This window comes from Trachypithecus francoisi, unplaced genomic scaffold, assembly GCF_009764315.1.
Source record: "Trachypithecus francoisi isolate TF-2019V2 unplaced genomic scaffold, Tfra_2.0 Contig01579, whole genome shotgun sequence".
Classification (NCBI taxonomy): domain Eukaryota; kingdom Metazoa; phylum Chordata; class Mammalia; order Primates; family Cercopithecidae; genus Trachypithecus; species Trachypithecus francoisi.
Genome location: NW_022681442.1, coordinates 25,298,960 through 25,371,048, shown reverse-complemented (window position 1 = coordinate 25,371,048; position 72,089 = coordinate 25,298,960). Strand labels below are relative to the sequence as shown.

General features: G+C 36.0%; 1 long non-coding RNA gene across 1 annotated transcript; it reads left to right on the top strand.

Moving 5' to 3' along the window:
- The first annotated feature begins 12,653 nt into the window (after window positions 1-12,653).
- LOC117064445 lies at window positions 12,654-62,585 on the top strand. Its single transcript, XR_004429464.1, has 5 exons — window positions 12,654-12,937; window positions 57,330-57,442; window positions 58,115-58,162; window positions 60,506-60,583; window positions 62,426-62,585. It is a non-coding gene; the product is annotated as an uncharacterized LOC117064445 (long non-coding RNA).
- Window positions 62,586-72,089: the final 9,504 nt, after the last annotated feature.

Sequence of the window (72,089 nt, the reverse complement as noted above, 5' to 3'; positions counted from 1 at the left end):
TTAGAATATAATTAGAATTTCATTGTATTATGTTTAATGGTCTCGTCATTGAACATGCAGCATAAAAATATAGTAAAAGTTACAAATCCAGAAGCCTGACTGTTAGGATAATCAAGAAAATGAGACAAAAACTAAGGAGATTAGTATATGTGCTGCCGAAGCGAGCACAAAACTAAGGAGATTAAAGAGATTGGGCCAGATAGATCATTACATTAAGAGCGTCCCACTATTACTGTCCTAAACAAACCTTATATTTTGGTTAAAATTAATTGGTTCATATTCTCTGAGATTTGGTTCTTCTTTGAACATTTTGTTCCTATCTCCAGTTTCATTCAAAAGGATTTTAGCATCATGTCTGTCCTAATAAACAAAACTGTATGCAATATCTTTCTTTTCTGAAACCCTATAGTTGTCCATTTCTTTCACATGAAAATTTATATATACATGTATAATATATCTCAAACTTAATATCCGTGTGAAATATCTATATCTATCCCAGCTGGTTGGGCTTCCATGCTAGAGACCATCACTCTCATAATACCTTATGCACACACACCACATCCCAAGTATCTGGGGTTCATTCCTTTCCTTTGATTTTTGTCCTTGATACTTTACTCATTAATCCTAACTGATAAAAATAAGAATCTCCTCTTCAGCATGTAGTGTCTAGGCCATAAGGCAGTTTGAATGAAGCAATACCAGAACCAGCAGAACCATTAAATTCATTCATATATCTTCACTCTGACAGCATTTCTCCTAAGCACATCCAAGACTCTCTTTATCAGGACTTGCAGCCTGATGCCCTGCTCCCTCCCCAGGTTGTATTCAGTAGACATGAGGAGGTGGAGTTCAAGCACAGCAGGCATTGGGAGGGCAGGCATCAGTAATTCCAGGTCATCTTTCAATCCTCAGCACAGCAGAGGAATTGCTCTCAGGAATTAGTACAGCCCCAGTGGTCCTTAATGCTCATAGCTACCGGGATATATGGAAAGCAGATGTAGTAGAGGCATAGGTTCCAGAAAAACATAGATTTTAGATCTGTGAATAGGCATCTAGAACATTTTTTTGAGACATGGTCTTACTCTGTCACCCAGGCTGGAGCGTAGTGGCATGATCTTGCCTCATTGAAGCCTTGACCCCCTGGGCTCAAGTGATCCTCCTGCCTCAGCCTCCAGAATAGCTGGAACTACAGGCACACATCACCCAGCTAATTTTCATATATATATATATATATATTTTTTTTTTTTTTTTTTTTTTTTTAGAGGTGGGGTCTTGTGATGTTGTCCAGGCTGATCTCAAACTCCTGGCCTCAAGTGATCCTCCTGCCTTAGCCTCCCAAAGTTCTGGGTTTATAGGTGTGAGCCACAACACCCAGCCAAGAACTTTCACTACCCTGAAGAAAACTGTCAGGTTTATGGAAATTGAAAATTCATGTGCCACAGTCCTAGGCCTGGTAATGGTTTGAATGCACAGTAGGTCCTTAGCAACAAGGAGTTAAACTAGTGACTGGAAACAAAAACTCAGAATGACTGTTCAGGGCAACTAAGTCAGGATTCAGCAAGGATGAATAAACATTCATGGAAAATATATTCACTCTTTCATTTCCAAATATATATTGAATATATACTATGTCTCTGATACGCTTCTTGGGCAGCTTGCAAAGCAATGAATAAAATGAAAAGGGTCTTCATCCACAGACAGCTTACATTCTAATGGAAAATACAACTACAATAAATAATTGAAAAAATACATCAGATAATTTTAGATACTGATGAATGCAAGGAAGATAATGAGGCCATGGGCTGGGGAGTGACTGGGGAGGGGCTACATAGGTAAGGTATTCAGAAAAGGCTTGGCCCATCAGGGAGTGATATTGGAAATGAAACCTGTCTAATGAGGAGACAGAGATTTGAAGAGCCAGAGGAAGGGGCACCTATCCTAAGCACTAAGGAGAGAATGAGTTGGCATTATTACAGATGTACACTACCAAAGCTGCATGAGGCCAGGCCTTAGATGAGGGCCAGTTCATGTTGTCTTCTCAAAGGTGAGGATTTGGGAATTTATTCTAAGAGTTGTAGGAATCCAGTGACAAGTTGTCAAAGGGGAATGACACAACCAGATTTTCATTTTCAAAATATCCTTCTGTGACTGCAGGGCATCCTGATTTGGGAAGGTTAAGAGAGGAAAACTGCTGACCAGGTAAAAGGCCACTACTGCAAATCAGGTGAGAACTGAGAGTGATATGTGGCAGTGACAGTGGAGGTGAAGAAATGGGAACAAATTAAAGGCATATTTGAGAGACAGAACTGACCAGGTTCTCTGAGAAAATGAAAAATAAAGGGCAGAAAGCAGTTAATTGTCTATGTTTTGGAGTAAATAAAGAGGGCAGACTATAGCTCCATTTATGTAGACAGGAGAGAGTAGAGTAAGATGTTTCTGTGGGAAATTGGGGAACATATCAAATTTGAGATTTTTAATGTGTCTCTTGCTTAGTTCTTCAATCTTCATTTTGATTTCTAAATCCAAGCTTAAGGGAGAGTGCATGACTTTAAATTCAAATCTGAGAGTCATCAGAGTATTTCCAGCTCTGGAACTAAATGAGGTACTTAAAGACATATATATGTCTATATATAAATGAGGTACTTAAGGGCATCTATATATACATATATATAAAGACATATATGCCTTTACATATATGTGTGTACATATAAAGTTGAGTCTTATATAAAGACATATGTATACATAAAACATATATATGTATATGTGTGTACATGTATATATATATGTCTATATAAGAAGACTCACCTTCCCAGTATTCAAAGAGTAAGTTAAGAAGGAGCAGCTGTGAAAAGATACTGAAAAGCAAGAGATACCTAAGAACTAAGCGAGCATGATCTCCTACAATCTAAGAAAAGTTTTAGAAGAGAGAGTGAGCAAGAGAGAGAAGGACAGTGAGTCAAATGCCACAGAAAACTGTTTAAAACCTTGCTGCTGAGACATAAAGCAAGATAAATACAGAAAGAAAGGACCATTTCATTTGACCATTGAAAGGGGCAGTTTAGATGGGAGTTGGAACAGAATGGAGCAAATTAAAGAGCAGATGGAAAATAAAGAAGATGTATCACAAATAGTATAGACTTGTTAGAAGATGTCAACTCTTTATAGATCATTTTTACAGAGTCAAAAAAATTAATTTATATCTTACCCCCTCCTCAGCCAAAAAGAAAAAAAGCAAGCAAGCTCAGGAAAAGAAAAACTATAAATGTTAGAGCTGATGTTTAAATTCATGTTCTTAAGGTAACTGGGTGGTATCTGGGACCACTAAACTCTTCTTGATTGGGGGCTAAAGGATAAACAGTATGTTAGAGGAGAAGACTTAATATGATAATACGTGAATTTTTCTTGTAACAGTGCAATATCTTATTGATAATCCAAAGACGCCCTTGCCTTTGCCACTTATGGAAAGCCATTTAGAACTGTATACAGTCAATGATGGACACAAGATAAAGTCTTGAACATCACATTCAAGAGAAAAATCATGGAGGATGAAATTAAATAATCCTTAACAAAAATGTCTTTGTCCAAATGAACAATATAAGACGCATAGGTGAGGGTAGCAGATTTCAAAATCACCTGTTCAGTTGTTTTATATATTATTTTTTTGAAGCAACAGTATAAGACCCAACTTGAGAAAGTCTCTACAATCAGACTTTTAGTTTTATAGAAGCAACACAGTTTACCACTGCCTTATCTTTATAATGCAAAAACCCCTTTGTAGACACGTAATGATATAGTTAGACTACTGCCACAAACATTATGGGTGTGAAAGTCAAAGAATGCCAATTCAAGAAGATGCAAACTGACAAATTTAGGTACTGCAAAAAGTAGGGAAGAATCAAAGGAATTATAGACAATGACTGTAACATGCAGTAATACATTTTACTATATCGAATTCTGCCAAGGGAGATTCGTATGTGAAACCAGCAAATTGCCTGCAGAAGTCATGAGTTGAGCTTTTAAGTAGATTAGGACTAAATCTGAATTCTAGAGAGAATAAATTTAGTTTAAAAAGTATCTGTATCACAAAATGTATGTGAGAAATAAACAGAATTTATGAACTTGTTTAGTATGGAAGGCCATTTTTCACATAATAGGTGCAATAAAAAGACTAATTTTACAAAATATTCCTTAGGAATTTATTATTTTCTGGGTCTTTTAAGGAGGGTAAATCTGCTTTGTATCTGTTAAGGAATTATAAATCAGTGTATACATTATCTTCTCACAAATCATCAATCTATTCCACAAGTATAGCCTTTGATTTGGTGTTATGGATTGAGAAGCTGATTGGAACCACATAGAACACTGAAGAATCTATTGGTGAGGCTGCCTCTGTGATCAACAGAGAGGACAGGGGTGCTATTTCTCTGCTGATTGGAGCACACATTTTTAAATACTTCTTTATGCCTTTATTGATCATGAATATGATACTTGGTGATAAAGATTATGATAATGGTATTGAACTGCTCTCCTTTCCAAAAGGAAAAGATTAATTCCAGATTGATTTAAAATAATATATTCTTGCAGGAAATCTTATCTTTGACTTAAAACACACTAAAATTTACTGTGTTGCTACATTTTTTCCCCAGATGAGCCTTTTGATAGAACTTTCTATAGAGAAATCAACAAGTTCATTTGCAGAAACATTCTTAACATAGTCACAATAATACTGGTAGGTGTCATGTCAATAGGTAATGATTTCTGATCATTTACTCTGTTCCTCTATGCATGTGCGTAAACTTCTTTAGTCTTTACAAGTATGAAATGTGTGCCTTTTTTAGTCTAAATTTACACTTGAGTACACTGAGGTTTAAGTGGATTCAGCAATGAACCCAAATACATGCAACTAATACAGAGCAGAGCCTACAATTTGGGACACTTTTTTACTTGAGAGCTTATACTTTTAAACTCATTTGTATACTGTGTAGCCATAACTGGACATTCAGGTTTTGGATTAAGATTGTATGTATTTGAATCCCAATTTAATCTTTTACTGCTTCTGTGACTTTGAACAAAGTAACTAATCTTCTTGTCATGTAAGTCTTCTTATTGGTAGAGAATAATAAAAAGGAGTAACATTCCATTAATCTCATAACTTTGGAGATGATTACATGAAATAATATATGTAAAATAATTAATATATAAAAATATATGTAAAATATTAAATAATGTATGTAAAATAGTAAATGAAATAATATATGTAAAATATTTCCTGGTACTTTAGGAAATGCCTGATGCACCATAGGTTTTAACCACAACAATAGTGCTAACAATAACACTACCACATAATTTGGAAATATGCCTCAATCATCATAAAATGAGGGTAAATAGGCAGAGACAATCATAAAAAGACATTTACAGATTTGGGAGTCAGTCAATAATATTAATTATGAAGCTCTAATTGGAACTATTTTGTATGGATCTACTCATTAGTCAGCTAAAATAATTTTTAAAGTACAGAAGAGTTTCCCAAATTAAATGTCATCACCATAGGCCTTTCTAGCTCGTAAGTGATTTGAGCCGAAACCTTTCTATAAGGATTATACTTGTCAGATGCAAAACATGAACAGTAACAATTCTCTGAACACATTTTGAAGTGGACAAACATTGAAATTCTATGAAAGTAAAGTAAGTCTCCATTCAAAACTCAGCCTTAATCCAAATTAGTCAATTTGTTTGACCATGAAACCATATAAAATTCCAACCAATTCTTTCTCTATAACCACAGTCTGACTAATTCTTTTAATTCTTACAAATTTACACTGTCAACAAGCATTAAACGAGTGGAGAAAAATTCAGGTTGTCTTTTTTCCTCTCATTCCCATCGAAAGTTTGAAGGTAACTGTCATCTGTCAAATTGATTTTGACTCATATGTACAGATCATGCTCACACAGTGAACTATTCAGCAGTAACAAGAGAGGAAGAATTCTCCATAGATACTTTATCAACTCACTATCAACTTCAGAAAGCAGAGGAGGATTAGACTTGGGGGTCAATTTCACAGGCTAGATTTCGTTATCTAAAAAACAATGATTAAAAAAGTATATTGCTAAAGAGTCAAGCTAGACAAAGTACTAAACTCTCTACAGAAGATTCTAATAGAAATAGATTTAATCATGTATTTTATCTAGTGTTGATATATCACCTACTACGCTAATCAATTGCAGTGAGTGAATTTGGAAAGTAAAAAGAGAGATAAGTGCCCACACAAAATATGAAATATAAAAATTATAATTGCCCACATTGTGAAATAGTCACACAAAGAAATTTTTATAGGGAAATTGTTAAAATGTACAAAGTAGTTTTATGGACAACAAGTTGAAAGTCTGCATATTATAGTCTGAAATTTCATGATGGACATTGACAAAATGTTCTTGATAGGTCCAAAATTAAAATAATCTATTTAATTTTTTTTAATATAGCCATTTCAAAATTGAGTTACCATGGAATAAGTTTTTTTTTTTCTTTCCACATGACCTAGATTAACATTCTGTGAAATGTGAATTTTGTGAAATGTGTTTTAGGAAATGAGGTTGGTCAACAAAGACATTAAGGCAAGAAGATAGGGAGATACAAAAATAACACCTCTGCTGCTTGCATTTATTGCCATAGGAAAGTGTGAAAAGGCACTCAACATGCCATTGAAGAAGGATTACAATTTTGATGGGAGAAAGTGACAGGGCTGGGAGAAAGGATTTTCTTTCCAGATGAAGAGAACAGGGCAAGTTAGGAAGAGTTAGGAGTGAGAGAAATAAGCATAGAGCATAATACGAAAACTACCAATCTTCCATTTTGTTTTGCATGCAGAATACTTGTTCATGACTACTGAATGGTTGGGCTAGAAAGGTAGGTTGTCAGGGGAGTAGATATAAAATGAAATAGACCAAAAGAGTTACAGCTAAATTATGAAATAAAATATTAATAGCAAAAATAAGTATTATAAAAACAAAATCTGTTCAAAGAAGTTTTTAAAAATAAAACATAATAATCACTGAAAGGTTATTTAAAACAATTTATTGTTATTTTCTCTTTCAAAAGTTATAAAATATAGGCCGGGCATGGTGACTCATGCCTGTACACTCCGTGCTTTGAGAGGCTGAGGCGGAAGAATTGCTTGAACCTGGGAGGCAGAGGTTGTAGTGAGCAGAGATCATGCCACTGCACTCCAGCCTAGGTGACAGAGCAAGAACCTTTCTCAAAAAAAAAAAAAAAAAGGTATAAAATATAAAACCATAGAGATAGATAATTATAAAATGTCACGCAGTCTTTACTCAGATGTACATAATTTATTCATTGATATATTCTACAAATATTTTGAGCACTTATTAAGTACCACACATTCTTAGATAAGGGTGATACAACAACGACTAAGACAAATTATCCAACTCTCATGGAATTTATATTCTAGTTGGAGAGAGAGGTAGTAAACAAACATGTTAACAAATGAGTATATAATGTGAAGTAGTGAAGTATATAAAATGAACAGCAAAGAATCCACACATGTATTGGATTATGGTGGGAGAGAACAACAGGAGAGAAGCCAATAATGCAATCTAGTGTCATATCATAATGAGAACTATTAGGAGTAATAAAATAGGATAAGGAGATTGAAGGAGATTGGGGTTGAGGGAGAAGATTGAATTATTTTTAATATGGTGGCCACGAAAGGCCTTTCTAAAGAGGCTGCATTTTCAGGTCAGAGACATGAATAAAGTGTGGAAGCAAACTGTTCACTCCTCTGTTGATGAAAATGTAGGTTAATTTTAATCTTTTGCTACTATAAAATGATAAAGTAGTCAACAGTTTTTGTCTCTTGTATACACATTGAAACGTTTCTTTAGGGTGTATGATGAGGAACAGGATTACAGGGCTGTCCATCTTCAAGTCTGCTAGACACTGCATTGCATATTGACCTCCAAAATGATTGTACATCTATCTAGGAGCATATACACTTTGAAGGCGGAAAACCTTCCTCTCTAACCAGAGGATTTGTGGTCCCAAGAGTGTGGGGAAAACTCCAGTTATATATATTTTTTCTCTTTCTCTGTCTTCGCATAGGCCAGAAAGCTGGAGCTTCAATTACTATGATCTTTGCTACCTCTAATGTTGACATGGTTGTGGGTAGTATATGGCAGCATAGAGTAACTAATGCTCCAGCTTTCTGGCCAGAGGACAAAAAGTGAAAGCACCAGGGAATTGGAAAATACCTGGGAGACTTTAGGGAGAAGCTCAGGAATACAAACCCATAAAGTTATTTATAAACCAATGGGCTCTAAATGATCTAAATATACTAACTAAAAAAGTGAGATGGACAACATAGATTTTTTTAAAATGGATTCAGCCAAGTGCTATCTATGAGAAACTCATGCCAAATGCAATGATAGAGTTAGATTAAAATTAAAGGGATGGAAAAATATTTCCCATACAAATGCTAATCAACAGAAAGTTAGAATAGCTATATTAATATCAGACAAACTAGATTTCAGAGCAAAGAAAATTACCAGAATCGAGATATTACATAACAATAAAAGGGTAAATCCACCAAGAAGCCATAACAACCCTACATGTACATGAATATAACAAAACAGCCTCAGAACATGAAGGAAAACCTAAAAGAACTGAATGGAGAAGTAAAAAAATCCACAATTATATCTGTGGATTTATTTATCAGTCATAGATAAACTAGTAGACAGAATACTGGAAAAGATATAAAAGGACCAAATGCCACCAACGATCAACGGGTTCTAATTGATATTTACGTAATTATCCATCCAAGCAGGAAAATACTTATTATTTTCAAGTGTATACCCAACACTCACCAAATAAGGTTATCCTGATTCATAAAACAAATCTTAACAACGTAAAAGAATTGATATTATACAAAATATGTTATCTGATTGCTGTGGTTTTCCCACCCAAACTCATGCTGAAATTTGATTCTCAGTGTGGTGGTGTTGGGAGTTGGGGCCTAGTGGGAGGTGTTTGAGTCTCAGAGGTGATCCTTCATGAGTTGATTGATGCCCTCCTATGGAAGTGAAATTTTGCTCTCTCAGGATTGGATTAGTTACCAGAGAGTGAACTGTTATAAAAGCAAGGTGGACTTCCTAGACTCTCTCTTCCTCCTTTGCCAAGTGACCTCTTTTCCCATGCCAGTTTCTGACCCAACATGTGGCCCTATGCTCTTGAGTTTCCCAGCCTGTAGAATCCTGTGCTAAATAAATGCATATAGAAAACAAACTACCAAGTCTCAGGTATTCTGTTATAGACACACTAAACAGACTAACACACTGATCATAACTGAATTAAACTATAAATAAACAATAGAAAGATAGGTAAATTTCCAAACTCTTGGAAATTAAACAACACATTTTCAAATAGTCCATGGGTCACAGAGAAGATCCTAAGAGAAACTGGAAAATATTTTCAAGAGAAATAAAATGAAAATACAACATATCAAAATTTGTGGGATGCTGCTGGCGCAGTGTTTAGTGGAAAATGTATAGGATTAAATGTTTATTTTAGAAGGAATAAAAATAATATAGTCATTTTGGAACAGAGTTTGTCAGTTTCCTGTCAAGTTAAACAGACACTCTATTGCTCAGAAATTCCACCCCACCCAAAAGAAACAAAGCATGTGTATACAAAGACTGAATGCAAATGTATATAGCAGCTGTATTAATAATAGTCAAACATGGAAACATTTATATGGCTCATTCAACAATATAAATACAACAATATAAGCATTCAACTGGTGAATGTATAATCTATTATGCTATATCCACACAATTAACTAGTACTCAGCAACAAAGGTGGTGAACTATTGATATATGAAACAATGTTGATGAATCTCAAAAGCATTATGCTAAATGAAAGAAGCCAGATAAAAAAGTGAAATCATACATATCCTTGTCTACTTCCTAAAATCAGAGAACGCTATTTAATACTTATTTAACCATGAAGACTTATGCTATCTGAAGCCTTTGTGTTGAAACTCTTTATCATATTGAGAAGGTTTTCCTCTGCTTCAAGTATGTTGAGAATATTTATTATATGTGTTTAATTATATTAAATTTCCTTTTTCCCATTGAGAAAATCATTATTACTAATAGATTTTAATATTAAATTAAATTCTCTTACCTGGGATGAACCCCACTTGGTTATATTATATTATATCCCCAAATCCAAATCCCTTTACTATCTCCAAATCAAAATCTCTTTAATATTCCTCATTACAGTACTGCAGTGTTTCCAAAATTCATTGCTTCACAGAACATTTAATTTTTCTGTTAAGACATTTTTTAGGCTTTGTGTTCCACAGAACTATTTATAAATCACTGACATAAATAAGTTAATTAAAACTTGAAGTATATAGCTAGCAATCATTAATTTCTTTCATCTTTACCCATGTACTCACCAATGACTTCTAACATTTTGAAATGAAAGACACAAGAATTGTAGTTACTCTTACACTTACAAATGATCACTTTAAAGCATAATTTCAAAGAACAGGCTGCATATTCAAGTGGGAACAACTTGTGCATAAATCTTAAGATATTATTTGCCACATATTGATATAATAGTTGTAGAAAATGTTTTACTCTGTGGATGGTAGACTCACTGAAAAGCTCTTGCAACTATATATTGATTCCTTAATGCAGTCATTTCCTTGAAATATATTCACTTGTCTTGATCTGGCTCTTTACAGTAAGAATTTAATCACAGTTTTTCACTGGTTAACCACTTTGCAGTCCTTTACAATTTCAAGAAGTTCTGGCTACCATCTGAAATTAAATAAGTTAACCGTTGACCTTGGAAGTTACATAAAAAACTTTTTTAAATTGGAGTTTGCTTTTTTCTGTAGTCAGAGTTGCTATTTTCCCAGGGATGCTAAGTAACATTAATCTACGAAGATAGGTGGCTTTTCCCTGTGCACCTTCACACACACACACACACAGCACACACGCGCATGTAAGCACGCCAATAGATACTTGAATTAGATACTTTCATTTGGAGAGACTGGGATTCTTGAACACCTGGGCTCAAGAAATCCATTTGCTTTAGCCTCCCAAAGTGCTGAGATTATAGGAGTGAACCACCATGCCTGGCCAAAAAATATTTTTTAAGCAGAGGCTTAGGTATCAAATATAAAATGAAAAGTATTTTATAAGCTGGACTACTGGACTAGAACATTTAGTAAACTTTTTTTTTTTTTTTTTTTTGGAGACAGGGTCTTGTTCTGTTACCTGGGCTAGAATACAGTGGGCGGCTCATAGCTCAGTGCAGCCTCGAACTCCTGGGCTCAAGCAATGCTCTTACCTCAGCTCCCAAGTAGCTGGTCTAACAGGCATGTGTCAGCATGCCTGGCTAATTTTTATTTTTTTAAAAAGATGGGGTCTCACTTTGTTGCCCAGGCTGATCTCAAACTCCTGGGTTAAAGTGATCTTCCCAGTGTATCCTCCCAAAATGCTGGAATTACAGGCATGTGGCGCCATGCCCAACCTAGTAAACTTATTTTTAAGGTAGCTTGGTTTAAATAGTGAAGTGCTATAGACAGGAGAGACTTGACATTCTGCATTTGTCTGGGACTATTCAAACCTAAAACTTAGACCTTACCTTATGACGTGAAGTAAGGACAAGGACAAAGGTAATACTCACAGACCCAAACCAAGAAAGAAAGTTTGCTCATGATAATATTAAGGGAGATCACCTAGACATCTTCTCCAGCCTGGCTGCTGGGGTAGATTCTGGAGGGGAGAGAGGAGGAAAAAGATGCCTGGGTTTTATCTTTGGTGAGTGAAGAATATTGTACTTTACTTACCATACTCTTTTTACTGAAGGGAGAGAAGAAAGGTAAGATATGGGTGGGCTTTCTCCATTTTGAAAGGGAGAAAAAGAAGACCATGGAAGTGAAGAATTTTCCCTTCTATTAAGAAGAAAGGGGAAGTATTGGGAATAGGAGAGAGTAACATACTAGAAATTCTTCCTTTGGAGCTCAGTACTATTTTAATACTCTCCACATCACCCCCACTTTTTTGGACGCAGAACTTATTTCAAACAAAGTAAAGTAAGCACTGAACTGTAAATCTATGAATGTGGTCCTCAGTTTTCTTCATATGTAAAGTGAGAAGTTTGGGCTAGTCTCTGAGATGTCTTCTATCCACATGTACCTGAAATGACCCAAGCTGCAGACACTGTTCAACACACCTCGTCACTACTGGACTGGATGGCCAGGTGAATATTCTGGCTTGCTCATTCTGCTCGCGACAGCTGGGGCTGAAACAGCTTGTGGCAAAACTCAGGCTACAGAAGGCCTGGTCAAGGACTTACTCGCTGAGCACTGCTTCCTCTCCCTCTTGCTCAGCTTGGTAAGAGTATCAAGGGCATAGAAACTGCAAGTTCCCCAGGATCAGCAAATGCATTTTGTTCTTTAGGGTTCTCCTCCTGGTGCTCTGCTGCCCTTTTTTCTCAGAAACCCCACTGGTGCTCACACTGGGGCATTTAACAGCTCCTTTCAGTCACTTTTGTGTCCAAGGGCTGATGCCCATGCAGAGCCTGCTGGCTATTGACTAAAGGTTGGTGGTGGCCACCTCACGCCTGCAAACCACGAGGTTTGAGTATCTCGGGAGAAAGCTCTGGGACAATGCCCTCCCTGAGGTCAGAGTGTGCGGGGTCTTGTTGAAGATTTGCCAGGCAGCCAAGAGAGAGTGTTCCACACATAGAACAGGGGGAGACTTGAATCCCAGAGAAAACAAAACAAAACCTAACAAAACAGAAATGACTCTTGATGAACCTCTTGCTCTGGACTGGTGCCCTAGAAGTGAATGAAATTGTTTTAAAGATTACCAAGAAGATATAACATATCAAATGCAGCATTAATATGTGAGTATTATATTTTACTTTATTCTTAATTGTGGCATAACACATGTAAAATTTATCATCTTAGCTCTGTTTAAGTGCACAGTTGAGTAGTGTTAAGTGTATTCACATTGTTGTACAATCTCCAGAACTCTTTTCATCTTGAAAAACTGAAACTCTATGCCTATTTAACAACAATTTCTATTCTTCCCTTTCCTGGATTCCTGGCAACTACCCTACTACTTTTGTTTTTAATAAATGTGACTACTCTATGTATCTCATATAAATAAAATAATACAGTATTTGTGTTTTTGTGACAGGTTTATTTCACATAGATAATTTCCTCAAAGTCCATCCATGATGTAGCTATGTCACAATTTCCTTCCTTTATAAGGTTAGGTAAAATTTCCTTGTATGTATATACCACATGTTGTCTATCCATTCACCTGCTTATAGACACCTGAGGTGCTTTCACCTTTTTGCTATTGTGAATAATTATGTTATGATAAGGGGTATACAAATATCTCTTTAGGATCCTACTTTCCATCTTGGGAGGTATACACGTAGGCATGGAATTTCTAGATCATACAGTAATTCTATTTTTAATTTTCTGAGGGATCACAAAAATATAAGTGCTATTGTCTGAATACGTATGTCTCCACAAAATTCATATGTTGAAATCCTAACCCCCAAGATGATGGTATTAGGAGGTGGAACCTTTGGGAGGTGATTAAGTCACATGGGTGTAGCCCTCAGACATGAGATTAGTCCCCTTATAATAACGAACCCAGATAACTCTCTTTTTTTGGTGATTGACATCATTTCCTCTATGGAAGTGAATATAAAAACAGACACTGTAGAGGACCCTGAGATAATATATGGCTAATGATGAGACCCTTGCAGGTGGTATAGAAGCCTCTGGTTTGCCAGGGCAGATTCATATCTAGGATCAAAAGGACGACCCTAGTTGCTTAACAGGGAATAGGGTTTCATGAGAATGCAACAGTTTATTATAATTTATAATTATTATAATAATTATAGGAAAAGTTTATAATTTATAATTATATTAATTTATAATGTAAAACTTATAATTTATAATTATAATTTTAAAATATCTTTAATTGTATACCAAAGTCATTCATATTATATATATAATACATATGTAAAATACATGTATATGAATATTTCTGCAAACAAATCTTTCAAATGGAAAACCAGGAAAGAAGCTGATATTCAAACTCTCAGTTCTACTTACTTGTCCAGCAAAGATGATATCAAGCAGAGTATATTGGAAATAACCTCATAAAACCTCCGGCACTAGCATACCCTATACCTAGTCATAATGTCAACAAATAAACCCGCTGCTTGATAGAAGCCCACCAAACAAGTTCCTACATAGCCGACTTTCATTTCCTTTCCAGGATAACGAGGAGGAAAAGAGATATCATGAGCTCTAAGATGGATACTTTAGAAGGAACAGTTCTTTCAATGATTCTAGATATCTTATCTGGCACATATACACCATGGAATACTATGCAGCCATCAAAAAGGATGAGTTTGCATCCTTTGTAGGGACATGGATGCAGCTGGAAACCATCATTCTTAGCAAACTATCACAAGAAGAGAAAACCAAACACCGCATGTTCTCACTCATAGGTGGGAACTGAACAATGAGATCACTTGGACTCGGGAAGGGGAGCATCACACACTGGGGCCTATCAGGGGGAGGGGGGAGGAGGGAGGGATTGCATCGGGGAGTTATACATGATATAAACGTTATGCACATGTACCCTAGAACTTAAAATATAATAAAAAAAAAAAACATATCTTCTGACATTCACGGAGAACCTGTTACTATTTTGCATACGTTTCTTCCGGAGCTATGTCTTATTTCTGCCTGCCACACAAATCCAGAGTACCTATGATTTAGATTACTATATTATTTTCCCAGTTGCCATAATATATTCAAACAGATCAAGAATGTGAGATGGGCTCTAACTAGACACAGAATAAAATCTCTCTAGCTCTTTATTAATCCCATTTCCTTGAAAAGCAAACAAAACCCTACCTGAGGTATAATACAAAACACTTGCTTTGCTATTACTATGGCTATCCTATTTCTTCTATTTCTTCAGGAGTGCTGTTGTCAAAAATGATTCTTCTGATTTTGGTGGTTGTACCCTACATCATCATTTAGAGCTCACACATTTGAGAAAGCAATTGAGATGACACTTGTTTTACTGAAGTCAATATTAGTTAACCTGCTGTTTACCTGTGCTACAGCCCTATGCTTATAAGCATAGGAATTATGATCCATGTCTAGCCTGTCTCTGATCTCTGTAGGCAGAAGCAGAGATTATTTCTTGAAAAATAATCCAGGTAATAAAGGATTTGCTTCAACCTTTGTACAGTATTTTCTCAAGACTAAATCCCATTAACCATTATATCTACAAATGGATACCACATTTGTTTCTAACCACAATTTCAATGACTTACATCATCTTAGTGATAATAACGTAGGACAGAATGTTTGTGTCTCCTGATGGAAATCATCACAGATTTTGATAATCCCATGCAGATTGTTTTACAACCTGGAGAAAACATAAAGGCCATGAGAACAGCGTCTATGAAATGAATGCAGTGGAGCTAGTGGCAAGTCTAGGGTCTAGGAAAAAGTCGACTTACCCCAAATTTGTTGATTTGTGCCATTCAGTTGACTCTGCCCTTGCTCTTGGCTTGCTCCTTGGTCATATGTTCCTGGACTGAGGCTTTAACATGCCTTTAGGAAAGAACTGCCAACATTTCTAGCAGGATATCCAGTACTAGGATCCAAGGCAAAATGCAGGCCACTGAAGAAGCTCATAGCTTCTAACAAAGCTCAATTATGTATTTGTTGATGAGAGAAAGCCTCAAGGTGAAAGACAGAATGTTGACTTAATTTCTTAAAGGAAAAACCTAATGGAAATAGATTCAATCAGATCCTTAACTTACCGTAGAAAATATATTATGATAGAACTACAATTTCAGATGAGACTGAGAAACCAGCTGCCTTCAGCACCTTCTGTGACTGATTTACTCTAAACCAGGAATGAGATCTGCAAACCACCAGGTTCTACTCAACCACCCTTTATTTCCTGCTTTCTTGTGGAACCATGAAAGCTTAGGGAGACCTGTTAGGCTTGGACTTGTGAACTACAGTTCTCCAACAGCAAATGTGTCATGCATTCCCTGGGCAGAAGGGTCCATGATCACAGGCTGTGTTATCAACCTGTCTCCAAGAGCAATCAAAGAATGTGTGGGATGTCTGAGAAGGACACTAAGCGAGCTAACAGCTGGACTGGGAGAAAAAAATAACTTTCCATGGCATGTTCAAAAATTATGTGGTACCCTCAGAACATGCAAATAAACAATTATAGATATGTGTGGATATAAGATGGCTACAAACATCTACACACACTGAAAATAAAACCTGCATCCATAATCAACAAAACTCTGGACTGGGTTCATATTCTTAAACATCAAATGCAACTTATGAAGAAATTCTTAAATTTTATTCCTCCCTCCCAAAGAAAATCTTCACAACACTATAATCTCTTTGTAGATTTTGAAACACTTCTATGAAAAAAAATTATAATTTTGCTTTTAGTCAAAATATTGTCCTGGATAAGTACCATAGCCCTTTAAGATGTGTTATCAGTACAATTTTCCAAATGACTAACTTCTAACAATAAAGTCCAGTTTCCCCTCAACAACTAGGTGTCATGTTTTTTCATCTGCTGAAAGTCAAGCGGCTCCTCTGGTTTGCAGATTACAAGACAATGTTTAGATGAGGTGTCAGGCTGTACTTGCATATGCGTCTTCTAATATAGTCTTATCATTATCAAAGTAGTGATTTTGAATTTTGAAATTGTGGCCTGTTTTTACACAACATAATTCACATAACTCCACATAGATATTGAGATTTATGTAGTAGGATGTATTTGTCTAAGCCAATCCCATGTAGGAATAGCATAGGAAACAATATGCCATACTTGCATGCCTGGGTTGCTGGTCCTAGGTTTGGTGAAGTTGATATTGTGGGTTACGAATTTTCAGAACATTTTCCAGGGAGTGCAGCAAGTTTTGGTATATAGGTTGATAAAATTTAAAAGATGCTTTCAAGGACTTCTGCATTGAGACAGTACAATCAAAAGGCAAAAGTCTGCAGCTTCTAGCTTTACCTGTTTCAACCCTGAAAAATGTTCAGCTTGGACCCTAGTAAGCATAACTATTTGAAATTTTGGAATAGAGTGAGAAGGTCATACCTCAGGACCTCAAAATGTCGAAAAAAAAGATACATGAGTCATTTTCACACAACATTGCTCAAATGTTGCATGGAGATTGATCATAGAATATTTGGAAACCATTCTATGAACATTTGTAGCCAATGGCTTTCATTCAGATGCGTTCTGAATTTAGTAAGAAACAGAGACTAGATTTTTTTGATATTATTGAAATATTCAGTAACCACTACTCTTTTGAATGTTAATAGCATTAAATTTGTATTTGTATTTTGCCAAGGCACTCTCCATTACCTTACCATATTGATATAACTTTGCTTCCCGTAATATATAAAAATGACCCTTAAATCTGTAGTAACAACGGTCCAAGAATGTAAATAACTGAGTATATGTGAATGAACACATGAATGGACAGATGTATGAATTAAAAATAAAAATAAATAAATGCAGAAACGAATGAATAAAGCCAGTAGCAAGTGAGTATAGTTAGTACCTGGGGAGGGACGTGTTCAACTTTTGACAGGGAAGTCAGAGAAAGGGTCTCTGACATGATAATATGAGTAAAGTAAGATCTGACCAAAGGAGCTGAGAATGTAAGCCTCGTGCATTCTTTGAAGAAGAATGTTTCAGACAGAGGAAAGAGAATAAAGATCTAGAGGCAGAAACATATCTGACATGATTGAAGAACAAAGAGGCCGGTGTGGTAGCAGAATGAATGAAGGGGAGAGATGTAGGATATGGGTTATAATTCCAGGGGAGCCAGATTGTATGGGCTTTTAGAGGCCCCTATAAATATCTTGGCATTTATACCCAATAAATACAAATGTTTACTTAAAAATTATAATAGGAAATGAAATTTAAGTTCAGCTTTTCTGCATCACTCATAATTTGTCAGCTATTATTTTTCTAGTAGTGGATGAGTGTTGAACTATGCAATTTCTCATCTTATCCTTTTTGTTGTCAATAGCCTTACTTATTGAGATGTGAGGCTTGTAGCTGTGTAATAAAAGAAAATTAATTTTAATTGTTAGATTTAGTACTATACACTAATATCCTTCATTAATGTATTTCTTCAATGAAGATCTCTAAGAAATTTCTACGTGCTCAGTACTGTGCTAGGAAATAATTGCAAACTCCAGGAGGATTGGGCATGATTGCTTCAAACTGCTCCTTTTCAGGATTAGCACAGCTCAATAACACATGCTCAATAATATGTCCAGAATAAAGAAGTTACTAATAAATGAGGATACAACGGTGAAGAGTATATAGTTGGAGTCTGATTTCATGGAACATACAGTCAAATGAAAGAGTGATTTAAAAATAAGCAACTGTAGTACAGTTATGCACCAAACAACAGTGTTTTGGTGAAGAACAGACCCCATATATGATGTTGGTTCCATAACATTATTATGGAGCTGAAAAATTTTTATCACCTGATATCTTAATCGTCTTGATCCTTTGTAGGTCTAGGCTAATACATGTGTTTGTGTCTTAATTTTTAACAAAAAAGTTTTAAAGTAAAACATATATATTTGCAATAGAAAAAGGCTTATAGAATAATGATATAATGAAAGAAAATATTTTTGTACAGCTATACAGTGTGTTTGTGTTTTGAACTAAAAGTTATTACAAGAATCAAAAAGTTAAAAAATTAAAAGCTTATAAAGTAAAAAATTACAGTTAAGGTTAATTTATTATTTAAAAATATTTGTTTATAAATGTACTGTAGCCTGATTATATCGTGTTTATGAAGTCTCCAGTAGTGTTCAGCAATGTCCTAGGCCTTCACATTCACTCACTACTCACTCACTCATTCTCCCAGAGCAATAGTCAGTCCTGTAAACTTTGGCCACAGGAAGTACTTTACATAGGGGTACCTTTTTCTTCTTTAAATCTTTTACATTCTATAATGTTTAGATAATGACAAAATCACCTAAGGAATACTTTTGTCAGAACATATTCCCACTGTTAAGCGACTCGTGACTGTGATGAAGGAAGGATAGTTTCAGCGTGATGGTGATTAATCATTCCAGAATTCAGTAACAAAGTAACTATTACCTAAAATATCAACACTAAGAAAAGTCATTGAAATACTGACCAGTGTTGTTGGAGAAAATTGGAAGAAAAAGACTAAGCATACAAATTGCAGATATTTATTTCTTGTTTAGAATATGATTAGGCTGAATGGTGAAATGCACCTAACAAAATTAAGTCAACTTTATAAATGGTGCCAGGGTGTTTATTAGATTTGCTTGAAAATTTCTCAAAAAATTATCCAAGACTTTGGCAATTTACTACAAAGCCAATTCTATGAATATAATCACTAAAAAAAGAAATCTATTGCCTCAGCATCTTTACTAAGAACAAGAGTAGGCACAAAAACTCAAAAGCAATTTCAAAGCATGTTGATTTCTCCCATATTCTTCTTATAGATAATTCATTAAAGCCATGCAAATGTCAATTCACAAATCAAAGACACATTTGTATCTTCACATTCTTACGTGTAAAAAGAGAAACCATGCACGTTTATGTAAGATATGTCATTTCAGTGTATAATTACCTGTCAGCTTTCAGGAAAAATGAATATTCAGGGACACAGGAAGAATCACCGTACATCAAAAAGGAAAACATCATTGATTGTTCTGGAAGTCATTAGCTAAATTGTCTATTTACAAACCTTAGCATGAGTCTAAAATTACCTAATGCATTTCTTGTAGAGAATAAAAAAAGAAATAGTATCTAACAAACAGAATCTTGATTATTAGAAGGGATTTTTACAGTTTCCAAAGCAGCAGCTGGCAAACCTTTTCTATAAAGGGTCAGACCAAATATTTCAAGCTGTGCAGGCCAAACATTCTCTGGCACTGCTACTCAACTCTGCCGCTGCAGTTGAAAGCAGGCTTTGTGAACAAGTGAGCATGGTTGATAAAACTATTTACAAAAGCAGGCAGCATACCAGATGTGGCTCAGGGGTTACCGTCTGCGGACCCCCATTCTAGAAGATTTTCAGATTAAAGAAGCTCTGGGGATGCTTAGTATTTACGTGATCACAACCGGATACATTCCAAAGTCATGAGTGCTATGGTATCTCAGGTGGTATCAAGCCTGGCGAACAAATCCTATTTATGTAAATCAACTGAAAAAACAAACGGAAAACTTTACCTGAACTTGCCTGCAGTTGATACATTCTGGGAGAAATGAAAAATACATTTAATGACAGAAATTAACCCATAAAAAGATGTTTGAGCAAGAAGGATGTGTGAATCAAGTGTGTTCAATCTTTTTCAGCAGAACCACCTGAAATTCACAAAAGCCAAAAATAGATTAAGCTAGACATCAAGATGTCTGGATTCTATTATGGGCTTTGCTAGTAAGAGCTCATATGACCTCTACACTTCAATTTCTCTAACTCTAAAAAAAAAGTATGTGAACTTGATGAACTTTGAAATTATTTCAGACTAGAAAATTTAATGCTATTATGAATGAAATGAACATTTTGATAATATTGCCAATAGGAAGAAACCATGGCTGAGAGAGCCAGTGGTGACTAAAAGGACAGGTGTCCCACCAGGCAGACCTGCTATGAGCATTCAACATTTGAGTTGCCAGGGACTTTTTAATGACAATGAAATCAAGATGATGGAATGCCTTATAGAATACATGCCATAAGTTCCAGGCAGAGTCTGTTCATCACCCAGATAACCAGTAGACAAATGCACACTGTGGAAAAGGTAGAGAGAGACCAGCTGCCAGTAAGCCAAAGCATTCATTGCTTGCAAAGTAGAAGCAAATGTTGCTCACATCAGAGCATATGAAGCAAGGCCTCCTATTTCCGTGTGTGTTGGTATCCATACATTTCTTTTAAAAAAAGGTCAATTCATACTTGGTTATATTTGATTATTAAAGGCTAAGATGCTGCATTTGACTGTGAATCTGGAAAGCTCTCAATCCAAGAAATTCTCAAGAAAGGTAATCTCAGATTCCAAAGAGCTCAGGTTTCAAAATTCATCAGAAAGAAAGTACTGGTGGAGGACTGCTTGGAGGATATGCTACCTCTTGATGACACTGGGTTCTTTAAAATCTATCCTTCCATTGAGTCAGACCATCAGAGAAACAAACTTCTAAGATGTCCCACATTGTCCAATCTATCCCCTCTACCTGCTCACCATAGAACTGCTTTTACGGAATCAGAGTTTGCTGCAATGCTATAAACATACACTGATGATACTTACTTACAGCGTAGCCACATGTTCTGGGGTGCCTGGGACAATCCTAGTTTATACCAATGGTCTTAACATAATGACTGATAAATGCTTTTCCAAGAACCACTTTTCTCTAAATGAAGGCAACTCAAACAATTCAATCATTTTTTTAAAACAAATCACAAGGGAAAGGAAACAAACACACAAACATGATTTAGTGGACCCTCTTATTTTTCCTAAATCAAGTGGGAAGAAAGAGAAGCATTCTCAACCAATGGATTTTCATCATTCTAGAGCAGGTATGGGAAATACTGACACTGAAAAAAGAAAATTAATTAACATCTTACTGCTTCTTAGTCACCAAGGAAAGTGGATCTTGACTTGAATCACAAGTGGCACAGTGTTTCTGTGATCAGCGTTCAGCAAATAGATGACAATTGTATGACCTGATACATGCCGGCTCTCTTGCCTCAGGTTGCCCTGGAGAAAGGACGAAAGGGCCATAGGTCCCTTACTTTTTGAGGACCACATTTCATTGCAAGCAGCCAAGCATCTAGCACCCAGAAAGATTAGATAAAAACAACTCACCAATCCTTTTCAAATATATCACTTCCCTTTAAAGTACAGCAATTTGTTCCTGGATTCAATTAGCTACACAATATTCTAGCTATAGCAGTTCACTATACTTTTAATACGCCCAAATTTTAACTAATTAGTGGGACACCAAAACAATCAAGTGGACAGTACAACATTTGTTTTGGAGGAACCAGACTCTAAAATATTATCATCTACATCCTTTTATTTTCCTTAGTTTACATTGATTATAGCTTCTTATTTTAAATCATTGTTGGAACAAGGCAGTTTATAAATAAAGAATAGAAAAGTATGAATTAAATAGTGAGATGACATGATATTTCCCGGGGTTCCTGAAATCATACTGAGACTTTCCAAGGGAAGAACGATCCTTGTTTATTTAACAATCAACAAATAGCAATGTGCACTACGTTAGGAAAGATAACACTATATCACCCCCTGAATATTCTATGTAGCTTTAGGTGGTCTTACTTATTTCCTTTCCTTCTCTAGTAATAGAGGGCAGTTGCACACAATGAGCATCTCTCTGATGTGCAGCTCTTTTAATGAACAGGTCATATATTTGCTTAAAAGATAGGTCTGTGGAAATATACAGTAATGGAAGATTTTGTTCTGCCCACTAATTTATTTAAAAATCCTTTGGATTGAGTGGAAAGACCATTTTAATGGTCTTTTTTGCATCCTACAAGAAATATAATAATCAACAGCTAACCCAAACATAACTTTTGAAGGAATCGTAGCTAAAAAAGAAAATGGGAAGGTAGTGCTGTGGGTTAACTTGTGTCCTCCGTAAAGACAAACTGAAGTCCTAAACCCTAGTACCTATAAATGTGACTGAATTTAGAAATAGGGCCTTTATAGACATAACTAGCTAAGATAACGTCATACTAGGTACAGTAAGCCCTATATTCAATGACTGGCACCTTTATGGAAGCCCATGTGAAGACACAGAGACATATAGGAAAGAAGGCCACATAACAAGTGTATTAGATATTAGGATGATAAACTACAGTTCAAAGAACAGCAACAACGCCAGTAATCACCAGAAGCTGGAAAAGACACAAAAGCATCCTTAAGTAGAGTCCTTAGAGGGAGCAGGAGCCTGTTGACACCTTGATTTCAGGTTTCTAGCCTCCAGAACTGTGAGAGAATACATTTCTGTCCTTTTAAGCCATACATTAAGCAGTACTTGGTTACAGCAGCCCTAGGAGACTACAGCAAGGGACAAACTCCCTTTGTTAGGATCCCCTTATCACTTCCTTTCCAACTACTTACTCTCCAGGGTAATATGCATTTTATTGAGATTCTATATTTTAAGCTACAAGATGACAGTATAGTTTGCCAGTAAACAGCGTGAGCTTTGGAGAAAGAAAGATCTGAATTGAAATCTGGCTTTACCATTTGTTAATGAAGCATCTTGGCCAAGTCACTTGATCTCTCTAATATTCAGTTTCATTATAATTAAAGTGGGAATAATTACAATGTTTACTTAGAAATGTGATCATATAAGTAAACAATGAGCATTGACCTTACACAGAGGATAAAAGACACAGAAATAAGAGACATTAAAATCATGAAAAAGAAGTTAAATTGTTTGCAGATGCCATGACATTACATATAGAAAACCCTAAAGACCACCAAAAAACTGTTGGAACTAAGAAAGGAATTCAATAACATTTCAGGATACAAAATCAACATACAAAAATCAGTTGTTTTCTATAGACTAACAAAAACTATCTGAAATCTATAAGATATTGAATAAAGAAATTGAAGAAGACATAAATAAATGAAAAACTATTCTGTGGATTGGATTGGAAGAATTAATATTGTTAAAATGTTCATACTACCCAAAGAGGTCTATATGCCTAATGCAATCCTTATCAAAATTCCAGTGACATTTTTCACAGAAATAGAAAAAAAACTCTAAATTTGGATGGAACCATTACATAGCCCAAATAATCAAAGCAATTCTTAAGAAAGAACAAAAAAGCTGGAGGCATCACAGTCCCTCATTTTAAAATATATTACAAAGCTATTGTAATCAAAACATCACAGTGCTGGCACAAACAGACACATGCATTCATGGACAGGAATAGAGAGCCCAGAAATGAACCCATGCATATATGATTAATTACATTTTGACAAGACTGCCAAGAATACACAATGGGGAAAAGATAGTCTCTTCAGTAGAGGGTGATAGGAAAACTGGATATCTATGTGTAAAAGAATGAAATTGGACCCTTCTTATATACCATATTAAAAAAATTAACTCGACATAAAGATTTCAATGTAAGACCAGAATCCATAAAAGTCCTAGAAGAAAATAGGGGAAAACTCCATAATATTGGTCTTGGCAATCATTTTTTGGATATGACACCAAAAGCATAGACAGTAAAAGCAAAAATGAACAAGTGGGACTACATAAAATTAAAAAAAAAAAAAAAAAAAAAAAACTTCTGCATAGAAAAGAAAACAATCCTCTGGGCATGATGTCAAATGCCTGTAATTCCAGCACTTTGGGAGGCTGAGGCAGGAAGATGCCTTGAGCCCAGCTGTTCGAGACCAGCCTCAGCAACATAGTGAGACCACATTTCTGCATTTTGTTTTTAATTAGCTGGGCATGGTGATGCGTGCCTGTAGTCACAGCTACGTGTGAGGCTGAGGTGGGAGGACTGCTTGAGCCTGAGAGGTTCAGGCTGCAGTGAGCTGTATTCATGCCACTGCACTGCAACCTGTGACAGAGCTAGGCCCTATCTCAACAAAAAAGAAAAAAACATCAACAAAATGAAAAGGCAACCTACAGAGTGGGAAAAATATTTGCAAACCATATATCTGACAAGGTATATGGAAATATATAAGGAATCCAAATAACTCAATATATATGGCAATATAAAAATACAAATAAACCCGATTTAAAAATGAACAAAAAAACCTGAATAGACATTTTTCTAAAGAAGACATACAAATGACCAATAGGTATATGAAAAAGGTGTTCAACATTACAAATCATCAAGGAAATTCAAATCAAAACCATAGTGAAATATTGCCTCACTCTTCTTAGGATGGCTATTATCAAAAAGACAAGAGATAACAAGTGTTGGCCAGGGTATGGAGAAAGGAAACCCTTATATACCATCAGTGGGAATGTAATTTGGCACAGGCATTATGGAAAATAGTATAGAAGTTCCTCAAAAAATTAAAAATAGAATTATTATATGTTCCAGCAATATATACTTCTGGGGATATATCCTGATAACTTGAAATCAGTATAGTGAAGAGATATCTGCACCACATGTTGACTGCATCATTATTCAGAATAGCCAATGGCTACACATAATTGAAGTGTCCATTAATGGATGCCACATGTATCATGGAATATTTATCAGCCATAAAAATAAGGACATTCTGCCATTTGTTACATCATGATAAACCTGGAGGACATTAGGCTAAGTGAAATAAACCAGACACAGAAAGACAAATACTATTTAATCTTGCTTGTGTGTGGAATCTACAAAAGTAAAACTCATAGAAGCAGAGAGTAGAACAGTGGTTGTCAGGGATTGAAGGGTGGAAGAAGTGGAGAGATATTGTTCACAGGGTAAAAACTTTTAATTATTGTTCAGTTTTATTAAGATATAATTGACAAATATAAATCATATATATGTATGAACAATGTAATTTTTTGATATGTGTTGTGAAATGTTTAAATCAAGCTAATTATCGTATTCATCACTTCACATACTTATTTCTTTGTGTTGAGAACATTTAAGATCTACTTGCTCAGCGTGTTTCAGGTATACAATACATTACTATTAACTGTAGTCACCATTCAATCAGACTAAAACTTTGTAAAAAGGGTAATAACTTTTTGTTGTAAGATGGATATGTTCTGAGGACTAATGTATAGCATGGTGACTATAGTTAATAATACTGAATGGTAACAGTGGATTTTAAATGTCTTCACCCCCCTAGACACACAAACGATTGATATGGCTGATGATGGATGTGATAATTTGATTGTGGTAACATTACACAGTCTACACGTGTATCAAGCCATTGCATTGTCCATCTTAAAGATATATTATGTTGTCAATTAAATATTTAAAATAAGAAAAATAATAAAAAACCATTGTGCTGATTAGGTATCCACTAGTTCTCCAGTTTAGGATTTAGGTTCATGCCAGCCAGGAGTATGATTACAACAGATATGAGGTAGAACTGAAATGGACAGCATATGAAAGTCTTTTCTAGCTATGGGGTATGATGAACCACTTAATAAGGCAGTAGTGGCTATAAGGATTCCTGCAGATTTGACAGAAAACTCAGCAGGATGTTGAGACTCCGCTAGAAGCAAGAAACCCTGTTTTTCTTTACACCCCCACCAATCTGTCAAGATTTAGGGTTTGGATTAGAAATTAAGACAAAGATGGTAGCAAAAGAAAGCACAATGTAAATTTCATCAAAGGGCCTCAGCTAAACTGCTCTTAAAGATTCAAATTGGAATATGTCACCCAAACTCTCATTCTGTTCTATTTTTAATTTCTCAGCCATCGTAGATGTTGGTGTTGGGGTGTGTGTGTGTGGTGTGTGTGTGTGTGAACTACTTAATTTTATTTTGCATTATGGCACTGCAGCTCTTGTTTTGGCTGTATTTCTCCTGTAAGTCAAGAAAAAGTAAGTGGAAAACAAAACAGCAAAGTCATACATATAGTTACCACTCCTCTAACATTTATCTAAATCAATATTTAGACAAAGGAGTAAAAAGCAAAGAATAAACCAGAAACTGTGGTGTTTCTGAACCTTTCTGTTACTACTTCTTACATCCTCTGGTACCTGCTAGAGTTTAGACTTGTGGTCATGGATTTGAGAAAGCAAGGGACATATCCATACATGCAAAAATGACAACGAAGTTCACATCCACGAGTTACTATCTTCCACAGTTATTTAGCTGACCATGGAGAAAAAAAAAAAGTCTTAGCTAGATGAATAGGGGTAAGGAGGAAGTGGAAAATAATTTTGCATTAAGGCTCTACAGTGTATGCACCCCACATTATTTCTCTTTTAAACATGAAATTCAAAGCACATAAATCATTAAGATATAGCAAAAACCCATGCTTTATTGGAATTTAGGGAATATAAATGTTTAAATACCAAGCATTAGTATTCTTCCTTCAGATGATTTATATTTTGAAGTAATCAAAGTAGTAAATGTGCATTCCTCCTCTCCTAGGAATAATTTTCCAAATAACCCTGTCATATTGATTTCTACTTTCTCACACAAATACATATATACACACACACACACAAAACACAAGTAATCACAGAAGTTGATGTCACAGAAATGTGTTATATATTTTGTTCTTTATTTAATGATCATCTGCCATAACTTATTAAAAATTGTATATATTCAAGGTGTACAACATGATTTGATACATGTATACAGATAGTTCCTAACTCATGCTGGTTCAATTTATATTTTTTCAACTTTACAATGGTGCAAAAGTGATATGCATTCATACAGTACTCATAAAACTATTATGTTTTTCACTTTCAGTAAATCACAAGATATTCAACACTTTATCATAAAATAGGCTTTGTGTTACATGATTTTCAAACGATGTTATTTTCAAATTGCAATGGATTTATTGGGATGTAGCCCCACCGCAAGCCAAAGAGCATCTGTGCATTGTGTAATGATTATCAAAATCAAATTAAATTATCACTTCAAATACCACCAATGCTGCACATTAGATTGCCAGAACTTGTTCATTTTATAACTAAAAGTTTGTACCATTTGATCAGCATGTCCCCATTCTCCCCAATCCCCAGTTCCCGGGTGACCACAGTTCTACTCTCCATTCCTATGAGTTAGGCCTTTTAGATTTCACATATAAGAGAGACCATACAATATTTTTCTTTCATTTCACTTAGCATAATATCCTCCAGGTGCCATGACTCCTTAAGTAAATTGTGTGTTTCTTGGTGGCAGGTGCTCTTTCCTTATTTTATGTCCCCAACAGTTTCTAAACCAAGACTGCACAGAAGTGCTGCAGGAGTGCTACAGGCGGTAGAGGCCATAGTTCCAGTTTCTGCTATTTATTTATTGTGTGTACCACAAAATGTAGATCAAGGATTTATAAAAGAAAATATTAATTCTTGACTTTCAGTGGCTAGTTGTCATCTGACCCCATATATTGAAGGAAACCGTAAATCCAGGATGGAGTAGAGTCTCACAGCATGATATAATCTCAGCAAGGCTATGAGCTCTTCTGAAACTAAACATACAGGCAGCAGTCAAACACTTACAGTGATGATTTGGGGATGTTAGGATTCAGGACATTTTATATTCTGGTTCTGTAATCTAGGCAAAATGCTAAAGATACATTTTGATTGCTTGGAGAAACAGAACGAACAGAAAGGGCAAGCATCATGAAAACTGAAAGTTTCTAAAAGCTTTCTTCAAATGCAGGAAGGACTCTCACATGAAAATGGACATGCTATTTCATACAGAGCCAAAAAAGACAAAACAGTAATAGAAGTAACCATGAAATGTATTATAATAACTAAATAACTTTATTAATAAAAATATGCTCAAAAGAAAAGGTGGCCTTCAGGTATAGCTTACGTTTACTAGAATCAGTGAAATAAAATCTTGATTGAGCACTGGCCAAGGACACACAGGGATTTCAAGTGTGTGTGTGTGTGTGTGTGTGACCTAAGTTACTGTCCAATTCTATGATTTTATGAAATGTACCCACCCATTGCAATCAAAGGAAAATTTTAAGTGACTTAACAGAGATTAGACACAGGCTCATAGACCATTAAGATATCATCATAAATCTCCAAAGAAAGGACATGTTAGCAACTAAAAGATGCTTTGATTTTTTTACCCTATGTCACTTTAAAATTGCAGAGATCCTAAAAGAAACCAAGAGCAAAATTCAGGCTATAGACTCTTTCCCGGTGACTACTTACATCTAGACAGTGAAATGTTTCCTGATAAAACACAGTGATTTATGTTTGTGTTTTAATTTTGAAAAATGAAGACAACCATGGATTTAATTCTGGAAAATCAGTATATATTTTGTCATGCCCAGGTTCCCACATCTATATACTCTTCATGCTCTGCCATGTTTTACAGTGCTCAAGCCCAACTGGTTTATGGTAACTGGGCCTAGCTCTTCATGGTACCCTGGAAAAAGATGAAGTGAGGCCATTAAACATGGAGAAGAACACTTACTAAGAAATCAAAAATGTATTATAATACAAGTGTATTAAAGCTATCCTCTCATTGTGGCCCAAAACAACTATATCGTTTCATCTGATACTATACATACTTTTGTCTAAGAAACTTATGCTGGCCATCATTATATTAAAGGGAAGTAAAACAGAAAAGTAAGCTTTCCTCCCCAAGTCTTCTTTCATAGCTGGAGATTCTAGACTCTGCAGACCAAGTTGCTCTGTATTTTTTCTCTGTTCTAGACTATTGGCCTAAGAAACTTCTAAAGAAGAGTGGGGAATAGGGAAGCTTCTTTGAGATTCCTTGAAGAAAAAAAAAAAAAGTTCCTCATGTAGCTCCTCAGATCCTAAGAACCAAGGTCATAACATTCTACTCTCCACCAGAATGATAAAACTTCAGATCCTTTAATATTACCATGACATAAACTCTATGAGGCCAGCAATTGTTGTCTAATTTTTCTATAACTCTTTTTTAGGGCGTGGGACAGTGCCTATCACACAGAAAACATTCAATAAATGTTTGTTGAATAAATGAATGAATAACAAATCAATGTGTCATTAAATTAAGTTTGATAACAGCATCAAATTATAGAGAAAGTATTTGCAAATCCCTACACTCAAGAAAAGAAAACATTTTATGCATTAACATGATCATTGAGAAATTGATATTTTAAAATTAGGCTCCTGCAGAGTTCCATTTTACTTCAAATATATATCTATATATCTCCAGAAAATCAAACATTAGCATTGTTTATATGTTATTGATTTAGCTCTCTGGACTACATTTCAGAGCTGATCCTGCACCATCTCACATTCAGGGCTCTTTGCAGTTACAGGTGCAGGTGCAGGTGCAGGAACTGCTCCAAGAACTCAAGAGACAAAGCTTCTTCTTTGGAGCAGGTTTTGATGTTCACATTAAGAATGTGGGAACTTGTCAGATCTTTCCTTCCCACTGTGTTTCATTTGTTTATTTGTCTTTAACCAGCAAAAGTGAGAAACTCTTTATAGGTCAATGGTTATGAGCAAGGCCCCTGGAGTCAGACTGCCTGGGTTTACCATTCACACCACTTAAAATCTGTTATTTCACCTTTCTGAGGCTTAATTTCTCCATCTGTATAATGGACCCAAAGTAATACCTAACTCACAGATTTATTTTGAAGATTGAGTTTGGAGGTGGAAGTTCACAGCACAGTGCCCAGTATACAGTAAGTGTTTAATGATTGTTAGATGTAAGCATGGTGATAACTGTATCCCACCCTTCCTTTTTGCATTCCCTGCTATGTACCATTCTGCTACCCCTATACTGCTGCCTTACATGAGAATCCCCTGAAAACATGCTGGTATTTGAAAATTCTGCATTCCAACGAAGGGTGTGCACATGGAGGATCCTGATGGTACCTGACTCTGTGCAGATGCAGCAGCCCAAACTCTGTCTCTGACCCTACTTCTATCTTAAGCCCAGTGGATCCCTTGCAACTATATGATTCCTCTGTTAGCGGCTGGTGATAATGGTGCCAGAGAGGGCAGAATTGTTTCAGAATTCAGAGAGAGGATGGCATGTTGAGATTAGAATAAATATTCTAGATCAAGACCCTTATTCAATAAATGAGGACAACGAAAGCAGAGAAGCAGTGTGCCCGAACCAGGTCTGGCTTTACTGAAATTCCTGGCTGATGTCTCTGTGCCCCCTATTCCTGCCCACCCCTCCCACCTCCTGATAATGTTTAGTCATGACAACCAGAAGAGATTTGTTAATCAGGGGACCCACTTTGGTGAAAGGAGATGATTCTGTATCATTAACTGATTCAATAAACAAATTCCAGTATAACATTTACTTTTCTCTCTGCCACCCCTTGGAGGAAAATTTCAAGAATAAACAAAACTAACTAGCAAACTACATGTTAAGCATTCCAATATTCTGTTTTTAACAAAATATTTTAGTATTTTAAGAAAAAGAATATGAGGACTTCAAAGTGGGGGTCCAATTTGTCTTTGTTATTTTAACTTTTGATGAGCCACATTGTTCTAGCTATATTAATTTGAATCCATCTGGCTCACACAGAGAGACATTTCAAGTGCTTTCCATAATATCGGGAAGGAACGATCTCATGAGGAAAGGATATTTTTCATGCTGCTGGATTCTTGGAGGCTTTTGCTGAGAATCATCATGTAGGGTGAGGTGGAGCATCATGCATTTATTTAACAAATATGTATTGAGTAGGTGCCGCGCCAGGCACCATGTCGACTACAAGGTTTATGAAAGTGAGATTCAGACCTTATTCTCAAGGAGCATAGAATCTAGTAGGAAATACTAGTATGTTAATTAATTACTAATAAAAGTCACAGTAAATGTCATGCTAGCGTATATTCAGTGTGCCCTACTAGTCTTAGAAGTGGCCCCTAGATCACGCTGGGACTAAAATAAGAGATCTCTGAGGAGCTGATTCTTGATGGACAAACTGGGAAAGAAAAACTCTTTGAATTAAAGAACAACAGGAGTCCCTTTCCATTGAAGAATTTATTAAAATCATACAAAAGATTACACTCTGGGAATACTCATTAAACACCTATAAGATTCTATGGGAAATTTTCATGAATCAAAGCCCAGATGTGACCCTGTGGTCAAATATTTAGAGACTATTTGGAAGAAGGCTGATTTTTCCTTATATCAGTTACGTGCTCCTATCTAGTAACAAGATTTCTGTCTATGAGGGAAAAGCAAGAACGCTGGATATGTTTGTGGCTCTGAGTGGACCTTTCTAATAGTTCTGGCTTTCATCCTATCTTCTGCCCAGGTTGTGACCTTAGTAACTAGAAAATTAACCAGCCTCTGCATGTGAGCTCGCCTTTCCTCTTTATGGGTATGTTAAAATAATAATCTAACTGCCTGACACTTAAGCAATGGGATATTTTTAAATCCAAAGGGCAGTTGTTTCATTAGAAAGAGTGTAAATCTCAGCAAAGTTAAGGTTTTAAGCAGTGGTGACTTTCACAAATAGTCGTAGTCCCACAGAGCACGCTCATTCTTGCCATTACTTTACATTCATGGCAGGTTTAGAACATTCTCTCGGTTTCAGTTAGGAAAGGGGCCTCAGGGGCTAGAGCTCTGATTGGAAATTAATATGTGGAATGTCAGACTTTGATTACAAATGTCACAATTATTTCCTTGGTTAGGTCAGTTTCACAGCTTCATGTCATTGTTCAACAATTTTATTAAATATCCACTTTATGCCAGGCACTATTCTATATGCTAGAACATACCAGTAAATAAAAAGCTAGGAGTACCTACACACTGTGATTTCTGTAGAACTTGGAAACTGTCTATCATAATGGCACATGTCAGTCCAATTGCTTGTCAGTTCTTTTTTTTTTTTTTGTTGAGACGGAGTCTTGCTCTGTCGCCCAGGCTGGAGTGCAGTGGCCGGATCTCAGCTCACTGCAAGCTCCGCCTCCCGGGTTTACGCCATTCTCCTGCCTCAGCCTCCCGAGTAGCTGGGACTACAGGCGCCCGCCACCTCGCCCGGCTAGGTTTTTGTATTTTTAGTAGAGACGGGGTTTCACTGTGTTCGCCAGGATGGTCTCGATCTCCTGACCTCGTGATCCGCCCGTCTCGGCCTCCCAAAGTGCTGGGATTACAGGCTTGAGCCACCGCGCCCGGCCTGCTTGTCAGTTCTATCACTGCTTATAAGTGATAGTAAATTCAACTTTTCTTTGACTCTCAAGAAATAGAAAAACTTTAAATTGGTATTTTTATTACAACAATGACTAGTGAAACAAGGAGCTAATAGAAGAGGAAAGTTAACATAACCAGAAGATGTAAATCTTAAATATAGGGCATGCTTGTTCATAAATATTCAGTATAAGTAGTTTGCTACCTATACTTAAAACTTCTCTTTCTATCTATCTATCTATCTATCTATATATATATAATATAAATATATTTATATATTTTTATATATCATACAATAAGTCTACAGATAATAAGTGCATATTCCTTGATTAACAGCTCATTTTAATTTTTGAAAAATTTTATTTTTGGATTACAAAATAATAAAAATTCCCAATATTCGTAAGACTCAGCTGATGTGTACATCCCCAGCTTCATATATAGAAATTGGTAAATATCAGTTTAAGATAATGAATTTTAGATTAAAATATAAACGGCAAATGGCACAAAAATTCCAGGGCCTAAAAGAGTGATCTCTGCGAAAAATGTGATAATACTTTACAGTTCAGTTTAGGATGCAGGTAGTGGTCAATTCTATACATGCTGCGGCGTTTCTAAAATCTTACCTTATTTAGTAGAGAAACTAGAAGGGAAATTGCCCACATGAATGCATGTGCGCATGCACACACACACACACACACACACACACACACACACACATATCAACCCTCCTCAATTCAAAAGGGAATAGAGAAAATTCTGTTCATCTGGTATTTCTCCAGAACCTGAGATGTAAAAGTAAAATAAAATATCCCCCATAGAATCCAAAATTGGAATCCAAATTTACACCACACATGGTGCATAAATTATGTGATGAGAACTTATTGTTAAAATAGGTCTAGGCTTATTAAGTTTTCCAAGCTCCTGGCAGAAACCAAACTCCAGATTTCATCAATTAAACAGAAACTACTATAACCCAACATGAGCAAAACTCTCATGGAGAAATAATTCTTGCCAATGATAACGTTATATCAAAAGTCACCCAATATGAGAAGAAATGATTCTACCTAATAGGCAGTTTATTGGCACAACACAAAATAACATCACAGAACTTGATATAATGGTACAATCTGAAATACGTTCTTAAATAAGTATAAAAATGAAATTAAAAGGATCGAAGATAAAATATAGAAAATAAACCATAAAAAAGAAGCCATGAATAAACAGAAGAGAATTTAAAAAACGGAATTTCTATAAATGAAGACTAGTCATTGAAATTTAAAATGTAGAAGACGATAAATAGCAAATCAGACACGGCTAATCTGTAAACTGAGGATAAATTTGAAGAAATCATCTGAATCCAGCACAGAGATATAAGAACTAGAGCAGTAAATCTCAAAGTGTAGTCCTCGCATCAGAATTTCAGCATCACTGAAAACTTGTTAGAAATGAAATTCTTAATGTCTATCTTAGATGTGTGGAATCAGGGATTCTAAGGATAGGGATCAGTAATCTCTCTTTTAAGAAGCTCTCCAGATGATTCTGATACATGCAAAATTGAGAACTGTACTAGAGAACATAAAAGAGAGGTTAAAAGATGTAGAAACATAGAAATTGTACAATGTACTTTAAGTATTCTAGGGGAAATTAAATAGGATACATTTAAAATGAAGCAATGTTATAAACTATATGGTTGAGAATACCACCAAAATGAAAAAGGAGAGAGCTTTCAGATTGAGAAATAAAATGAGCCCCCAACATAATAAATGAAAGCAAGTCCAATTATATATATTATAGTAAGCCTGCAGAGTATCAAAGGCAACGATGTTATTTTAAGGGCAACCGGAGGAACTTACTACCAAAGCAGTGCTGTAAAGAATATAGTGAACCATGTTCCCAGTCGAAAATAAAAATCATTTAGTGAATGAATCTTTTTTTAAACTAACCATGCAAAGTCTTTGGAAATTGTCATCTGGGTATATAGTAAATGAACAACTATTTATTCAAGAAAATCTACTAAATGTATGTAAGAACAGTCAAAATATGTGGCACTTAAGCCACAGCTCATTACCATTTCTATCCTGCCCCTCCTAGATCTGTGTGATGAAAACTCTAGTTCAGTCATTTGAAGACATGGGGCTTCCTCCCTATCTCACTCTCAGCCAAAGGTTACAGTTTTATTCCAGGAACAGCATGAACAGGTCATTCCACTCCAGGTCTGAATTGCAGAATCTCTATTCTGGGCACCATGAGTGGGAACACTGATCTCCTTTACCTTCCCCAACACCCACTTCAATTGCTGAAGTTATGCCCCAAGCACAACACATCGAGGAAACTGGAATCTAAACAGCACTGCCCAACTTGCTTAGGGTAGAAGTTCAATGTTAAAAAGGACAAGTTCAAAAGTTCAGGCTCTATTTCCCTGCCCAGAATACCACTTGTTGAGCAGAGGTGTCACCCTAAAAGAAGTGGACCACCGTCTTCGCCCTCAGCCCAGCTAAAGTCACACAGAAATTCTATCCAGAAGAGAGGCAGACAATAAGAACGAAGAGCACAGATCTCTTCCTAAATGAGTTTATTAAATTTGGAAGAAGCTGTGAATTCGTGACTGAGGGCATTGTTGAACCCAATGGAGATCACAAAATGAGCAATGAAGAAGAGACCTGTAGCTCTCTGACACCCGTAACAAAAAGCAAAATTGTAGATGAGATAGATATTTAATAGAGAAAACCAGAGAATAAGATAAGAGCCTTCATGGGTTCAGAGCAGCCTTCAAGACTGGAAAGATTCTCCCCCTGCAAAAGGGCCTTACTTTTAACTGGATCATTCTGTGGAACAATTTATGCCTCAAAGCATTGTTTTGAAACAATAGAAGAATTAGAAAGCAATTTGTGGATGCTAAAAGCTAGGTGTGATACTAATAGAAGCAGACTTTCCCAGGTGCACAGAGAGACTCTGCATGCCAAGTCTGCACATTCTGAGAAGCAACATCAGATGCTGTACAATACTGGGGAAATAGAATTCACTGAAGTAATCCAGTCATCTCACATTACTAAACAAATAGACACACAAACAAGAACAAGAGTGCCAAAAGGAGTGAGAAAGATAAGAATTCAGAGTTGCTACAGTATATGAAGTAAATATCTAGTTTTCAATTCAAAATCATGAGACATACAAAGAAACAGGAAAGTGTGAGCCATATACAGGAATGTTGTCTGCTTTGAGGCAGACAACAGAATCTGCCTCTAAGAAGGCCCAGATGTCAGATTTAACAGAAAAAAAAAAAAAAGAACTGAGTCAAAGTATACCTTATAAATATATCAAAAAACTAAAGGGAACTAAGCTTAAATATATTAAAAGAAGCTATGAAGACAATGTTTTAGCTGAGATTATAAACATAGCCACATGTAAATTCTGGAGTGAAAAGTTCTGTCATCAAAATATAAAATCCACTAGAAAGGCTCAACAGTATATTTGATACAGTTAGCATACTTGAAGATAAATTGATAGAGATTATGTGATCCAAAAAAACAGAGAGTAAATCAAATTTCTAAAAATGTATAGAATCTCAGAGAAATGTGGACACTACTAAGCATACCAACATGTACATAAAGGGTGTACCTGAAAAAGAGAAGAGAAAGGAGCAGAAAAAAATATTTTAACAATAATGAGTGAAAACTAAAAATTGATGAAAAAATAATCTGCATATCAAAGAATCCCAAGTAGGATGAATGCAAAAAGATCTACCCAGGCATATCAGAGTAAGAATGCTGAAATCTAAAGAAACAGAAAATACTGCAAGCAGCAAGTGGAAAATGACTTTGCTTGGATACAGAAACCTTAGTGAGATTAAGATCTTCTCATCAGAAACAATGGAGACCAGGAAAGAGTGGGGTGACATATTCAAAGTACTGAAAGAAGAAATAAAAAACAAAAAAAACTGTCAACCAAGAATCGTACATCCAGCAAAACTATCTGTAAAAATGAAGATGAAAGAAATATAGTCTCAGATAACAGAAGCACTGAGAAAATATATTGTTAGCAGACTCATCTTACAAAAGTACTTAGAAATTTTGCCAGGCTGAAAGTAAGTGATCCCAGAGAGTAATTCAAATCTGCATGAAAAAAGAATGATTACTGGTAATGGTAATTACATAATTTTAAAAGATAGTATAAATGCATGTTTTGTCTCATTTCTACTCTCAACAGGTTGATAAAATAATTGTCTGACACAATTTGTATATAGTTGTACTTTTTATATTGGGCATATACCATGCAGAAATCTAGTACACAGACAGTTTCTAATTTTTGATGGTTTGACTTATGATTTTTAGACATTATGATGGGTTTACATGGACAAAACTCCATCCTAAGTTGGGCAGAATTTGGACTTAGGATGGTTTGATTTATAAATTTTTAATTTTATAATGAGTTTATAAAGGTAGTAAATGCATGTTTGACTTACAATGGGTTTATGATACATCCCATTGTAAGTGGAGGAACATATGTGTTTGATAATAACAGCACAGAGGGGTCAGGTGGGACCAAAGCTGTTCTGAAGTATAAAATGACATCAGTTGTCATTTGAATCCATAGGAACAAAAGAAGACAACCAGAAACAGAAAACAAGAATAATAATACAGCAAACTTTATAAATACTTGATTTTCTTTCTTTCCTGTTTTTTATAAATATAAAATTATATGAAATATCATTTATAATAATGTTTTATATTATAACATATAAATGTAATATGTAAAATGATAATAGCATGAAAGGAAGAAGATGGAATTGAGATATATAGGATTAATGTTTTACATTTCATTATAATTAAGTTAGTATAAATCTGAAGTAGATTCTGATAACAAACGTATGGTAAGCCTAGACTAATGACTAAGAGAATAAAAACGTGAAAACAAATGTAAAGTAATTAAAACATTACACCGGAAAACCTTGGCTTAACACAAAAAAAGTCAGTAAAAGAGGAATAAAATAGGAGGAAAACACATGAGACATATAAAACCCAAAAAGAAAAATGGTAGACCTAAACCCAACTGTATCAATAACAACATTACATGCAAATGCATTAAGGGCAGGGTTTTTTAGACTTTATGTATTAAAAAAAATTCTGACAATATTCTGTTCTCAGGATGGAAAGATACTGTGTATCTTATTTTTATTTTTATTTTTGAGACGGAGTCTTGCTCTGTCACCCAGTCTGGAGTGCAGTGGCCGGATCTCAGCTCACTGCAAGCTCCGCCTCCCGGGTTTATGCCATTCTCCTGCCTCAGCCTCCCAGGTAGCTGGGACTACAGGTGCCGCCACCTCGCCAGGCTAGTTTTTTGTAGTTTTTAGTAGAGACGGGGTTTCACCGTGTTAGCCAGGATGGTCTCGATCTCCTGACCTCGCGATCCGCCCGTCTCGGCCTCCCAAAGTGCTGGGATTACAGGCTTGAGCCACCACGCCCGGCCGATACTGTGTATCTTTAGATTCAAATATAGAAACAGGTTGACTGTAAGAGGATGAAGACAAATATAGCAGGCACACAGCAATCATAAAAAAACTGGCCTATACTGACACCACGCAAAATAGATTTTTGAAACAAAAATATCAATAGAAGGATATTTTATAATGGTAACAGCATCAATAAATCCAGAAGGAATAACAATTATACATAAATATACACGTAACAACACAGCCCCAAAACTCATAAAGTGTATAACAGTTGAAGGGAGAAAGGGACAATTCAACAATAGTTAGATATTTTAATATTCTGCTTTAATAATGGATAGAACTAGAGAGAATAACAAAGATATAGATAATCTGAACAACACTGAACCAACTAAAACTAACAAATACTTATACAGCACTTCACTCAGAGGAATACACATTCTTCTCTGGTACTATGTAACATTTTCAAAATAGACAATATGCTAGACTGTAAATCAAACTTCAGTAAATTTAAACACATTAAAATCATAAACCATGTTTCCTGACCACAATGATATTAAATTAGAAATCAATAACAAAAATAAATTTGGGAAATTCACAAATATATGGAAATTAAATGACACACTCCTAAATAACCAGAGTCAAGGAAGAAATCACAAGATAAATTAGAAAATTCTGAGATAAATGGAAAGAAAAATACAACATACTAAAAATTAAACATGTAAGTGGAAATTAAAATATTGCTGACAGAGACATTTATAGCTTTAGAAATCTATATCAAAAAAAAGAAAGATATCAAATTGATGACCTATTGCCATAAGTAATTGGAAAAGGAAGAGCAAGCTAAACACAAAGCAAGCATAAGACAGGGAATAATTGAAATAAGTATGTGAACAAATGAAATAAACATAGAGAAATCAACAAAACAAACTCTGGTTCTTTGAAAATATGACCTAACTGACAAAAATTTAGGATAAGAAAAAATGATAAAACATTCAAATTTATAAATCTAAAGACTCAAATGTGTTTGGAACTGAAGCTCTGATTGGCATACAGTTGTAATACTCTTTCCTTATTATTCCTTTATTTCTGTGTGTTTGGTACTGACATTCTCTTAATCAGTACTAAACACACATAATTTGAAATAATTAACAAAGTATATTTTATGCTTTATACACATAAAAAGTAAACATAAAAAGGAGATTAAATTAATAATTTCAATACTTTTCACAAAGAAGAGCTTAAGATTCAGAGGGCCTTCTTGGTAATTTCTACCAAACATTTGAAGAACAGCTAATACTAGATCTTCACAAACTCTTTTTAAAAAGGAAGAAATTTTCTGTGAGATCAGTATTACCTTGATATTAAAACCAAAGACATCACAAGAAAAGAAATCTACAGGCCAACACTTGTTATGAATATAGATACATAGACACAAAAATATTGAAAAAATATTAGCAAACCAAATTCAGTAACACATAAAATGATTATGCTCTATAACCAAGTGAGCTTTATCCCAGGGTTGCAAAGCTGGTTTAACATCCAAATACCAATAAATATAAAACACCATATTAATACAATAAAGGGAAAAAAACTATACAGTCATCTCACTAGATACGTAAAGGTGAGTTTGTGTCCTTTGTAGGGACATGGATGCAGCTGGAAAACGTCATTCTCAGCAAACTATCGCAAGAACAGAAAACCAAACACTGCATGTTCTCACTCATAGGGGGGAACTGAACAATGAGATCACTTGGACACAGGAAGGGGAACATCACACACCAGGGCCTATTGTGGAGAGGGGGGAGGGGGAAGGGATACCATTAGGAGATACCTAATGTAAATGACAAGTTAATGGGTGCAGCACACCAACATGGCACATGTATACATATGTAACAAACCTGCATGTTGTGCATATGTACCCTAGAACTTAAAGTATAATAAAAATATATATATATATAAATAATAAATAAATAAAAATAGAAAAGAAATCCAATCTCGTTTCACAGTTAGAAAAAGAAAATACTCAACAAGATAGGGAAAAAATGATAACTTGCTCAACCTGATAAAGGACATCTATCAAAACTCTCAGTTAATCTCATACGTGAGGGTGAAAGATTGGATGCTTTCTCCTAAGACCAGGAATAATACAAAAAGTCAACTGAGATTATAATAAATGAGAACAAGGACACAGACCTTACTTCAAAACGATATAGTTATCCCTAGAAATGAAAGAAAATTAACTTTAAAACTTTAAAACAATGAAGATAAAATAGTGAGAATATAATATATATAAAGCTCTTAGCTTTTTATATTCCAAAACTCTTCATCATAAAACAAAGTCTAGAACCAAAATCAGAAAACCATAGAAATTCATCATAAAATGTGTAAAAAGTTCAAATAAATGTAGGAATAGATCAGCCATCTGGCGGGAAGAAGCAAATATATCTAATATTTTCAAAATTCTGCAAATAATATATATGTACCAAACATATTTGAAATCCTGATGACATTTTTTACAGTTATCTTACAGTTTACCTTAAAAATTTCACCTATGAACTTCAGAAGATTTGAAAAGAAATACTGAGGGAGTATTTGCTTTAAATATTAACACTATTGTATAGCTTTTATGACATTATGCCTAATAGAAACGTCACTAGACTGTATGTTGGCATCTTCATTTATTCAGTGAATAGAGCCAAACATTTCAGAGTACACACTGAGACTGACAAGTCACATTGAATTCCCTTGTCATCTTCCTTGAGAGGGTAATTGCAAGGGGCTAGTTCTCACCATCTGGAGAGATGTGTATAATATGTCCTATGTTTGGGGGATTAAGTGGTTCAGGTAAGGTAGGGAGTGGTTCTTGGCCTGTAGCAGGCTTGGTGCCCAGTCCATAAGGTCACCGCAATGTCAAGGCCGGTTTGCACCTAAGAAGTGACTGTGTAATGGCTAAGACTTCGAAAAGAAGGGATCTTGTAACTAAGCAAGATACTGAAATATCTTATTCCTTTAAAGAGCCACTCTGAAGAACTTCCATCAGTAACAAAGGCAGCAGGCACAGAAAAAGACCTGTACTTTGCCACATCATCGTAACCTCACCTTTCAGGACTGTTTTCTTGGTAAGGTCACAGTTTATCCCCTTCTAGCTCAAGTCTTCTATGAATAAGATTCCTCTTCATACATGGAGAGAACATGCATGCTATCTCCATGTTTCTTTCCATGCATCTCTTCATGTTTGGGAAGTTCTTGTTTTCTACCAGGGAACCTCAAATGTACTACATTTTATACTTCCTCATACTCAGTGGGCTATGCCTTGATGTCCAACAGAACCAGGGCACCATAGCCAGAACTCTACCATGTTGTTCCCATGAGATAACAGAGACTGTGCTATTCTGTCTAAAACAAACAAACAAACAAACAAGCAAACAAACCTCAGTAAGTGTCAATAAACCCATTGAAATGTTCATTTAGAGAAGCCTGGCCTTTATGGCTGGGAACCTTAGCTGCTGAGGGAGATGATTCCATTTTAGCATCCATAGCTGGGACATGACCAGAACTGGATTCATCTACTGTACTTTGAGCAGGATATGCCAAGGCATTTTTTAAACCACAATTCAAGGCAGAGAAAAGCTGAACACTCCCATTCCAAGAACTCGTAGACACTATAGAACCCCTGACTGAATAACCAAAGATTGAAATCTTGGGGTGGATGATTTTCTGAACTGCAGACTATTAACATCAAGTTAGAGGTCTTTAGAATTTGTACACTTCTATCATACACCTATAAAAGTATGTCTTCTGAGTAAAATGGTGAACCACTGTTTATATGACATACCTTTAGTATGTGTATTCTCATTTAATCTTATAACATTTCTGTATTGACAACTTAAATTTTAACTTTCTCTTTTGGTCATATAGACCTTCAGGTTTAGGAATGCTATTCTTAAATGCTATTTTACATCTGCATCAATTTCAGTCCTAATATACACACTTCTCATTTTAGAAAAAAAAAAAACTATCTTCAAAGAAATTAAAGCCAATAACTTTGTCCTGCAATTCATAAATTCTGAGACCTTCAGTGAAATTTCCTTGTTTGCAGATCTCTGTAAAAATGTTTGTCAAATACTCCAGAAATTCCTTCCTCACTTCCAAAGTCCCAAATAAATAAAATGAATATTGGCAATAAACATAAAAAAAGATTTCCCCCTGAGGTTTTGCATCCTCACCTAGTTATTTGGTTCAGCCCTGAGGTGGATGCCCAACATCTCTGAGGGTAGAGATCTCTAACCACAGTCATTGGAAATGACCAGATTACACCTTTTACTTTTGAACTGCTTTCAGTGGTAGAAAGTTTTCCTTTGTCTTGTGTTGAAATTAACTTCCTTGTTCTTCTTTGTATGAATGTGTCCTCTGGAGTGCTATTGAATGAACTGATACAGTTTCTTGCCTCTGAGTTTCTGTAGTTGCCTTCTATCACAATCTTGCATATTACATGTCTTTTGTGTAGTGACATTTTGAATCTTTCCCTGCAACATTTCTCCCATACCTTTGGCCCAGATTTGGTCACATCACTACACCCTATCTGTGGCATCAGATGACAGGGTACAACTCATAAAACTAGGTGATGCTTTGGGGGTTTTTGTAAATATATCACCAAGTCGTAGACATGGCCAATAACCAATTCAAGCTATTTCCCTCTTCACCTTTCCTGCCTGTGTACTTAATCGACTACTATAACCTGAAATATTCATGATTTCTTACTCACAGAATCACCCATCACATGCGATTTCCCGCAGAAACAAGCAGGTTTAAAGGAGCAGCTTTGTGCCGAAAGTTTGCAGAGTTAAGACTATTTTTTCAGTCATTTCACAATGTCCTGAGTTATTGCTGTGGTTTATTAATTCTAACTCTGTTTGTTTGACTTCATGTTTCAGTATAAGTTACTATGAGTCGGTTTCTACAAGGTAGCGATATGTTCTCAACTGCTAGTTTTTTTTCCAGGAATATCTTTTCTTGTCATGTGTTCAATTAGTGATTTTAAAAAACATATTTATCACTACAAAGCAAGCCTAGGATTAATGCTGATCTGCTTCTTTTTCCTGGATTAGTGCATTTTCCAACTGTTTGTGCCTCAGCATATGGCCTCTATGTTCTTTTATTAAGAAAAAAAGAAAAACATTTACATGGGCCATCTTCACTGCATTTTGTTAAATGTCATCTAAAAATTCTATCTGTGCTCTGACCATCACTTGTTCATATTTGAAGTGCCCATGATATTATTTACTGAGACATTTACTACAGCATTTGGGATACTTTTGATCTAAATACCCTCACATATTTTAAAATGTGTTTCATCTTTTTAATTTAGTTAGTTCTGGGACTCAGGTTTTGGAATGCTATTCTTAAATAAGTCACAGTTGATGACAAGAAGTCAAAGTTACTTCCTGAATTTGTTTCAGAGCTTTGGCATATGGAAAGCAGAATGCATGCTATATTTAGGGTAGACTATAATGTTTTTCTGTGGATTCAAGTTATTTAGTTCCTCTTGTGAGGAACAAAATTGAACAGTCTCATAGATGGCAGAATGGTCCATGTGTGGTATAGTTCTGTTGCTACAAAAACAAACAAACAAACAAACAAACAAACAAAAAACTGCTTGAGTCTATACTAACAATATCCTATTCACTTCAATCTTACGTGCAACAGCTGAGAGATAACAGCTGTTTCAGTGAGTATCAAATCTTGCCCAGAGGAACACATGCATTGCTCTGTCTGTCTATATAGAAACCTATCTTGGCCTTTCTGCCCATGCACATCTGCTGGTGAGCCATGGCTCAAAAGGCAGCAACCACTCTCACTGAGCACCAAGGGGAAGTAAAGTTGGTCTTGGTACTATTTTGCATAGAGTCCTTGGTCTGGGCTAAAGAAAAAGGGATAGACTTCCTGAGATGCTCCTGCTAAGGAAAATCAGATGATAATAACTATATATTTGTAAACCACCTTATAGCTATACTATGCAGAGAATATTCACAAATATCATTTCCTTCTTGTTTTACTGCAATCATGTGAAGTCAAATAGTAGAATTTTTTTTTTTTTTTGAGATGGAGTTTTGCTCTTGTCGCCCAGGCTGGAGTGCGATGGTGCTATCTCGGCTCACTGCAACCTCCATCTACTGGGTTCAAGTGATTCTCCTGCCTCAGTCTCCCGAATAGCTGGGATTATAGGCATGTGCCACCATGCCTGGCTAATTGTTGTATTTTTAGTAGAGACTGGGTTTCACCCTGTTGCCAGGCTGGTCTTAAACACCTGACCTCAAGTGATACGTCTGCCTTGGCCTCCCCAAGTGCTGGGATTACAGGTATGAGCAACCACACCCAGCTGACATTTTTTATTACCTGTTCACCACCTTCCCAGATGTTTACCCTTTCCAACAGCTTCAACTTCTGCTTGGAAATCTCTATAGGTTCAAAGAAGCTGCTTCCTTTACCCACTCTAGGCTGAAACTCATAACTGAATCTAAGCTAACCCACTTGTTTAATTTCCCTGGTCACAGTGATTGGGACAGGTCATGGAACATATGCTGATCCAGTCAGGGTGAATCTCAGGAAATTTTCTAAGCACCCTGGAATGAAGACATCACGTTGTTCACATCTCACATAAATGACAATGCATCTTACTGTGGGAGCTTCTGGAACACATCTTGGGGTCATGAGGAATAGCAACCATAGGATAAAGTTGGTATATTAGAAGGCTAAGCAAAGTGGTGGAGAGAAATCAAATCTTTGGAATATTGGCATTTTAGTAAAAGTGCAGGAATAAATATTTTCTCTGGGACTTTTAACTGTGTGAATCAAATAAATTTCTTTATCATAACAATCTATTTAAATTTGGTTTTAAGTTACTTACCTCTGAAAGTGAATTCATTAAAAGGGCTGTCTTTGATGAACTCTCCTACAGACAGAGCCTGAGTCAAAGATTTGGGTGCACATAGCTAATTTAAGGTAAAATTTAACAGGATGATGCGAGTGGAGAAAGAAATTCAGAGCAGGAGAAAAGCCAGTAAAGGAGGTGTTAGGGTAAGGAATCGCAGTAGGAGTGCTACAGTAGGCAGAGCAGGAATGATTAACATTTTTCATTTCAATGTGTTTGAGAGAGGTTAAATAAATATCTTCAAATCCAAAGACTATAGGCAGTGGTTATGTCACAACAGTGCTAAAACCTGAGATGTATTGAACATTCACTGTAAGAGGATTATGAGACGTTCTTATTATGCACTCTCTCATTTAATCTTTAAAATAATCTCCAGAGATAGTTATTATAATGCTTAATTTATTTAAAAAATGAAATTCTGGGTAGAGAAAATTGTGTAATTTGCTCAAAGCCACATGTCAAGCATGTCAGTTATATCCCAAATTCAGGTCATTCGGACCCCAACACTCCATGCAACACTGCCTTCTACCCAGCCACAATAGGTAAGCCAGCAGGGGAAGTAGCAGTCACCAACATAAGGAAACACTACCATTATTGAAAGAAACACATCTCTAAATTCCCTAGGTGAATTTATAATCTTATTTAATTTGAAAACAAAGATGTCCTACTTTCTCAAAGATTCAATTTTATCTTTCAGTAAGATGAAAGGGTTCAACCACAGTATTCTAAGAGCCCTAATAATTCTTAGATTATATAATGGTCTGATATAAGCTTTTCAAATGCGAATATAAGTGAGTTTTAAAACATTGTCCATATGTAAGTACATCTAAGAATAAATTTTATTTAATAAGCAAAATTGCAATGTGTATTTGGGTATTTTCAAGACTTGAGGGTAAACAAGGGCTGTGTGTGGAACAATCAGATATAAACACAGATTAATACCATTCAGTCTTTCAAGGACATTTATTGAGTATCCTCTTTAGGTCCGGTACTATGCAGCCATTGAAATACCAGTCCCTGGAAGCAAATAAAAACAAAAAGACACCTAAGAGTCATTGGCAACCAATTTCATGCCACCAAATGAAGTTTCTTTTCCTAAGAAGGATGAAGGTAGTGCAGGCCGAGAACAGAGGAGATAAAACAAATAATCTAAGTCTAATTTGCACTTCAGTTTTTGCCAAATTATAAAACTGGTTAGAGACTTATTTAGGATATAAAAATTTGTGTGAAAACCTCTGAGCATGTGCACACACACACATACACACACACACACACACACACACACACACAGAGGCTTCTATAATATGGCAGCATCTCAATATGGTTCTCTCTAAGGAGGCAGCATTCGCTGGTAGAAAGAACAATGATTTGGGAATTAGGGAGATTTGGAAATAAACCTTCCCTCAACCATTTTCTAGCTGGGTAATATCACTTTACCTCTCTGAGTGTTTCTGTCTTTTGAATGACTTGTTTTAACTACAAATTTTTCAGCTAGGTTGATGTATACATAGTTCCTGACCTAGGTACTCAAATAGATTAATAATAAGAAGAAGAAATAGCTACTATTCATTGAGGTATTTTTAAAATCATTTAAAGTATGGGTTTTGAGAAACTGTTTCCTTGAAAAATAAAATCCCCACAGCCTAAATCACAAAGGAAATGAACATTTTTAAATGTCACAAATGATTGTACATAATTAATGACCACTGGCAAGATTTAAAAAAGAAAATCTAATGTGAGTGAGTGATTCTCCCTGGGATCCAAAAATTAATTTTAAAAATATTGGTACTCAAGCTAAATTAACTTAAGTATAGAGACCATTTTTCTATTTTAGGATCTTTTTTTCCTTTGCTTTAATCAAATAAACATATAAAAATAAAGGACTTAGAAAGCATATTTTTCCGAGTTATCAGACAGAGCCATTACAGTTTTAAATTGCTGAGCACAAAGGCTGAAGCTTACATTTTGGAAAACCATAGATACTAAAGCAAAGTTTCGATATGCCTATATCATTTACTTTAGCTGGTGTTAGTTCTTATTATCAGAGTTCAAACAGTTGTATAAAAGTGTGTCCAAGAAATTGATATGATATGAATTATCTATTTTTTCCTTTTAATGTTGGTGATAAAGTCCACTTACAGGTATGTGATTTGTCTCTCTGTAACTCTTCATGTGTTATTTTGTAAAAATGTTGTTGCATTGTTAATGCTTGTATTAAACCTAACTTGTTAATGTATTTATATGTTTTCTCCTCAATAAGATCATAATATTATCGGTAAAATATTCTGTGTCATGCTATTCCCCTTTGTAGCCTCTGAGGTCAGGTAGCACATATTCTTTGCGTACAGCAGGAGCCCAGTGTATAACATATTTAGTGCTGGGCTGAAATTTCACTCATCTCTATATTCATATTCATCTCTTTATGCTGATTGTTTCTGCTTTATAACTCCTGTTCCTCCATTTGACTTCTCTATCATAGTCTCTGTTTTATCAAATTCCCTCCTCATTTTAAATCAAATCAAATCCTTCTGTTTACTTTCCACTTACACATTACCGCCTGCAAGTGTCTATCAGGTATACTTATACCTAGATTATTTATGCTGGGGCTGTAATGCTTTTCACAATACCATATGCATCAAAGATGCTTCCCAAAGCAAAACTCCCATTTTATTGCATCTAGTCAATTTTGCAAGCCCATAACTCCTCCCAGTTGTCATTTTCACAATAATACAAGGGAGGACATTGTTTGTATGAAAATTTTACAAAATGTCTTTCTCTGTCTAGCCTAATTTTTAGTTAATCAGATTTTTATTTTATTTTATTTTGCTAGTTCCAGGTAATCATTACCCACTTCACATTCTTCTGTATTTGAAATTTCTACAGGCTCCACCTCCTTTCATTCAAATTCATTTCATTTTATACATGAGCTTCCCCTCATGGACATTTTAATCAGCTGCTCCATGTACCAAGAAAATGCTTTGAAACATAAGCAGACTGCATCTCTAGTAGAATCATTAGTAGAATGTAGAATTTGTTGCTGATTTATCTCTACCTAAGTAAAAGGCAGAGATGTGGATTGTAACAAATCTGTTACCTTACTCTAACCTGTCATAGTGGCAACCAGTTACAGTATGACTTACTTTTCTTTTATATACATAAAGGGGTTGGTGATGGGCGAGAAGATCTCTAATATTCTTATTTGTAGGCACTACCCAGTTTGTACTTAGCAATTGCATGATATAGAAAATATATCATTTTCTCTACTGAAAACCTCTTTATTTTATAATTATTCAATGGTAAGGAAAGAGGCTTTATAAAATTCTGACTGAAAAACTAGAATGTAGAGCTATGGAACTATTTTTGGAGGATGCTTTCTCTGATTTTTAAGAGTTCAATTTCAAAGGAAGTGTCTCAAGCAAAGGGCATATCTCTTTCCTGAGACAGCTTCTAAGAAAGGCAGTGAAAGCTCATAGGGAAGACTTGTTCCTAGGATCTAGCCGCCAGAAACGTATCTTTGTGCATCTACTGGCCAATGAATAGGACATCTCCCAGGGCCAAGATTGAACTTAAAAAAGGACTAAACATCTGTTGTCATGTTGCTAACAGATTCCATGTACACTTGGTTGAGAAGGAAATCAAGACTGCCTTTAATATTAACTATCTTTGAATTTTAAAACATTGGGTCTGGGCACAGTGGCTCACGCCTGTAATCCCAGAACTTTGGGAGGCCGTGGCAGGTGGATCACAGGTCAGGAGATCAAGACCATCCTGACCAACATGGTGAAACATTGTCTCTATTAAAAATACAAAAATTAGCCAGGTATGGTAGTGGGCACCTGTACTGACAGCTACTCTGGAGGCTGAGGCAGGAGAATTGCTGGAACCCGGGAGGTGGAGTTTGCAGTGAGCTGAGGTCACGCCACTGGACTCCAGCCAGGGCGACATAGCAACACTCCATCTCAAAACAAAAACAAAAACAAAAACAAAAATGAAAGCTGTTCTCTAGAAATATGAATATCCAGATGTGATTATTAGAATAGCCCATTTAAAATTATTTTTGTCCAAAAAACCCGGGGACATATGGTCACTGCAATCACAGCACACCAGTTCTCTCTGTAAACTCCATCCTCTGGGCTGTGCGTGTGTACTTCCTAAGAAGAAATACTGAATAGAGGTGCCTCAAGACTAATCAGATTTAGTAGGGACAATCTGCTTTCCTGTTCATACTGAGAACAAAATCAGACCTAAATTGACTGATCCAGAATTAAGGACTTTACAAATTTACAATATAAACAGTGACATCTTGTTAGGGATCTATGTGATACATTTAACCATACTAGTTTTCCAAACAGCATTTGTGAATTCACTTTGTTTTTTGGGAAGGCTGTTAACAATGAAGGTTGGTTGAGGAAGATTTCTATTTTTATGTACCTTTATTAAAAAGGCTTGAATTTAGACATATCTAGAGAGTGCCACCTTGTGGGTAAAAGGCAGTAAAGTCAGATGGAGAAAAGCATATCACGTGTACATTTTCACTATTTCTAACTGATTGTTGTCTTTATATTTAACTAAGCCTGACAACCCAAATATTTCTTCAGTCATACAGAGAGAAAATTATATAAGAAGAAGTGATACAAATTAACCTAAAGATTACGGAGAAATATTTTTCTGTTTCAATATTATTACACAAGAAAAATATATTGGTGCAGAAATATATGTATATATACTGTCATATATGTGTCTGTGTATGTGTGTGTGTATGCTTTTGCTGGTGGTGTTCATAAAATATACCAATACAAAAAAATCAGCAAACCATCTTGAAGATACAAATATTAAATCTAGCTTCGTATTTTTATTTTTTGGCTCATCCTCAATTCTACACAATTATTAATTCTCAGGCGCATGGACTAAAAATCTCAGCATAAAAATTGATTTCTTGATATTGAAGAAAAACATGGTTATGGACAAAATATGGTACTGCAGCATTGCATTGATGGCAACCTCTTATTCCATACTCCATGTTAACATGATGCAGCTTTAATGTGGAAATGGAACACATCTCATTTCTGAGGATACCTAGTTTGAGCCAGGTTTTTATACTCTGCAAATCATGTATTGTCATTGATTCTAGAGTGACAAGCCAAGAAGAGATCAAAGAAATAATTTCAAATAAATATCACCATTGATGTTTATGTCTATAGTTGTTTAAAATTTGTCTCATGTGAAGAGCTAAAGTTCAATTCCTTGACTGCGTTGAATTGTTCAGAAGAAAGAAGATTTGGATACAAGGACCTTTTAGTAATTATTATAAAAAAATCAATTTCTTCGTGGTTTACCAACTATTTTTGAATCTTGATGAAAGAGATAGTGAATATGCCAGCTGAACTCTATTTCTAACTTCAGATGAAACTAACTGTTCATATATAAAGCTGATTTGTCCCACAAAACTTTTGGTTTAGTTCTTTATTTTCAAAATGTCTATGTTCATGTCCTTTCCTGCCTCATACCCTGACTCTGAGCCATTGCACATCCATGTCTCCATCTGTCCCAGACAAGTCTCGGAGGCATATGTCACAAGGGAAAAAGAGCAGGTGGTTTAGTTAGGAAACACCTTCCAGTTCTCTTGCTATTCCTCTTTCGTTTCTTTCCATCTCGTCCATGAAGCCATTCTTGACTTTGTCTTCCTCTCCAATCTCCCTCCACTTAAGTCTCCTGCAAATCTTCACCACACAATTAAACCCTTAATTATATAATGTGATATGTGTCCTCGAATTGTTTTACAAGTGTTAGTCTTGTTTTCGCACTATATTGTGAGCAGCCTGGGAACAGAAACTATATATTTTATTTCTTCTAAATCCTGCACAGCATTCATGAGAGTGCAGTCCTCCATAAATATTTTAAAATAAAATTAATTTGGATGATGACAGGGCCTTGGCCTTGTCCTGTTTAATATTTGGGGAAATGACTTAGAGGGCCTAAAAGAAATGCTTTTCGAATTTGCAGATATCCTGACATTGGGAGTGAGAACTCAGGCCCTAGTGGGAAAGACAGATATGCATTCATTTAGATTACCATGCATTATCAAATATTAGACTAAATACTCTCAGAAATTTTAAATGGAACTTCCTGGAGGAGTCAATAGATACTGAGAAGCAGGCTTTGAGCAAGTGAGAGGGTATTCTGGACAAAGATGGCATGCACAAAACAACAGACTAGAGAATGAAGTGGAACTGCTTGAAGAATGATGTGCTCATGGAGGCAGAAATGCATGTGGGTAGGTGAGATTTGTAATCCATTATTGCACGAGTTATAAATTAAGTACAGGTTGTAAAGAACATTATGTACCTTGCAAAATGGCTGTGATTTAGATACATGGATTTTGTATATTTCAGTATTCCTCTCCTTTCTATTCCCAATGCTGCAACCCTAAAGTTTCTCTTTCTATCTTTAGGGAAATAATATAATAATCCCCTAAATAGTCTCCCCATGCCTAGAGTCTTTCTAAATAAATCAGGCTTCCACACAGTTGAGTAATATCATACCTTTACATGAAAACCACTTGTAATTTTCCAGTTTCCACCAAACTGAAAAGAACCTCCCTGTAACAAACTAACCTTGGCAATAAGACCTTGACTTAAGTACCCTGCATTCTGTATATTATTCCTTATGACACAGTAAGATGTAAATTATCTTGCTTCCAGAGATATACCCATCTTGGAAATTATCCATACTTTCCAGTTACTCATGCTTTGCATTTGCTTCAAGTACCCCATTATCTGCCTACCAAATTCTATCTCTTTCAAGTCCTATCATGAGGGACAAATCCTTCGTCAGTCATCCTCGGAAACCCACTAAACCATATGATTTCGATCTCCTTTGAATCTCTCAAGTCTTTGCTTATACTATAAGAACCTGAAACATCTTCTGTCCTATAACTATATAATAGTTATTTGTGTTCTTGTCACCACATAATCACCATATCTATCTCACCTTGTTCTCTCCCTGACAAAAAAAAAAAAAAAAAAAAATTTAAAAAAAGATGTGGAATATAGCAATCTTTGCAGACCCCAAAGCAGTAGGCATTAAGAAGACCTTGCTTATACCAATTTTTAGCACTGTTTGCTCTTTGGTGACCTGCTGACACTAAGAATGTATTACGGAATCTGACACTCTATGTCCTCTACAGAGCCCACAATCTAGAGGGAGAGAGCTTACTAGGTACATACGTAAAAAAATAAGGTGGAAAAATGAATTGGGGAATATAATGGAATTCCTAAGTATGAATTCAGTATGGAAGTGTCAAGATTCCAGCATTCAAATTGAAATAACATGGTCAGGTGCAGACTTTGAATCTTATCTCAGATGTATGGTAAGTGGACTAAAGTAACTTCCTGGGCAATCACATGTAGAAAAATAAATTTCATGAAAAGGGATGAGGGCATCCTAGACTTCCAGGGATGGGTGGGTCCAGTGACATTCCTTACCAGGATCCATAGGCTGGATAAACGGACTGCTGAGGCCCTCTTTAAGAGCAGAGCAGTTATGGATTGTTCTTATGTCTATAAAGAAACATATATTTCTTATAGAATATTTGGAAAGTAGAATTTTGAATACTTGCCTTTTAAACAAATTTATAAGCATATTATTTGAGATTATATTACATCATGTTTGAATCCTGACTTTTTTTCCCCACCAAACAACAGATTTGAAAGATTTCTCCTATGTCATTATAGAGTCTTTAAAAAGAACAGATGCCAGTGCTACACTATATCTTTGTATCATAATTTATTTAAATAGTTGAGTGGGACCACTTTTAAATACATCTAGGTTTGCATCAAAGGGTATACAATTAGCTATGTATTTTAAATTGGATTAAGTAGTGGACAACAGCTGTTGGGGAAAACTACTACTACCACAACTACTTAGTTCCATCATCTGTTGACCTCAAGTTATTTTAATGTTATTTCTGCCTAATGTTCCTCCCCTTGTATTCTGGAACATCACCAAACACAACACAGAATTGGGACCTAGGTTGATAGAATGTGTCCTCTTCTGTAGTGAGACAACTTCATTAATTAATTTACTTTCAAAGACGAATAACTCAAAGCAGAGAGTTCCCTGAAAAGAGATAATACCTACTTTCAGTACAAAGGGCCAGCTGCTTTATCAAGGTGGACTTCAGATAGGAAAGCAAAGGAGCAATTCCCAAGGAAGTCACCGGGAAAGTGTCCATTTGTTCTTAAAGGCATCGACCCCTCTGCTCTGAGCTTTTCTTCTCCAGAAGGAAGCACAGAAAAGGGACATGGAGTGGGCTCTGAGTCATGCAGGACTGGGGTCTGCTTCATGAGCAGATTCTTTCATCTCTATCTAGATCTTATTTTAAAAATGCAACTGCTATTAATTTTAAATAATTAATGTGGGGTTTGAAAATAAGTAATAACAGCGAAAACAATAACAAATCATCCTTAAAATTGATGAGGAAACAATATTCTTGCACAAAGACTGCAAGAGGCAGGTATGTTCTGTAGAATGAAATGCAAGTTCTATCTACATGTGGACACTAAGGGAGCCTATTTTTAGATGGAAGGGGGTCAATGAAAGACCGTGTCTACTGATAGACACAACCTCAAACCTACCTTAATCATGGATTTTATGATTCCTTTAAAGTTCTAAGATATAATCTCATATATGTCAGATAAAGATATATAAACTTAGGTGTAGAGGTATATAGAGATAAGAACATATACACATGCATAAAAAATTTAGTACTTAGCCATGAACCAAAAAAAGTGCTAAGTACTTTATGTACATTATGTTATTTAATTTGGTAACTCAAAAAATCTATTATATCCCTCATTCTTTAATGAAGAAAATGAGTCTCAGGTTTGCCATTGATCTTACACCTTGCCTTTTAAACCAGAAGACCACATTCTCACCATACTACCAGCGCTGCAGCTGCTACTTTTTTTTTTTTTTTTTTTTTTTTTTTTTTTTTGAGACCGAGCATCGCACTGTCGCCCAGGCTGGAGTGCAGGGCCGTGATCTCACTCACTTTCTGCAACCCCCACATTCCAGGTTCAAGTGATTCTCCTTGCCTCAGCCTCCTGAGTAGCTGGGATTACAGGCACTTGCTACCGCACCCAGCAGCTGCTATTTTTAATAGCACTGATATATTATTTCTCCCATGCCACTTTATTATCATTCATTACATTATTAGTATCTATTTATTGAGTGTTTGAACTACATACTAAGCTAAGCAATTGATATATGTTATCTCCTTTAAACTCTGTGGTACCCTGTGATTAACGTCTAGAGGATAAGTAGAGATCTTGATTATTGTTGTTTACTTGATTGTTTTTATTTTCTTCAGGAAATTCCTCTTCCCTATTCTTTTGGGGCTGCCAATGAAACAGACTTGCTCTCCTAGATACAGGGACAGATGGGAGAACAAATGAGCACAACCAGATTCTCTGTCCCAAAAATATGAATCTTAAAAAGATACAAAGGAATGGCCAGGTATGGTGGCTCACGCCTGTAATCCCAGCACTTTGGGAGGCTGAGGCAGGCGGATCACTTGTGGTCAGGAGTTCAAGACCAGCCTGACCAACATGGTGGAACCCCATCTCTATTAAAAATACAAAAATTAACCAGGCATGGTGGTGCACACCTGCGATCCCAGTTACTCGAGAGAGTGAGGTAGGAGAATCTCTTGAACCCTGGAGGCAGAGGTTGCAGTGAGCTTAGATCGTGCCACTGTACTCTAGCCTGGGTGAGACAGAGAGACTCTGTCTCAAAGAAGTAAAATAAAATAAAATACAAAGGGAGATGGAACATAGTTGAAGCCCAGCTATCTGTTCAGAAACACCCGGTTTTGCTGTGGTTTTTACTCTTCCCAACAATGCTCCATTGCTCAATTCTTCCTTTGATGCTGTGAACTACAGTAAATTATTTTCCATTGTAACCTAAAAAAGTTGTTTTTCAAATATCAGTCACTTTGATTCCTCTTGCTTGCATTCCAATTACTACCCTCTGACTCACAGATAAGGCTACTGAAGTTCAGAGACAAAACGTGATAGCAATGTTTGGAGAGGACAACTGCAGAAACTCATCCAACTGGCAAGTAAAATTTAAATGCATTTCAGGCTGACCCCCAAGCCTGTATTGTGTTGTGCAGGTTTGCCACTTAACAGTGCTTCTAGTTCTTCTCATGGAATCTAAGCCATTCCCAAAGTGAGGGAAGACTTGACAGCACTATAAAGATACCCACCCCCCCCCCGCCTTTTTTTATTAGAAGCAGGAGTGCTATTCCTAATCTTCAAAACTTGGTCAGGCAGTCACAGCTGCTCTCAGCCACATTGTTGAAACAGAGGTTGATAGACCACCTGTGGGGCCAGATACAAACTTGGATCCTGAAAATCAAGTGTTCTGAGCCAAGGTGGCCAGGGCAGGTGGGGAAACTAGCGGGCTCAGGGCATGGCTATTTACGAACTGGTATGGAAATATTTCTGCTGTGTTTTTTAATAAACAAAAAGACCAGACATAGCCAATCCAGTACACACGGTCTGAGTATCAGACCTGAATGGAAGGTGATCTTTGAAGGGATATTTGTGAAGAGAATCGTAGTAAAACACATCGGCATGAAAAACAGCAACAGTGGCTCCACCTGTGGCTTCCAGTGTCTATAGGCGGATCTGAAGATTTCTTTACCTTGCCCTCCAATACTGTCATGGGCACAGACAAGAGGCAACCTGGTGGGTGTTCCGAACATATTTTCACTCTTCTTTCTACACCTAGACTGGAATGGTATGAAATACTTGTAATTATTTGAGGAAAAATGTGAAAGCCATCTACATAGTGAAACAAATGAGGGAAAAAGTTGAGAAAAAAAGAAAGAAAATGTTCCAGAGATTGGCAGTGACTAATTGGAAAACATAACCAACCTACTGGTAGGCATGTCTGTGCTCCCACTGGCCTGCAGCCAAGGTCTCTGCTGTCCAAGAGGTGGGGAATGAGGAAAGCCATTTCCTCCAGACAGAATAGATGCAAGGGAGCCTCCTTTAAGACTTCTGCCTCTTAGGCTGAACTTGTAGAAAGGAAGAGGCTGTTGAAAGTGTGCAGAAGCTCAAATTATCCACCCCAGAGGCAATTTCCCTCCTAAGGCTTTGTCTGAAGAAACAGTGCTTTCTGTCCTATTTGAGATCATATTTCTGTAGGAATACACATACCCTTTATGCTACACTGATCTCTGGCAAAATAAGCTGTCTCTATATGTTTACATTTATGTATATATTTTTAAATACAAAGTGCTGTCCAATGTCCACATAGAAGGCTCGTGTTGCACAGGCTGAAACTCCCGTGTTTCATTAGGCCTATTTAAAATACACAGTTATTGCACGAAACAGAGAAAGCAGACTTAAGCCCTGTTTCCTTTCCTCATTCATTTCTCTCTTGGAAATAACAAATAGCTTGTTCCTTCATGCGGTTCTGCATGAATTCCCACTATTCTATGTGATTTTCCTACATAAAACTGTTAACTGGAGTCAGAAACTAAAGCAGATGAATTGGACCTGAGGGGATAGCATACAATGTGTTGTGCTCCCAGACAACTTCATTACTTTAATTACCTAAAAAGTATAAATAGTTTGGCAGGGTACGAATCTCATTTCTCAGCCTAAACGATAATAGTTAGCTGGGAGAGATTGTCCCAAATCCTGCCGCTTATAGATTGCCCTATTTTTTTTTTTTTTTCCTGAAAGCAGATCCATTGACCTTTATGTGTCTGCAGTCTTTGCCCTTGGAAGTGGCTGAGGGACTGACTTTTGAACACACAGGGAGTTGAGACTGGATATTTACTAAAGGCCTATTATGTGCCATTCTTCGATTCAGTGAATAATTATGATGTAGCTCCATATCATGCACTGTTCTGGGCACAAGTAATACAAGAGTGAAAGGTGGTTGAGGTTCTTGCTCTCATGAAGTTTATATTCTAACTAAAGTAGGAGGAGCAGGAGAAAATAATCAGAAACAAACACACAGATACACTATTTCTAGATGTCAAAAAGAGGAAAAGGTGAAGATCAGGAGACAGAACGTTCCAAGGATATAAAAGCTAATGTAAAAATGCCCTAAAGTGGACATCATCTTGGCATGTTGAAGGCTGAAAAGTAAGTCTGGGCTGAATAGATGGGGCTGGCATCACATCTGATAGTTTAGCTCTGCCACTTAGTTTTCATTTTCTACTTAAAAGAGTTACGCTCATTTCTCATCTTACGTTTCCACATCATTATATGTGGCTTACAATGCTTCCATTACAAGGGTTTCTAAGGATAAATTACAGAACGTACACTGACCACTTAGTGCTTGGCAAATATTAAAATGAAAATATTAGTTGTCACTGATATTGTTATTAATTTGTAATATCTTCCCTGTCTTCCACAGTATACCATACTCCAAACTGTATCATTATTCTACCTATTATTATTATTAGCAGTATTAGTATTATTTTGTAGAGAGGGGTTCTTGCTTTCTTTCCCAGGGTTGTCTTTAACTCCTGGTCTCAACTGAACCTCCGACCTCAGCCTTCCAAAGTGCTGGGATTATAGGCTTGAGCCATCAGGCCCAGCCTAAAATGATTCATTATTCCACAAATGTGATGTTTCATTTTTCAGAAATGCCACCCCTCATCCTTAACTCCATGCACTGAAACATTCATCACCACCCTCACCGTCTTTTCTATTAGCCCGTTCCAAAGTTCCATCTTTCCGGATGGCTCTTGAATGACTCTGTCTTCACATTTGACCACACGTTAATTGATTCAATATATGCCTGTATTACAGATCCAAGCTAAGTCCGTGTTGTCTTCACCAGTGTTCAGATACACCTAGGTAGGTATTTTGTAGGGTTGGGACTCCTGAGGTCTATTTACATGGGGCTATATCAAGAAAGTGAAACCCATTCCAGGTAGCCAACTAGTAAGGTTTTAAAATAGAAAACTAACTACAAACATGTGGGAGGAGCTGAAATACTAAAGAGTTGATAAAAAGGTAACCCCCAAATTAGCAAAAGCAGAAAGTTGCTATCACCCTTAGGCTATAGGAATAAGGGAGGGAATGGAATTTTCGGAGTCCGAGAGACTGGTTACCTTGGTAGGGTAGAAATGATAGGAGGTGAGGTCAAGGGGAGATGTCCAACAAGAACAGGAACCACAGGAGACACGCAGTCCTCTCTAAGAACACTGCCAAAAACAGAGAAAATGGCAACTAATCCAAGTTTTTCTTTTCTCCCTCTGTTCAAGCTCTTGTGAGTGTTCACTGTTGGCCAGACCTAGCTAGAAGCCAAAAGGAGAGGGAGTCCTGGGAAATAGTGTTTGCAGGTGTCAATCCCCTGTGATTTGAAGCCAAGCAGGGGAAAGGCAGGAAATGCACCTGAGCACAGACAAATGAAACAGATGGCACAGGAGCAGACACCAGGACTGCCATAACACACAATGAACATCCCCGCCTGAAAGCTCTGCTGTGACATTTGTGCAGCACACACAGGCAACTTGGGAATGATCAGACACCTAGGAAACAATTTGTCTTTGAGTAAGAGTCAGATATTCATATTTTCCTGAGAAAGGGGACACTGTGTGATAAGCACACATTGCCAGTCACTTAACTTCTCCCTCCACCCTGAGCTCAAGGACAGTCTGCAAACCACACCCGAAAGAGCTGCGTAACTAATACATTCAAGTATAAGGAGTCCCAAGCTGAATTGCCTTGAGTTCTGGGCAACAGAGATGATACAAAGGTATAGCCAAAAGATCTCCCACATTAGCAGAAATTAGACTGACTTTTGTCATAATAAGCTCAAATGACTCTTGTAGTAACAGGCCTTAATGCTCTCCATAGTTACCTTGATGCACCAGAATTTGACTGTTAGACACCCCAGTCCAGGTATCAGCAGACAGCAACAACAACAACAACACAGCAAGAAGTCTTGTTGGGGTCCTGCTATAAAGCCCACATCATGATGCCTGGACCTAAACATTGGCTCACCACACTGAACTGGATCAAGAAGGAATTAAAAGATAGCAAGATTAACATTGCTGATGTGATTGTCCGTGAGCCCATAATACATATCATTTATTGTTATATAAATATGTGCTTTCTATAATTCTCTCTTTCATCACATCTGAGACATTGTGGATTCTAAATCACATCCCAATTTCAAAGATGCTGAAATAGAAAAAAATGCACTTCAGAGCCAATGAAATACACGATACATATAACTATAGACATATTTATAATACATAACAATGGATCACTTATTTTACATCAGGCACTGGACCAAATATTCTTATTCTCATTAATCTTTATAACAAATATGTGGAGGAAGTACTTTGTTTATCTTCATTTTACAAATGGTGAAACTGTGATTAGGAAACTTGTCTATGGTCGCAAAACTATTAAGCTGTGTAGTCTGGATTCAACTTACAAGCTCATGCTCACATCCATTTTTTTACACTGCTTCTATGTGAATCACTTCTTGAGAGCTTTCAAAAAAGTAATATCTTAGGAAAGATACTAAAAAGAGGATATAGAATATATCTGACAATGTTAAGTAGGAGACAGGAGAATTTAGGCTTTTTGTTTTGTTACTGTGAATCAATAAGTACATCCATTGCACACATACACACACACACGCACACACAAAAACACACATCTCACACATACATACACAGTGGCGTGACCTAAAGAAAGCTGGATTACATGTAGGTGCTTAATCATAATGATATCTGGGTTTTGTGGGTGGACCAGGACTATGTATGTCTTATCACTATATACCCCATCGCATCTGTTTCAGTGATTTTCATGTGAATACTCAACATGTGTTTTCTTAGTGAGTGAATAAATTAATACATTAAGCATTATGTGTATACAGGTTGTATGGGTACAATGATGCTGGGTAAAGAGGGTCTAAGAGACTGCTCCTAGCTTGATTAGGGCTTAGCTAATCAATGTCATCTAGGTATAAGCAGAAAAAGATGCCAATTGAAAAGTTAGATCTCTTTTAATTATACTGGGGAAATTGCAAAAAAGGGGGGCTGTCTCATAAATGTTTCACTAGCTAAAATGATAAAATATTGATTCAGAACTCACAATTAGTCCTCATATGTAGACGAGGCTTTTAATAATTCAGAGATGTCTTTCCATGGTCTTGTTTGTTCCGTACCCATGGCTGGGTAGAAGCTGCTTTCTGAAAAGATGGAGACCTTTTTTACCCAACAGCATCAGCTCAGATTCCTGTGATTATAGCACGGCATGGTAAATATCAACTAACTCTTAAGTGCTTGGCCTCATTCCCCAATCACTTTCTAAAGTAGAAACACAGGTCATTCTCCTTCCATGTGTGCCTACTTGAAATCTGTTTTCTTTTAGATGTTCAATTGGATACTTTCCTCTTTTGACTTCCAATTAACTCTGACACTCTTTGAGTTATAAAACACACTACAGTTTTGAGAATGTAAATACAAAAATGACATGCTGACAGTTTCTCAAAGGGTTGCATACAGGGTGACTAGAGACTTGAAGTCCTGGCTCTGTCATCAACTTGCTTTGAGAAAGCATGGCACCATACCAGGCATCAGTTTTCTTATTTGGAAAATGTTGGTCCCCTCAAGCCCTCTTTTGACTTAACTAACTCTCTTGAGCCGAAGTACTACTATTCTAGGAGTACAGGTACTTTTGGTTCAAATAAATCCTGTAGAGTACACTTAGTAAGAGGGGCAATTTTTTTTTTTTTTTAATTGAGATGGAATCTCGCTCTGTTGCCCAGGCTGGAGTGCAGTGGTGCTATCTCAGCTTACTGCAACCTCTGCCTCCCGGGTTAAAGTGATTCTCCTTCCTCAGCCTCCTGAGTAGCTGGGACTACAGGTACGTGCCACCACGCCCAGCTAATTTTTTGTATTTTTAGTAGAGAGAAGGTTTCACCATGTTAGCCAGGCTGGTCTCAGTCTCCTGATCTTGTGATGCACCTGCCTCAGCCTCCCAAAGCGCTGGGATTACAGGCATGAACCACTGCAGCCAGCCAAGGGGGGCAACATCTTAGTCAAAAAATAATTTCTTGTTTTAGTAGAAAAGATGTCAGATGTGAGGCTCTTCTATTCCTGATGGTTTAAGGGTTTCTATGACGTTGTTTTTGGTCCATCTCCAAGGTAAACAAATTCCCATTTAAACCATGTGCTCGGGGCCGGGCGCGGTGGCTCAAGCATGTAATCCCAGCACTTTGGGAGGCCGAGACGGGCGGATCACGAGGGCAGGAGATCGAGACCATCCTGGCTAATACGGTGAAACCCTGTCTCTACTTAAAAATACAAAAAACTAGCCGGGCGACGAGGCGGGCGCCTGTAGTCCCAGCTACTCGGGAGGCTGAGGCAGGAGAATGGCGTAAACCCGGGAGGCGGAGCTTGCAGTGAGCTGAGATCCGGCCACTGCACTCCAGCCTGGGTGGCAGAGCAAGACTCCATCTCAAAAAAAAAAAAAAAAACAAAAACAAAAACCATGTGCTCTGATGTTGTAATCCAGATGTTATTTTTTCTTTTGTTTCTATATTCTGAAAATCTTAGCTAGCAGACATATCTTGGACCCACAGGGGAAGAACACATATTATAATATCATTTTTATGTTTACAATTCATATCGAAGTAGGGTAATTGCAGAGATACAGTGTTGGAGAGAAGAAGAGGTATACATTTCAAGTAAGGTCTCTATATACAGGAGTACAAAAATGTGTATTTTTGATCAAACAGATGGAATCCTCTGGCTCTGTTTCCTAATTTTCTCTAAACTTCTGCAGTTTCTTATTTTCCCTAAAAATATAATTTGTTCCTATTCTTTGGTTTTTGTTTTCTACTTTGAAAACAAACTTTCAATTCCAAGTGACAAGGCAAAGTCACCAGGTGAAGACACTTAAATTTGAGATCCTTTAGCTATAAAGAAGTTGAGAAGCAAGTTGAGGTTCAACTATTTAATTGCCATATATTCTTTATTATCTTCTAGAAGTCTGCATTCTTACTTTCTCTTATGGCTTGACCTACTACATTCACCAATGAGTCTGATATTTTTTGCTTTCTTTTCTTATATAAATATAAAATCTATCTTGCTATAGATTGCTTCTTCATCCCTTCTGCCATGTGAGGACACAGTGAGAAGATGGACAACTATGAACCAGGAAGCGGGCCCTCACCAGACACTAAGTCTTCCAGGGCCCTGATCTTGAACTTTCTGGCCTCCAGAAATGTAAAAAAATACATATATGTTGTTTATAATCACCTAGTTTGCAATATTCTGTTATAGCAGCCCAAATAGACTAAGACACTAGGTTTTTAACTGGTGATCTCATATTCTTTTTCTCGTTCATCTCTTTATAAATTGTGGTCCATTGGAGATAATATTCTGTAATATATTGATCATGTTCCTCATTGTATCTCTCCTTGCAAAAGTAATATGAGATAAACTTGCTAAAAATTATATAACTCGACACTCTCATAAATCCTATCCAACTTCTCCCCATGTGGGAACCTCCCCGTCCCAACCATACACACACACACACACACACACACACAAAGAACACTCGGTAACATCTTAACAGGAATGTTAGTATTCTAAGAATACAGTTGGAGGAAGTCACATTGACCATGGTCAGAACACTATGAATTATAGGATAGTAGTTGTAGTACCCATCGTTTTCTGGAGTGCTGACCTGCCTGCCAGTCCTTGATTCAAAAGTCATACTTCTGTTATATACGTCTGGTCAACTCATTCTGGTATGTTACTTAAAATCAAAGCCTGCTTCTTTGTTAGTAAAATGAGTATAATAAAAATCTTATGTGGTTGTTTTCAAAATTAAATGGAAGAATACATATAAATAGCCTGACATAGAGTAATAAACTTACCAATAGGTAATTGTTGTTATTGCTACAACTATCATTATTGCCATCTGCTGCTGGCCTCTGACACAATGCCATGCGGATGTAGGTATTGCTGCTCTCTGCTGGAATTGTTTCAGCCTGTTTTGCCTCCTAAGACAAATGAAGGTCATTGATCTTTTCACAAAACCTCCCAAATTCTTGTCAGCCCTTCACCCAATACTGACCTTCCTAGCGGTTGATGCACTGACCTTGCAAATGCTAAGAGGTAGATAATTAGCCATGCTCTTAATTCATACAGATCGTCATACCAGTCACTTTAATGTGGGGTGATAAAATTTGTAATTTTTATGAGGCTTACCCTACAGATCTAAACTATAAAATGTGCCATGGAAAGATAGTGGATAGCTGGGGGAAGTGCTACCTGAGATTTAAAATATGACCCTAACAAATTCATCTAAATTCCACCAACCAGGCTTCAGAATTAAAGATAATAGGTACCTGCAACAACAAAAGCATCCGCCGAAAGATGTCTCTTCTTCCTTTCTATCTCTTTATTTTTATTTGTGGTTTAAGACACTTCTAAAGGTAGTTTCACATAAGCAATTACAAATGCCATTTAGATATATCACTTCACATTGGGCCAAACAGACCGCATATTTAATGAGTTACTTGCTGAAGCCATTCTCTCCCATTAATAACGGACAGATGGACCACTAGCTCAAATCAGTTTTAATGAGTGTGGGCTAAGGCATAGGCCTAAAATATCCAGACTCTGTATTTACGTTTTCCTGATATTTTCACCCTTGACATCATAGACCTTTTTCTTTTTCCTTTTTCTCCCAAAGTAGATTTTTTCCACCTGTCTGCTTACAATTAAATTGTAAACACTCACCAGCTTAATCTGTCCCATTTCCTCTCTTCATATCACCTGAGGATTTAAACGTGCCTTATTGATTCTCAATCATGCAAATCTTTCCTATAAACAAATCTATTCATTCAGCTCTGATCAGCAGCTATTAGTAAGCAAGACACATTGGTAAGGTAAACTAAACAGTGGAGATGAGTTAGGAAAAAAAATCACTGATGTGCTTATCCAAATTCTGTGTGGCATGTGAAAATGTTTTTCCCTTACTTTTTTTCCATGATGACAGCTATATAAGTGCCTAAGTTTCTAAGAAAAGATTAAGATAAAAAAAAAATTAAGATGCTGGTGACTTAAAACACAAGATGACTTGGAGCCCAGAAATGGAAGATTTTTATGATTTCAGATTCCTTTTGAGTTGACAAAACAAAACAAATATTTATATTTCAGTTGATTTCTCAACTATAAATTGATTCTGAAGCTAAGTTCTGCTTATTTATGGGCTAACACAAAGAACTCAAGACAATTCCTGGAAACTAAAAGTTACAACATAACTTCAAAGATCACCCAACCAATCCAATTACCCACTGCCTGGCAAAGGGACTGTCTTTCCAGAAGAAACCCACTCCTCCTCTTGCTCTTGCATTGAGTTTTAATTCCTGGGTCCTGATGATGTCAGAAAAGGATTCTCAGCTATGTCTACACACTGGAAACACTAGGCCCTTCCTCATATAATTCAACCGGAATTTTGTCGAGTTTTTGTTGTTCAAAGTCAGTATCTCAAATCGGAAGCATCAGTATCATCTGAGAGGTTATTAGCAATTCAGAATCTCAAGCCCATCGCCAGACTTAATGAATCAGAATCTGCATTTTAACAGGATTTCCAGGCAATCTGCATGCACATTAAAAAGTACACATGCTCGAGTTCCCTTCTCTCAGAGATTCCCATTGAATTATTTTGAGATGAGGCCTAGGCAGTGTTTCATCATCATCATCACCTGGGGAGGTGTTAAATGCAAATTTTATGTGAAGGAATGCATATGTTAATTACTCAGTTTAGCTATTTTCTAATGTATACATGTTTTATGTCATGTTGCATACAATAAACATATGCAATAAGAGAAAAGTATATAAATAATTGGATCTCATACCAGCTGAAGCAGAAACTCTGGAGGTTGGGCCCAGGAATCTGTGTTTTAACAAGCAATACAGGTGATTCTTACGATACTAAAGTTTGAAGACCCTTGCTCAGGGGAATATGCCAAATTTATCAATATATGCACAATCTATTTCTGACAGTTTTGGGTCAGGGATGGGCTCATAACCCAGACCTCCACCATTATAACTATCAGGGATAGATATGAAACTGAATGTGGTAAATTTATTGAAACAAACATTTATTTTGTCTAAATATGAACCAAGATGCATGCAACTCAAGATCAATGCCAACCTGCAGTCAACATGAGAACAGCCAACCTGAGAAATGAAATTTATACCTCTGGTATCAAGGGTAGATAACCCTCTGGGTCTCAGCTATTCCTGAAGTTTGCCCTATCTCCTGACTTCCATTTACATAAGCTAATGAATTCCTTTGTAAGTTAAGTTGGTTTGAGTAGGCTTGGAACATAGAAAATATTGGTGTTAAAGAATTTCACATATCCAATGGAAAAACTGGGAGAGAATAATGCCTCTGATGAGAGGTTGCATAGCATGTTTTAAAACCTTCAGTGATTAGAAATTCATCTATTTCAATGACAATCCATTCCAATGTAGAAGATGATTGTGAAAAATTATCTACTTATATCAAGCTAAACCCTGAAAAAGTTATATTTTGTAATCACTCAAAATGCATATTACCTCCACTGCACAAATATTCTCTTCTTTAAATATATATCTGGCTTTTTCATTATAAAATGATGTTGTGCCTTCACCATCCTAATTGCTTGACCCTGAGTAACAGGCACTTTATCAATTTATCTTAATTAGTGCCTTGCAAATAAATGATGTATTAGAAGTAGAGAACAGACCATGCAGAGAACAGACCGAACATTCTCTTTCTTAGAATACTAAATTGAAGTGGACATAATAGAAATCCCCCTTCCATGTTGCTGTCAACAAATGTTTGTCAAACAGTGATTCTCAAATGGGTAAGTAGAGAGGTTACCAAAATCTCAAGTTTTATCCTCCCCTCTCCAAATTGCATACAGCTCTGCTCTACTATTTTCTATAGAAAATAGTAATCTCAAGATTACTATTTTCTATAGAAAATCAAGGAAGTTTCCCTCTGTCTTATAACTACATCTGACACTATCACTCTTTTGGATAAATTGTTTCATTGACTATTCTCTTTTTGGTTATTTGCAACTTCATAGCAAATAACCAATGCAAACTTCTCAAATTATTTTTAGGTATTCTACTTCCCTAAGGCTTAGGTTTTGCATTTATAATGCGTGGATAAAACCACCTATATCTTAGGGATAGTGCAAGGATTGAATGAGATATATATATATATATATATATGTATATATGTGTATATATATATGTGTGCATATATATATATATATAAATTGATTAGTTTCAGTGTCTGTCATCTGTTCAGTGCTCAATAAATCTTGGCCTAAAAATAATGGCATGCAAGGCTTTCATGAACTTTTATCTACTTTACCTATCTTATGAGCCTTCCTTCAGCTTTTGTATCATGAACTCCAACCATTCTCAATAGGTATCATTTCTGTAACACGCATATTTGATCTCCAATGACTTAGTTTAGAGCCAGATAGAACACTGGCCTTTTCACATATAATTCTATGCTACAATATCTCTCTATTATGCATTTGGGCTCTAGTTTCTGTGAACCAAAGAAAATACTTTACAATTATCAAAATTTCACCTCATCAGACAAAGTCCAGGATTTCAGTATTTTCTAATGTTGTTTATTTTAACTCTCTCATTTAATATATTAATGATGTGTTTTTCCACCATCAACATTTAACCCCTAAGTAGAAGATTAATGGAATAAAGCAGGAGTGCCCAATCTTTTGCCTTTCCTGGGTCACATTGGAAGAAGAATTGTCTTGGGCCACACATAAAATACATGAACACTAATGATAGCTGATGAGCTAGAAAAAAAAAATGCAAATAATAACTCATGATGTTTTAACAAAGTTCACAAATTTGTGTTGGGCTGCATTAAAAGCCATGCTGGGCTACATGTGGCCCTTGGGCTGCAGGTAAGACAAGCTCGAAACAAAGCTTCTGATATTAAGAAGCATATATTCCAAGTAAAAAAGAAAATCCCATCTAAGAATAATGGCAAAATAACATATTAGCAAGTTAGAACATATACATACAACAATGATTAGATATGTACTAAATGTAAATCTAGGTAAAGAAATTTTCAGAGTAGGAAAATCTTGAACAGTAACTTGGGGGAAACTAATTTTGAGATAGAACTTAAAGTAACCACTGAATATAAACTAATACAAAGGAGCCCAGAAGAGGAAAGTTTGCATGGAAATGTGTGAGTAAATGGTCAGAAGTAGGGATAAGCAAGGCTTGTATGACAGAAGGAAAGTTGATATCAGCTTTCCAAGCTTTATTTCCATAAGGTAAGTAAATATTTTCATTTGGTTCCCTACTTATGTTTATCTAAAATCATCAGTGAGTTTGAATACATGCCACAAATTTACAGGTAAACCTTCAGTTTATGTTTACCATTTTAGAGATGTCTGGCCTGAATAATTATGGGATTGGTCCACACTATGAATTTACATTGCAAATAAAAATACTTCCAATGTGGAAAAATATTTTATCCAAATCTTTGGAGGTGGAGAAAGGAGTGTATTAAAATTATGATTTAAAAAGACACTTACATGTTTTGCTCTTTTAATTAATCTTCTCTGTGTTGTATGAATAACCACAATATGCAATGTACCATCTGGAAAACCAAACATTGGAAAGCTGGAGGGCTAGTGTTTTATAAATCTCCTGATTCCAATATTCTCTGGTCTCTGAAGTATTATAAAATAGATATAGAACCAGAGGGCTGCTTTCTCTTTTCCCACTTTCTAACTCATGAACTAGTTTCTGTTATGAAACTTGGACTGTATCTGCAATTCCCCAAAACACTCATATTGAAATCTTTTAAGGAATTACTTTAACATGGCGTTAAAAGGATAAAAGATCTTTTGATATTCAATATTTTTCTTATGAAAAAAGATGTCATGTGCAAAGTTCGACTAACTGGGAGTTTATAATGTATTAAGAATCCTAAAACTCATAACACCTATCAAAATTATATGGCAGTATTAGATATGAGAAAATAAATTTAATTTCCAATCACTGTAATTAAGACAACCATTAGGGAAAATGTGGAATTTAAACAAGGACTAGGTAGAAAAAATATTTAGTATGGGGAGGATTTGCCAGGAAGTGAAAATTGCAGGAGTAAAAAGACATATTGTTACCTATAAAGATTTTTCATAGATTCCTAGCAAAATAAATGTATATAAGTTTGGTAGTCTCCTAGATAACAGCCAGCCAGAATTGCCAACTATAGACCTGTTATTTTAGGATTTTGGATTTACAGCATGTGATGGTTAATGTTATGTATCAACTTGCCTGGGCTAAGGAATGCCCAGATAGCTGTACCTGGTAAAATATTATTTCTAGATGTATCTGTGAGGATATTTCCTGGAGATACTAGCATTTGAATCAGTAGGCTGAGAAGATCCAGCCTCATCAATGTAAGCGGGCATCATCCAATCTGCTGAGAGCCCATATAGAACAAAAAGAGAGAGAAAAGGTGACTTTCTCTCTCTCTCTCTCTCTCTCTCTCTCTCTCTCTCTCTCTCTCTCTCTCTCTCTTTTTGAGCTAGATCATCTATTTTCTCCCATCCTTAGACATCAGAACATCAGAACTCTTATTTCTTGGGCCTTTGGCCTGTGGGACTTACACCACTGCCACTCATCCCTTGTTTTCCTAACTTTGGAATAAGAATGGTAGTTATACTATTACTGGCTTTTCTCGTCCTTAGGCCTTCAGACTTGGACTGAATGACACCACTGTCTTTGATAGTTCCTCAGTTTGCATAATGGCATAATATCTCTCAATAGATAGATATAGATAGATAGATAGATAGATAGATAGATAGATAGATAGATAATTAGAGGTATCTATCTATATAAAGAGAGAGAGAAGGAGAGAGAAAAAGAGAGAAGGAGAGAGAGAGAAAGGGAGAGAGAGAAGGGGAGAGAGAGAGAGAGAGGGAGAGCCCTAAAAAACACAGAGGATAAGTTTTGTTTGGCAGAACATTTTGATTGTTTGTAGTTATTTATTTCCTTTTGGTTATATTCAAGAACTTTAATTTTTTTTTTGTCTTGAGTTCCAAATGGATGCATCTTTTTTCCCCCAAGTTTTACTAAGGTATAATTGACAAATAAAAATTGTATTATTTACTGTGTACAATGTGATATTTTGATATGCATAAACATTGTGATAACCACAATCAAGCTAATTAACATGTCTGCCAGCTCACATAGTTATTTTATTTTATGTGGTAGGTATACTTAAGATCTACTTTCCTAACAAATTTCATGAATACACTATTTTACTATTTGCTATAGTCACCATGCTGTACTTTAGGTCTGCAGAACTTACTCCTCTTAAAGCTGAAAGCTTGTACTTTTAACTAACATCTTTCCATTTTTTACGCCTCACCTGGTCCTCAATCCCTGGTAGCATTTTTCTTTCTCTGAGTCTCTGAGAGTACATTCCACATGTAAGTGAGACAATTAAGTAATTATCTTTCTGCCTCTGGTTTATTTCACTTAGCATGATGTCTTCCAGATTCTTCCATGTTGTCACAAATGTCAGGTTTCCTTATTTTAAAAAAATGAATAATATTCCAGTGTGTGTGGTTATCACATTTTAAAAATCCATTTAACAATGAACAAGTACTTAAGTTCCTTTCATATCTTGGCTATTGTGGATAATGCTGCAATAAGCATAGGGGTGAGGAGAACTTTACCAAATAGTGATCTCACTTTCTTTGAAAATACACCCAGAAGTGGGATTGCTGAATCATGCAATAGTTCTATTTTTAATTTTTTTTTTTGAGGAACAAACATACTGTTTTCCATAATTGCCGTATTAATTTATATTTCCACAAACAATATACAAAGGTTCATTTTTCTTCAAATCCTCCTAACACTTTTCTCTTGTCCTTTTGATACAGCCATCCTAAGAGGTGAGAGAGATTTCATTATGGTCTTGATTATATTTTCCTGATGACTAATGCTGTTGAGCACACGTTCTTGTACCTGTTGGCCATTTGCCAACAAACATTTAATTTAGAACAGCAGGAATTTGTAGTTTTCTTTCTTGCCCTCATAAACTCTCTTATACCAATAATACTATAAAATCAGATTAAGTACAGATATCTGTAGAGAAAACAAATTAACAAAGAAATTATCATTTACAATAAAATAGTAAAATCTTTACTAAATAGCTAAGAACAAGAATATGGATTACTAAATATTAAAAATTCTAATAATACATGACATATAGATTTCATTCAACTTCCTCAGATGCTACAAAACCATTTTAGGTTAAGATGTATAAAATTGACTATGTACCCCTAATACAGAAAAAAGTGTTGATATAGAAACTCAATGAGATAAGACTCAGGGGAAGCACACTTCCCAATTCAGACTTTCATTTTTCTGAATTAAACTTGGACAGATCTATTGCCAAAACTGCCAAATAAGTTTTAAAAATAATTATATTAATATTAGTTAGTGAATTCATAGGTATACAATGATCATAAGCAGCTAAACTGGTAACTGATCTCTATGCACAGTAGGTTTGACAGTAGGTCAGTCTTACAGGAATCTGGTTCTGTATGTATGAGTGGACACCTTCTCTTTTTGCAAGGTTCAGGTACCCAAATTGAGTCCAGAATCTGACTTTAGGATGTTAACAGAACATTGTTGTTATATATTTTTTAAAGACTAAATACTGTTTTTTGAAGTTTTCCTTTGTTTTTCTTTATTCTTATTTCAAAGTATTCGCTCTTTATAATGAACAATTATGTATTTTTCTCTACGTAACTGTAATACTGTGACTTCTCCCTCTTCAATTCCAACTTATTGATATAATTGTTTAATATTATACCTATCCATTCATAATAGTTTTCTATATACATATAAATGCAAGTGTTTTTCCTTTATTATTTTCTTCTTTGTTTGATAAGGTTAACTTATATGTTTACTTCATTATGGTGAATAATCATGCAGTTTACCATCTAAGAAGGATAGTAAATGGTTGTTTAAATTTACACTCACATCGTCTATGAGAATGCAGCTATTCTTAAGCTTTTTTTTTTTTAGCGCCAACTGAAAATAATCCTTTCCATTTCTCCAATAGAAAAAAATGGCATATTGTTGTTTTAATTTGCAGTTATCTATCTATTACTGAAGTTGGATGTCTTTTCATGGGCTTATTTGATGTTTGCATTTAATTTCTTGTGAATTTCCTACTGAAATTTATTGTCAATGTTCCTTCGGCTGTTCTTTTTAAAAACAATTTATAGATCGTTTTATATTAAAGAAATTAACATTTTGTCCATTTTTTGTGATGTCAATATTTTCTTCTTCTTTTTTTTTTTTTTTTTTGAAATGTAGTCTCTCTCTGTCATCCAGGCTGGAGTGCCGTGGCGCGATCTCAGCTCACTGAAAGCTTCGCCTCCCGAGTTCAAGTGATTCTCCTGCCTCAGCCTCCCAAGTAGCTGGGACTACAGGTGCCTGCCACCAAGCCCAGCTAAATTTTTTTTTGATTTTTAAGAGAGATGGGGTTTCACCATGTTAGCCAGGATGGTCTCAATCTCCTGACCTCATGATCCACCCACCTCAGCCTCCCAAAGTGCTGAGATTACAGACATGAGCCCAAATTGAGCCATATAAAAATTTTAAGTACAGTGTCATCTAATCTGTCGGGGTTGTTCGTTTGTTTTACTTATTACTTTATGGCTTCTTGGCTT